The sequence below is a fragment of the Oncorhynchus gorbuscha genome, unplaced genomic scaffold (genome assembly GCF_021184085.1).
Source record: "Oncorhynchus gorbuscha isolate QuinsamMale2020 ecotype Even-year unplaced genomic scaffold, OgorEven_v1.0 Un_scaffold_81:::fragment_4:::debris, whole genome shotgun sequence".
NCBI classification, from domain to species: Eukaryota; Metazoa; Chordata; class Actinopteri; order Salmoniformes; family Salmonidae; genus Oncorhynchus; species Oncorhynchus gorbuscha.
This window is the reverse complement of record NW_025745597.1, coordinates 1-71870: the sequence shown is the minus strand read 5'-3', so window position 1 is coordinate 71870 and position 71870 is coordinate 1. Positions and strand designations below refer to the sequence as shown.

General features: G+C 47.0%; 1 protein-coding gene across 1 annotated transcript; it reads right to left on the bottom strand.

Moving 5' to 3' along the window:
- Positions 1 to 40214: 40214 nt before the first annotated feature.
- Positions 40215 to 64829, bottom strand: LOC124019360 (dystrophin-related protein 2-like). Its single transcript, XM_046334677.1, has 11 exons — positions 64676 to 64829; positions 60996 to 61162; positions 60735 to 60849; positions 58401 to 58537; positions 56644 to 56709; positions 50710 to 50775; positions 48334 to 48450; positions 43884 to 44133; positions 42162 to 42279; positions 41791 to 41874; positions 40215 to 41544 (listed from the first exon to the last, which is right to left on the bottom strand). The coding sequence occupies exons 1-11, from the start codon at positions 64775 to 64777 to the stop codon at positions 41525 to 41527; spliced, it is 1242 nt and encodes a 413-aa protein (XP_046190633.1). The 5' UTR covers positions 64778 to 64829; the 3' UTR covers positions 40215 to 41524.
- Positions 64830 to 71870: the final 7041 nt, after the last annotated feature.

The window sequence follows — 71870 nt, the reverse complement described above, 5'->3', positions numbered from 1 at the left end:
AGTACTGAGTCTGTGGATGGGTACGAGGTAATAACATGGCTAGAGTATAAACAGGGAGTAGCAGTACTGAGTCGATGTGGAGGGTACGAGGTAATAACATGGCTACAGTATAAACAGGGAGTAGCAGTACTGAGTCTGTGGATGGGTACGAGGTAATAACATGGCTAGAGTATAAACAGGGAGTAGCAGTACTGAGTCTGTGGATGGGTGCGAGGTAATAACATGGCTAGAGTATAAACAGGGAGTAGCAGTACTGAGTCGATGTGGATGGGTACGAGGTAATAACATGGCTAGAGTATAAACAGGGAGTAGCAGTACTGAGTCGATGTGGAACGAGGTAATAACATGGCTAGAGTATAAACAGGGAGTAGCAGTACTGAGTCGATGTGGAGTAATAACATGGCTACAGTATAAACAGGGAGTAGCAGTACTGAGTCTGTGGAACATGGCTACAGTATAAACAGGGAGTAGCAGTACTGAGTCTGTGGATGGGGTACGAGGTAATAACATGGCTAGAGTATAAACAGGGAGTAGCAGTACTGAGTCGATGTGGATGGGTACGAGGTAATAACATGGCTACAGTATAAACAGGGAGTAGCAGTACTGAGTCTGTGGATGGGTACGTGGTAATAACATGGCTACAGTATAAACAGGGAGTAGCAGTACTGAGTCTGTGGATGGGTACGAGGTAATAACATGGCTAGAGTATAAACAGGGAGTAGCAGTACTGAGTCTGTGGATGGGTACGAGGTAATAACATGGCTAGAGTATAAACAGGGAGTAGCAGTACTGAGTCGATGTGGAGGGGTACGAGGTAATAACATGGCTAGAGTATAAACAGGGAGTAGCAGTACTGAGTCGATGTGGATGGGTACGAGGTAATAACATGGCTAGAGTATAAACAGGGAGTAGCAGTACTGAGTCGATGTGGATGGGTACGAGGTAATAACATGGCTACAGTATAAACAGGGAGTAGCAGTACTGAGTCTGTGGATGGGTACGTGGTAATAACATGGCTACAGTATAAACAGGGAGTAGCAGTACTGAGTCGATGTGGAGGGGTACGAGGTAATAACATGGCTACAGTATAAACAGGGAGTAGCAGTACTGAGTCGATGTGGAGGGGTACGAGGTAATAACATGGCTACAGTATAAACAGGGAGTAGCAGTACTGAGTCTGTGGATGGGTACGAGGTAATAACATGGCTAGAGTATAAACAGAGAGTAGCAGTACTGAGTCGATGTGGATGGGTACGAGGTAATAACATGGCTACAGTATAAACAGGGAGTAGCAGTACTGAGTCTGTGGATGGGTACGAGGTAATAACATGGCTAGAGTATAAACAGGGAGTAGCAGTACTGAGTCGATGTGGATGGGTACGAGGTAATAACATGGCTACAGTATAAACAGGGAGTAGCAGTACTGAGTCGATGTGGAGGGGTACGAGGTAATAACATGGCTAGAGTATAAACAGGGAGTAGCAGTACTGAGTCTGTGGATGGGTACGAGGTAATATCATGGCTACAGTATAAACAGGGAGTAGCAGTACTGAGTCTGTGGATGGGTACGAGGTAATAACATGGCTACAGTATAAACAGGGAGTAGCAGTACTGAGTCGATGTTAATGGGTACGAGGTAATAACATGGCTAGAGTATAAACAGGGAGTAGCAGTACTGAGTCGATGTGGAGGGGTACGAGGTAATAACATGGCTAGAGTATAAACAGGGAGTAGCAGTACTGAGTCTGTGGATGGGTACGAGGTAATAACATGGCTAGAGTATAAACAGGGAGCAGCAGTACTGAGTCGATGTGGATGGGTACGAGGTAATAACATGGCTAGAGTATAAACAGGGAGCAGCAGTACTGAGTCGATGTGGATGGGTACGAGGTAATAACATGGCTAGAGTATAAACAGGGAGCAGTGTGTGGGCGTATGTAGTGTGTGTGTGTATGTGTGTGTTTTAGTCTCAGTGTAAGCATGTATGAGTGTGTAGGTTGAATCCAGTGTGTCAATTCAGAAACTATCAAGCGCTGTGATGAAACTGGCTCTCAAGAGGACCGCTACAGGAAAGGAAGACCCAGAGTTACCTCTTCTGCAGAGGATAAGTACATTAGAGTTACCAGCCTTAGAAATTGCAACCCAAATAAATGCTTCACAGAGTTCAAGTAACAGACACATCTCAACATCAACAGTTCAGAGGAGACTGCATGAATCAGGCCTTCATGGTCGAATTGCTGCAAAGAAACAACTACTAATTGACACCAATAAGAAGAAGACACTTGCTTGCGCCAAGAAGTGAGTCCAAATTTGAGATTTTTGTGAGACGCAGAGTAGGTGAATGGATGATCTCTGCATGTGTGGTTCCCACCGTGAAGCATGGAGGAGTAGGTGTGATGGGGTGGGGGTGATTTTTTGGTCATACTGTCAGTGACTTATTTAGAATTCAAGGCACACTTAACCAGCATGGCTACTTCAGCACTCTGTAGTGATACGCCATCCTATCTCTTTTGCACTTAGTGGGAATATCAATTGTTTTTCAACAGGACAATGACCCAACACACCTCCAGGCTGTGTAAGGGCTATTTGACCAAGAAGGAGAGTGATGGAGTGCTACATCAGATGACCTGGCCACCACAATCACCCGACCTCAACCCAATTGAGTTGGACCGCAGAGTGAAGGAAAAGCAGCCATCATTTCCTCAGAATATGTTTGACCTCCTTCAAGACTGTTGGAAAAGCATTCCAGGTGAAGTTGGTTTAGAGAATGCCAAGAGTGTGCAAAGCTGTCATCAAGGCAAAGGGTGGCTCCTTTGAAGAATCTCAAATCTGAATATATATTTTGATTTGTTTAACACTTTTTTTGGTTACTACATAATTCCATATGTGTTCTTTCATAGTTTTGATGTCTTCACTATTAGTCTACAATGTAGAAAATAGTCAATATGAAGAAAAACACTTGAATGAGTAGGTGTGTCCAAACTTTTGACTGGCACTGTATATATAGGGGTAAGGTGACTAGGCATCAGGATATATGATAAACAGAGAAGCTGTAGCGTAAATGATGATTGTATGTGAGTGTGTGTGTAGAGTCAGTATAAATATATGTGGGTGTTATGTATGTGTTGGAATGTCAGTGTGTGCGAGTGTGTAGAGTCCTGTGAGTGTGCGTAAAGACACAAATTAAAATAAAATACAAGGGTCAACTCAGACTGGTACCGCTTGCCATGCAGAAGCATAGATAACTGTTTATGGCTTAGGTGGCTGGAGTCTTTAATCATTTTCTGGGCTTTCCTTCCACACCACCTGGTGTAGAGGTCCTGGATGGCAGGGAGCTCGGCCCCAGTGATGTACTGCGCTGTCAGCACCCCCCTCTGTAGCGCCATGCAATTGAGGGCGGTGCTGTTGCCATACCAAGCAGTGACGCAGCCAGTCAAGATGCTCTCAATGGTGCAGCTGTAGAACTTCTTGAGGATTTGAGGGCCCACGCCAAACCTTTTCACCTTTCTAAGGGGGAAGAGGCTCTGTCATGCCTTCTTCACGACTGTGCAAGTGTGAGTGGACCATTTTAAGTCCTGATTTGGACACAGAGAACCTCAAAGCTCTACTGCTGCCCCATCGATGTGGATGGGCACATTCCCCCCCCCCCTTATCAATCAGGTAACATGCTGAATATACACTGAGGGTACAAAACATTAGGAAAACCTTCTCAATATTGAGTTGAACCCATGGACTCTACAAGGTGTGGAAAGCGTTCCACAGGGATGCTGGCCCATGTTGACTCCAATGCTTCCCACAGTTGTGTCAAGTCGGCTGGATGTCCTTTGGGTGGTGGACCATTCTTAATACATACGGGAAACTGTTGCGTGTGAAACACCCAGCAGCGTTGCAGTTCTTGACACACTCAAACCGGTGCCCCTGGCACCTACTACCATACCCCAGTTCAAAGGCACTTAAATCTCTTGCCCATTCACCCTCTGAATGGCACACATACACAATCCATATCTCAGCTGGCTCAAGGCTTAAACATCCTTCTGTAACCGGTCTCCTCCCCTTCATCTACACGAATTAAAGTGGATTTAACAAGTGACGTCAATAAGATATCATATCTTTCAGCTCGATTCACCTGGTCAGTCAATGTCATGGAAAGAGCAGGTGTTCTTCATGTTTGTCTACCAAGTGTTCAGCTATGGTTTGGCGAAGGTTTAAAGGGAGAGGAGAAAAGAGGGGTTGAATGCATTACACACAACACACACACAGGTTTAACAGGTAGTACACACACACCAGTGATAATACACACACACCAGTGATAATACACACACACCAGTGATAATACACACACACCAGTGATAATACACACACACCACTGCCAAAGTGATGGCACATCCCATTAGTGGTACACCTCCCACTGTTTACTGAAACATATCTAAACACACGCAGCAAACACACACAGCAACACACACACGCAGCAACACACACACACACACACACACACACACACACACACACACACACACACACACACACACACACACACACACACACACACACACACACACACACACACACACACACACACACACACACACACACACACACACACACACACACACACACACACACACACACACACCACTGCCGATCACACACATCTGTCCAAACAAACATCTTGGCGCACACAAATACAGTTACATTTACAAGTCAACACCAAACACAGCCTTCTCTCTCTGTCTCCAACAAACAACATCCCATCCTGCCTCAACCACTCAGCTCACAAACAAAACGGGTTATGCAACCAGCCACTAACCACCAGGGGTACAGGTGGAGGCAGTAACAACAACCTGGATCCTTGGGATGCCATTACCCCATTTAAAATGATTACGGTAAGGGCTAAGTGTAGGGACGTCCTAAGGATCTCCAGTACCACTAACCAACATTAGCCCACCCAATTTGACCTACCTCATCCCCATACTGTTTATTTTTATTTACTTTTCTGCTCTTTTGCACACCAATATCTCTACCTGTACATGACCATCTGATCATTTATCACTCCAGTGTTAATCTGCAAAATTGTAATTATTCGCCTACCTCCTCATGCCTTTTGCACACACTGTATATAGACACCCCCCTTTTTTTCTACTGTGTTATTGACTTGTTAATTGTTTACTCCATGTGTAACTCTGTGTTGTCTGTTCACACTGCTATGCTTTATCTTGGCCAGGTCGCAGTTGCAAATGAGAACTTGTTCTCAACTAGCCTACCTGGTTAAATAAAGGTGAAATAAAAAAATAAAAAAATTAACTCCTCAGCCAAGTGGAGCTGGGTCATGTTCATTTGGCACCAAATGAAGAAAACTACTTCTTACTTGTCCAGTAAAAAATGCTCATTTTCATTTTCAGTGGCAAAAAGTTTTGCTACCGTGTGCGTTATTAAACTAGACCCTGGATGATTTTTTCATTTGCTCTGCCTGTCGCCCCTGCTCTCCCCAGATGGGAGAGCCCATCTCCTACAAGCGGGATTTGTGGATATTGGACAAGGATGAGAAGATGAAGGAATCTTCCACATTTCCAGGGATTAGCACTGTGCTGCCTTCTATGATTGTCTCCATAATCCTCAAGGAGTCTGACATACACTATATAGCTCAGTACCCTGTGAATCATACCGAACCCTGAGACACTGTCCTTTCTTGGCCTCTCTCTCTCCGTCTGTCCGTGAGAGAGAGAGAGATAGAACGAGAGAGTACATCGTGGAATCCCTCCCAGCTTCAGTAGGACTCAACAGTCATAATGAGGCTAATGGGAATGGCCTGCCTGCTGGTTCCTAGTACCTTCCTTCTTCTCATCTACGAGAGCACCTTTCCTCAATCTCCTCCTTTACCCTTTGCCATCTCTCACTCTCTTCCCTCCCCTTGTCGTGTCATATTATCTTCTAGTCTCCATCACTTCCTATCTGCCATCCCCTCCTTCAACCCTTCCCTCCATCTGGGGAGACATCTTCGTTCTGAGAGGGACTCTGAGTCGGCAGAGGCTCTCCGTGGAGCTCTGTTGTTGCCAGAGGCTATGAAGAAATCTATTTAAATGTTGGCAGAATGAAAGATTTAGAGGGAAGTGGGGATGAAATAGAGCGGAAAAGAGAGGAGAGCCATCAATGGAGCTCTAAACTGGGCATTCCAGCCCACTCCTCAGAGAGACAGGATTAGGTGGCGTTTCTGAGACAGGGGGCCTGAGTCAGAAGGACACTCTCTGTTTCCTCCTCAGTCTCTCTCTTTTATATTTCTATCTTTTTTTCTGTTTCTCTCTCTCTCTCTCTCTCTCTCTCTCTCTCTCTCTCTCTCTCTCTCTCTCTCTCTCTCCTATTCTCTATCTCTCCCTCGCTCCTACTCTCTCCCTCTCCCCTACTCTCTCTCTCTCTCTCTCTCTCTCCCTCTCTCACACAAATGCTCTGTCTCTCCCTCTGTCTCTCTCTCACACACTCCATCTCATACACACACACACACACACACTAAATCCCTCAGTAGGTTTGACGTGTTCTGCGCTGATAAGAAAACACAGTAATTGGCGATGTACCATATTCAAGCATACACAGGCCTATATGAATAAAAATGACTATCACAGCTATTTCATATTGGTTAATGACACTGGTGGATCCATTCTAATCAAGCCTCAATTTCAAAGATAGTAGTGAATATTGATTAATATTTCCATCTTATACCTTAATATAGTCTCTGTCTCTCTCTCTGCCGTTCTCTCTCTCCAGCTTCCATTAATAACATCTCCCTCTCTCCCCTTCTCTCTCCATGCTTCCATCTCCCCCTCCCCCTGTCCTACTAGAAGAGGCCTACGAGGAATTGTATGGTCAATGCGCCTTCTGCATTGTGGCAATGCCGCATTTACGGTGATACGGCCTCTGCAGAAGTCAGGGCATTCATACTTGTGCTTTGTATAACAGATCAGAGCTGTTGTCAAGGACGTTAGTTTGTGTTTATACAGGACCTCCCGCCCCACCTACCTTCAACCACACTGTTACAAAATTTGGTAGGCGCACTGATATGCGGTTCAGAGCTCGATTTGGCCTCTTCACGCGTACGGAGACTCCGCGATTGCGTCAAACCCTTCATAAGGAGCCTCCGGCCTATCCTCAGAGCTGCCAATTGACGGCATTAGTCGTGAGACACATACATTTGACACGCTTCTCACGCGCACACCTCTTATATCTCACCCATTGGAAAGTACTGCTTTTATTATTTTGTATTTGTCCATTGTATAGTTTTTTACTTTTCAACTGTGCTCCAAATCGTTTTGAAATCGAAGCATCTGCGACCGCAATTTAATATCACGCGCGGAACCTCTATCATTGTCGCGTCTTGCCACAGCGCACATTGAAGCATATGATTGGTTTAATTATGTAAGGGATCAAACGGGATTGGATGCGAGTTGTAAAGAAACGCCCATCAAGATTAGAGTGGAGCTGAATGGAGAGAGAACGTTCTCCACTCAGATGATGAAACTGTTTAAAGAGCAGCACTGTAGCACTGTTTTATGTGCAATGTTGTCAACACAATTCGATTTCCGTTACTCCCGTCCCTATTCAGCCTTTTGACAGCATGTATTAAAATCGATTTAATCCACACTTGCATTAGTCCCCTCGTTTGGTGATTGGTATTTAGGCTGGGACAACGAAAAAGCAGCAGACAGACAGACCTACAGCATGTTTTAGCAGGGAACTTTGATAGTGACCTGCTGAATGGTAAATATCAACATCATTTTGTCAACCCAAAAGTGTAAGTTTTGATTCTAGAGGGGGTGCAATAAATATACAAATACCTGGGGGAAGATTGACGTAATCTTGTCTTCGGGAGATTTCGTTATCAATTGACTTTATTTAGTCTGATCAGCGGAACAATTCTCATTCTTACCAATGGCCCAAACTCTAGGGTAATTACTGTGATTGTCAGCAACAACACCACTGTTTTCCCCACACTACCAGACAGTAGTTTATTACTGCACGTCAGCCCCGTTTTGCCAGTGGAATCACAGATTTGAAATCTGACAGGCCTTCGTGTCTGGTTGAAAATGATTTATATGAGACTTTTGTATTTTTACAGCCGTTCACGGACATGTTTGAATAAGTCATGGAAATAAGCATCGGATATTAATTTCTCCAGGCCTTGAACGTCCTTTTTTGACATTTTAGTATTATGCGGATTCTAGTCGGAAATGGTAGGGGGGGGGGACTCGCAACTCATAAACACATCCTATTTTGTCTATGTAAGATGATGGCAAGGATATTCAACTCGTTGGCATAAACCCAGGGACATTGCTGTTTATTAGATTTCTCTTCAAGGTTGGGTGATTTTGAGAAATGAATTGTTATAACAAGAACATCTTCAAACACATCATTTGGGAAGCATAGATCAGGGAAGGCCAGTCCTCCTGGGGAGGAAGCAGGATTTTCTTCCAGACCTATTTTAAAGAGAGAGTTCACCAAAATGACAAGATCTAAAATGCTTGTATCTTTATCTTGAAAGCAGTGTATGGACAAGAAGACAGCAATCTCTGATTTGGTGACCCACTGCCATTAGCACTATAATAGTATTTGATTTGCAGAGCCTTCCCACGGACCTTCCCTCTGTCTCCCCATGTCATTTCACTACTGTCTGAATAGTGGCAAACCACCTAAGAAAAATGTTTAAAATCATTTTTAATCACCCGAAAATCTCAAAGTAACAAAGTCATCGAATTTTGAATGTTCATTTAATGTTAAAGGTTTGTCTGAATAACCCCTGACCTCTAAAATGTTCCTCCCCCAGACCCCGTCTAGGCAAAGTCTCAATCCAAGCTCTCTTCAAAAGATGGCAGTCCTGCCCATGCTGCCCAGTGTGGAACGAGAAGGAAGCCAATGAATGCTTTCACATGGTGTCCAACCCGGACATACACCTGCCTCTCTGGTACACAAAGAGCGGAGGGCCTTCGCTGATAGAACGAGGGGGAAATACTGGGAGGAGAAGAGTAATCGGTTCATGCCATCTCACAAGCTCTAATCATGTCCCATTGTTGCCACTCCACTGACGAGAGAAGAGCAAGGCTATAGGGTTGTAGGTACACTGGCAGAACAGAACAGGAACAGACAGAGGAGAGATGGAGCTAAAAATAACACTCTTTCTGTCTCTCCCCCTCGCTCCCTCTCTCTGTCAAGCCTTCTCCATTTTCTCTCTCTGTCTCACTCTGTCTTTCTCCCCCACCCACTCTTTCCCTCACTCTATGTATTCCTCCCCTCTCTCCATCCCCCTCACTCCCGTCATCAATATATCTGCCTCTCCCTCCCTCTTTCCATCCCTATATTTCTCTCTCTGCCCCCCCCCCCTTCTCCCTCCTTTCCTCCCTTCCCATCCCTCTCCCATTGGAGATGGACTATAAAGGGAGGAGGGAGGACTGGGACTCTCTGGAGAAGGTGCGCGTGCCGAACACTCAACCTCAGCCTGTGTCTGCTGGAGCTCATGGACTATCAGGAAGTTGTGGCACTCAACACCAAGCTGCTCAAGAAACACACATGTACTTTTCTCACACACACTACCTCTCATTCTGTATGCTTTTCTCTTCCTTTGTTTCTTACCAGTCCTCGCCTCTGTCGGGTTCCCTCTCTTCTCCCTGTTCCTGTCTCCTCTTCGTCTGTTTCTCTCTTCATCACCCTCTCTTCTACCTGTACCTGTCTCCTCTTCGTCTGCTACTCTCTTCATCACCCTCTCTTCTACCTGTACCTGTCTCCTCTTTGTCTGTTTCTCTCTTCATCACCCTCTCTTTCCCTGTACCAGTCTCCTCTTCGTCTGTTTCTCTCTTCATCACCCTCTCTTCTACCTGTACCTGTCTCCTCTTCGTCTGTTTCTCTCTTCATCACCCTCTCTTCTACCTGTACCTGTCTCCTCTTCGTCTGCTACTCTCTTCATCACCCTCTCTTCTACCTGTACCTGTCTCCTCTTTGTCTGTTTCTCTCTTCATCACCCTCTCTTTCCCTGTACCCGTCTCCTCTTCGTCTGTTTCTCTCTTCATCACCCTCTCTTCTACCTGTACCTGTCTCCTCTTCGTCTGTTTCTCTCTTCATCACCCTCTCTTCTACCTGTACCTGTCTCCTCTTCGTCTGTTTCTCTCTTCATCACCCTCTCTTCTACCTGTACCTGTCTCCTCTTCGTCTGTTTCTCTCTTCATCACCCTCTCTCTTCTCCCTGTACCTGTCTCCTCTTTGTCTGTTTCTCTCTTCATCACCCTCTCTTTCCCTGTACCCGTCTCCTCTTCGTCTGTTTCTCTCTTCATCACCCTCTCTTCTACCTGTACCTGTCTCCTCTTCGTCTGTTTCTCTCTTCATCACCCTCTCTTCCCTGTACCTGTCTCCTCTTCGTCTGTTTCTCTCTTCATTACCCTCTCTTCTACCTGTACCTGTCTCCTCTTCGTCTGTTTCTCCCTTCATCACCCTCTCTTCTCCCTGTACCTGTCTCCTCTTCGTCTGTTTCTCTCTTCATCACCCTCTCTCTTCTCCCTGTACCTGTCTCCTCTTCATCTGTTTCTCCCTTCATCACCCTCTCTCTTCTTCCTGTACCTGTCTCCTCTTCATCTGTTTCTCCCTTCATCACCCTCTCTCTTCTTCCTGTACCTGTCTCCTCTTCATCTGTTTCTCTCTCCATCACCCTCTCTCTTCTTCCTGTACCTGTCTCCTCTTCGTCTGTTTCTCTCTTCATCACCCTCTCTTCTCCCTGTACCTGTCTCCTCTTCGTCTGTTTCTCTCTTCATCACCCTCTCTTCTACCTGTACCTGTCTTCTCTTCGTCTGTTTCTCTCTTCATCACCCTCTCTTCTACCTGTACCTGTCTCCTCTTCGTCTGTTTCTCTCTCCATCACCCTCAGTTCTACCTGTACCTGTCTCCTCTTCGTCTGTTTCTCTCTTCATTACCCTCTCTTCTTCCTGTACCTGTCTCCTCTTCGTCTGTTTCTCTCTCCATCACCCTCTCTCTCCCTGTACCGGTCTCCTCTTCGTCTGTTTCTCTCTTCATTACCCTCTCTTCTCCCTGTACCGGTCTCCTCTTCGTCTGTTTCTCTCTTCATCACCCTCTCTCTTCTCCCTGTACCTGTCTCCTCTTCGTCTGTTTCTCTCTTCATCACCCTCTCTCTTCTCCCTGTACCTGTCTCCTCTTCGTCTGTTTTCTCTCTTCATTCCCTCTCTCTTCTCCCTGTACCTGTCTCCTCTTCGTCTGTTTCTCTCTTCATCACCCTCTCTTCTCTCTGTACCTGTCTCTCTTCGTCTGTTTCTCTCTTCATCACCGTCTCTCTTCTCCCTGTACCTGTCTCCTCTTTGTCTGTTTCTCTCTTCATCACCCTCTTTCTTCTTCCTGTACCTGTCTCCTCTTCATCTGTTTCTCTCTTCATCACCCTCTCTTCTACCTGTACCTGTCTCCTCTTCGTCTGTTTCTCTCTTCATCACCCTCTCTTCTACCTGTACCTGTCTCCTCTTCGTCTGTTTCTCTCTTCATCACCCTCTCTCTTCTTCCTGTACCTGTCTCCTCTTCATCTGTTTCTCTCTTCATCACCCTCTCTTCTACCTGTACCTGTCTCCTCTTCGTCTGTTTCTCTCTTCATCACCCTCTCTTCTACACGTACCTGTCTCCTCTTCGTCTGTTTCTCTCTTCATCACCCTCAACTTCTACCTGTACCTGTCTCCTCTTCGTCTGTTTCTCTCTTCATCACCCTCTCTTCTACCTGTACCTGTCTCCTCTTCGTCTGTTTCTCTCTTCATTACCCTCTCTTCTCCCTGTACCTGTCTCCTCTTCGTCTGTTTCTCTCTTCATCACCCTCTCTCTTCTCCCTGTACCTGTCTCCTCTTCGTCTGTTTCTCTCGTCATCACCCTCTCTTCTACCTGTACCTGTCTCCTCTTCGTCTGTTTCTCTCGTCATCACCCTCTCTTCTACCTGTACCTGTCTCCTCTTCGTCTGTTTCTCTCTTCATCACCCTCTCTTCTACCTGTACCTGTCTCCTCTTCGTCTGTTTCTCTCGTCATCACCCTCTCTTCTCCCTGTACCTGTCTCCTCTTCGTCTGTTTCTCTCGTCATCACCCTCTCTTCTACCTGTACCTGTCTCCTCTTCGTCTGTTTCTCCCTTCATCACCCTCTCTTCTACCTGTACCTGTCTCCTCTTCGTCTGTTTCTCTCGTCATCACCCTCTCTTCTACCTGTACCTGTCTCCTCTTCGTCTGTTTCTCTCGTCATCACCCTCTCTTCTCCCTGTACCTGTCTCCTCTTCGTCTGTTTCTCTCTTCATTACCCTCTCTCTTCTCCCTGTACCTGTCTCCTCTTCGTCTGTTTCTCTCTTCATTACCCTCTCTTCTCCCTGTACCTGTCTCCTCTTCGTCTGTTTCTCTCTTCATCACCCTCTCTTCTCCCTGTACCTGTCTCCTCTTCGTCTGTTTCTCTCTTCATTACCCTCTCTTCTCCCTGTACCTGTCTCCTCTTCGTCTGTTTCTCTCTTCATCACCCTCTCTTCTCCCTGTACCTGTCTCCTCTTCGTCTGTTTCTCTCTTCATTACCCTCTCTTCTACCTGTACCTGTCTCCTCTTCGTCTGTTTCTCTCTTCATCACCCTCTCTCTTCTCCCTGTACCTGTCTCCTCTTCGTCTGTTTCTCTCTTCATCACCCTCTCTTCTACCTGTACCTGTCTCCTCTTCGTCTGTTTCTCTCGTCATCAACCTCTCTTCTACCTGTACCTGTCTCCTCTTCGTCTGTTTCTCTCTTCATCACCCTCTCTTCTACCTGTACCTGTCTCCTCTTCGTCTGTTTCTCTCTTCATCACCCTCGCTCTTCTCCCTGTACCTGTCTCCTCTTCGTCTGTTTCTCTCTTCATCACCCTCTCTTCTACCTGTACCTGTCTCCTCTTCGTCTGTTTCTCTCTTCATCACCCTCTCCCTTCTCCCTGTACCTGTCTCCTCTTCGTCTGTTTCTCTCTTCATCACCCTCTCTCTTCTCCCTGTACCTGTCTCCTCTTCATCTGTTTCTCTCTTCATCACCCTCTCTCTTCTCCCTGTACCTGTCTCCTCTTCGTCTGTTTCTCTCTTCATCACCCTCTCTCTTCTCCCTGTACCTGTCTCCTCTTCGTCTGTTTCTCTCTTCATCACCCTCTCTCTTCTCCCTGTACCTGTCTCCTCTTCGTCTGTTTCTCTCTTCATCACCCTCTCTCTTCTCCCTGTACCTGTCTCCTCTTCGTCTGTTTCTCTCTCCATCACCCTCTCTCTCCCTGTACCGGTCTCCTCTTCGTCTGTTTCTCTCTTCATTACCCTCTCTCTTCTACCTGTACCTGTCTCCTCTTCGTCTGTTTCTCTCTTCATCACCCTCGCTCTTCTCCCTGTACCTGTCTCCTCTTCGTCTGTTTCTCTCTTCATCACCCTCTCTTCTACCTGTACCTGTCTCCTCTTCATCTGTTTCTCCCTTCATCACCCTCTCTCTTCTCCCTGTACCTGTCTCCTCTTCGTCTGTTTCTCTCTTCATCACCCTCTCTCTTCTCCCTGTACCTGTCTCCTCTTCGTCTGTTTCTCTCTTCATCACCCTCTTCTCCCTGTACCTGTCTCCTCTTCGTCTGTTTCTCTCTCCATCACCCTCTCTCTTCTCCCTGTACCTGTCTCCTCTTCGTCTGTTTCTCTCTTCATCACCCTCTCTCTTCTCCCTGTACCTGTCTCCTCTTCGTCTGTTTCTCTCTTCATCACCCTCTCTCTTCTCCCTGTACCTGTCTCCTCTTCGTCTGTTTCTCTCTTCATCACCCTCTCTCTTCTCCCTGTACCTGTCTCCTCTTCGTCTGTTTCTCTCTTAATCACCCTCTCTCTTCTCCCTGTACCTGTCTCCTCTTCGTCTGTTTCTCTCTTCATCACCTCTCTCTTCTCCCTGTACCTGTCTCCTCTTCGTCTGTTTCTCTCTTCATCACCCTCTCTCTTCTCCCTGTACCTGTCTCCTCTTCGTCTGTTTCTCTCTTCATCACCCTCTCTTCTCCCTGTACCTGTCTCCTCTTCATCTGTTTCTCTCTTCATCACCCTCTCTCTTCTCCCTGTACCTGTCTACTCTTCATCTGTTTCTCTCTTCATCACCCTCTCTCTCCCTGTACCTGTCTCCTCTTCATCTGTTTCTCTCTTCATCTCCCTCTCTTCTTCCTGTACCTGTCTCCTCTTCGTCTGTTTCTCTCTCCATCACCCTCTCTTCTCCCTGTACCTGTCTCCTCTTCGTCTGTTTCTCTCTTCATTACCCTCTCTTCTCCCTGTACCTGTCTCCTCTTCGTCTGTTTCTCTCTTCATCACCCTCTCTTCTCTCTGTACCTGTCTCCTCTTCGTCTGTTTCTCTCTTCATCACCTCTCTCTTCTCCCTGTACCTGTCTCCTCTTGTCTGTTTCTCTCTTCATCACCCTCTCTTCTTCCTGTACCTGTCTCCTCTTCATCTGTTTCTCTCTTCATCACCCTCTCTTCTACCTGTACCTGTCTCCTCTTCGTCTGTTTCTTCTTCATCACCCTCAACTTCTACCTGTACCTGTCTCCTCTTCTCTGTTTCTCTCTTCATCACCCTCTCTTCTACCTGTACCTGTCTCCTCTTCGTCTGTTTCTCTCTTCATTACCCTCTCTCTTCTCCCTGTACCTGTCTCCTCTTCGTCTGTTTCTCTCTTCATCACCCTCTCTCTTCTCCCTGTACCTGTCTCCTCTTCGTCTGTTTCTCCTTCATCACCCTCTCTTCTACCTGTACCTGTCTCCTCTTCGTCTGTTTCTCTCTTCATCACCCTCTCTTCTACCTGTACCTGTCTCCTCTTCGTCTGTTTCTCTCTTCATCACCCTCTCTTCTACCTGTACCTGTCTCCTCTTCGTCTGTTTCTCTCTTCATCACCCTCTCTTCTCCCTGTACCTGTCTCCTCTTCGTCTGTTTCTCTCTTCATCACCCTCTCTTCTACCTGTACCTGTCTCCTCTTCGTCTGTTTCTCCCTTCATCACCCTCTCTTCTCCCTGTACCTGTCTCCTCTTCGTCTGTTTCTCTCTTCATCACCCTCTCTCTTCTCCCTGTACCTGTCTCCTCTTCGTCTGTTTCTCTCTTCATCACCCTCTCTTCTCCCTGTACCTGTCTCCTCTTCGTCTGTTTCTCTCTTCATTACCCTCTCTTCTCCCTGTACCTGTCTCCTCTTCGTCTGTTTCTCTCTTCATTACCCTCTCTTCTCCCTGTACCTGTCTCCTCTTCGTCTGTTTCTCTCTTCATCACCCTCTCTTCTCCCTGTACCTGTCTCCTCTTCGTCTGTTTCTCTCTTCATCACCCTCTCTTCTCCCTGTACCTGTCTCCTCTTCGTCTGTTTCTCTCTTCATCACCCTCTCTTCTCCCTGTACCTGTCTCCTCTTCGTCTGTTTCTCTCTTCATTACCCTCTCTTCTACCTGTACCTGTCTCCTCTTCGTCTGTTTCTCTCTTCATCACCCTCTCTCTTCTCCCTGTACCTGTCTCCTCTTCGTCTGTTTCTCTCTTCATCACCCTCTCTTCTACCTGTACCTGTCTCCTCTTCGTCTGTTTCTCTCTCTTCATCACCCCTCTCTTCTACCTGTACCTGTCTCCTCTTCGTCTGTTTCTCTCTTCATCACCCTCTCTTCTACCTGTACCTGTCTCCTCTTCGTCTGTTTCTCTCTTCATCACCCTCTCTTCTCCCTGTACCTGTCTCCTCTTCGTCTGTTTCTCTCTTCATCACCTCTCTCTTCTACCTGTACCTGTCTCCTCTTCGTCTGTTTCTCTCTTCATCACCCTCTCCCTTCTCCCTGTACCTGTCTCCTCTTCGTCTGTTTCTCTCTTCATCACCCCTCTCTTCTCCCTGTACCTGTCTCCTCTTCATCTGTTTCTCTCTTCATCACCCTCTCTCTTCTCCCTGTACCTGTCTCCTCTTCGTCTGTTTCTCTCTTCATCACCCTCTCTCTTCTCCCTGTACCTGTCTCCTCTTCGTCTGTTTCTCTCTTCATCACCCTCTCTTCTCCCTGTACCTGTCTCCTCTTCGTCTGTTTCTCTCTTCATCACCCTCTCTTCTCCCTGTACCTGTCTCCTCTTCATCTGTTTATCTCTCCATCACCCTCTCTCTCCCTGTACCGGTCTCCTCTTCGTCTGTTTCTCTCTTCATTACCCTCTCTCTTCTACCTGTACCTGTCTCCTCTTCGTCTGTTTCTCTCTTCATCACCCTCGCTCTTCTCCCTGTACCTGTCTCCTCTTCGTCTGTTTCTCTCTTCATCACCCTCTCTTCTACCTGTACCTGTCTCCTCTTCATCTGTTTCTCCCTTCATCACCCTCTCTCTTCTCCCTGTACCTGTCTCCTCTTCGTCTGTTTCTCTCTCCATCACCCTCTCTTCTCCCTGTACCTGTCTCCTCTTCGTCTGTTTCTCTCTTCATCACCCTCTTCTCCCTGTACCTGTCTCCTCTTCGTCTGTTTCTCTCTCCATCACCCTCTCTTCTCCCTGTACCTGTCTCCTCTTCGTCTGTTTCTCTCTTCATCACCTCTCTCTTCTCCCTGTACCTGTCTCCTCTTCGTCTGTTTCTCTCTTCATCACCCTCTCTCTTCTCCCTGTACCTGTCTCCTCTTCGTCTGTTTCTCTCTTCATCACCCTCTCTCTTCTCCCTGTACCTGTCTCCTCTTCGTCTGTTTCTCTCTTAATCACCCTCTCTCTTCTCCCTGTACCTGTCTCCTCTTCGTCTGTTTCTCTCTTCATCACCCTCTCTCTTCTCCCTGTACCTGTCTCCTCTTCGTCTGTTTCTCTCTTCATCACCCTCTCTCTTCTCCCTGTACCTGTCTCCTCTTCGTCTGTTTCTCTCGTCATCACCCTCTCTCTCCCTGTACCTGTCTCCTCCTCATCTGTTTCTCTCTTCATCACCCTCTCTCTTCTCCCTGTACCTGTCTACTCTTCATCTGTTTCTCTCTTCATCACCCTCTCTCTCCCTGTACCTGTCTCCTCTTCATCTGTTTCTCTCTTCATCTCCCTCTCTCTTCTTCCTGTACCTGTCTCCTCTTCGTCTGTTTCTCTCTCCATCACCCCTCTCTCTCCCTGTACCTGTCTCCTCTTCGTCTGTTTCTCTCTTCATTACCCTCTCTTCTCCCTGTACCGGTCTCCTCTTCGTCTGTTTCTCTCTTCATTACCCTCTCTTCTCTCTGTACCTGTCTCCTCTTCGTCTGTTTCTCTCTTCATCACCCTCTCTCTTCTCCCTGTACCTGTCTCCTCTTTGTCTGTTTCTCTCTTCATCACCTCTCTCTTCTTCCTGTACCTGTCTCCTCTTCATCTGTTTCTCTCTTCATCACCCTCTCTTCTACCTGTACCTGTCTCCTCTTCGTCTGTTTCTCTCTTCATCACCCTCTCTCTTCTCCCTGTACCTGTCTCCTCTTCATCTGTTTCTCTCTTCATCACCCTCTCTTCTACCTGTACCTGTCTCCTCTTCGTCTGTTTCTCTCTTCATCACCCTCTCTTCTACACGTACCTGTCTCCTCTTCGTCTGTTTCTCTCTTCATCACCCTCTCTTCTACCTGTACCTGTCTCCTCTTCGTCTGTTTCTCTCTTCATCACCCTCTCTTCTACCTGTACCTGTCTCCTCTTCGTCTGTTTCTCTCTTCATTACCCTCTCTTCTCCCTGTACCTGTCTCCTCTTCGTCTGTTTCTCTCTTCATCACCCTCTCTCTTCTCCCTGTACCTGTCTCCTCTTCGTCTGTTTCTCTCGTCATCACCCTCTCTTCTACCTGTACCTGTCTCCTCTTCGTCTGTTTCTCTCTTCATTACCCTCTCTTCTCCCTGTACCTGTCTCCTCTTCGTCTGTTTCTCTCTTCATCACCCTCTCTTCTACCTGTACCTGTCTCCTCTTCGTCTGTTTCTCTCTTCATCACCCCTCTCTTCTCCCTGTACCTGTCTCCTCTTCGTCTGTTTCTCTCTTCATCACCCTCTCTTCTCCCTGTACCTGTCTCCTCTTCGTCTGTTTCTCTCTTCATTACCCTCTCTTCTACCTGTACCTGTCTCCTCTTCGTCTGTTTCTCTCTTCATCACCCTCTCTTCTACCTGTACCTGTCTCCTCTTCATCTGTTTCTCTCTTCATCACCCCTCTCTTCTCCCTGTACCTGTCTCCTCTTCGTCTGTTTCTCTCTTCATCACCCTCTCTCTTCTCCCTGTACCTGTCTCCTCTTCGTCTGTTTCTCTCTTCATCACCCTCTCTCTTCTCCCTGTACCTGTCTCCTCTTCGTCTGTTTCTCTCTTCATCACCCCTCTCTTCTCCCTGTACCTGTCTCCTCTTCGTCTGTTTCTCTCTTCATCACCCTCTCTTCTCCCTGTACCTGTCTCCTCTTCGTCTGTTTCTCTCTTCATCACCCTCTCTCTTCTCCCTGTACCTGTCTCCTCTTCGTCTGTTTCTCTCTTCATCACCCTCTCTCTTCTCCCTGTACCTGTCTCCTCTTCGTCTGTTTCTCTCTTCATCACCCTCTCTCTTCTCCCTGTACCTGTCTCCTCTTCGTCTGTTTCTCTCTTCATCACCCTCTCTTCTTCCTGTACCTGTCTCCTCTTCATCTGTTTCTCTCTTCATCACCCTCTCTTCTACCTGTACCTGTCTCCTCTTCGTCTGTTTCTCTCTTCATCACCCTCTCTTCTACCTGTACCTGTCTCCTCTTCGTCTGTTTCTCTCGTCATCACCCTCTCTTCTACCTGTACCTGTCTCCTCTTCGTCTGTTTCTCTCTTCATCACCCTCTCTTCTACCTGTACCTGTCTCCTCTTCGTCTGTTTCTCTCTTCATCACCCTCTCTTCTCCCTGTACCTGTCTCCTCTTCGTCTGTTTCTCTCTTCATTACCCTCTCTCTTCTCCCTGTACCTGTCTCCTCTTCGTCTGTTTCTCTCTTCATCACCCCTCTCTTCTACCTGTACCTGTCTCCTCTTCGTCTGTTTCTCCTTCATCACCCTCTCTTCTACCTGTACCTGTACCTGTTTCTCTCGTCATCAACCTCTCTTCTACCTGTACCTGTCTCCTCTTCGTCTGTTTCTCTCTTCATCACCCTCTCTTCTACCTGTACCTGTCTCCTCTTCATCTGTTTCTCTCTTCATCACCCTCTCTCTTCTCCCTGTACCTGTCTCCTCTTCGTCTGTTTCTCTCTTCATCACCCTCTCTTCTACCTGTACCTGTCTCCTCTTCATCTGTTTCTCTCTTCATCACCCCCTCTCTTCTCCCTGTACCTGTCTCCTCTTCGTCTGTTTCTCTCTTCATCACCCTCTCTTCTCCCTGTACCTGTCTCCTCTTCGTCTGTTTCTCTCTTCATCACCCTCTCTTCTCCCTGTACCTGTCTCCTCTTCGTCTGTTTCTCTCTCCATCACCCTCTCTTCTACCTGTACCTGTCTCCTCTTCGTCTGTTTCTCTCTCCATCACCCTCTCTTCTACCTGTACCTGTCTCCTCTTCGTCTGTTTCTCTCTCCATCACCCTCTCTTCTCCCTGTACCTGTCTCCTCTTCGTCTGTTTCTCTCTTCATTACCCTCTCTTCTCCTGTACCTGTCTCCTCTTCGTCTGTTTCTCTCTTCATCACCCTCTCTTCTACCTGTACCTGTCTCCTCTTCATCTGTTTCTCCCTTCATCACCCTCTCTCTCTCTCCCTGTACCTGTCTCCTCTTCGTCTGTTTCTCTCTTCATCACCCTCTCTTCTCCCTGTACCTGTCTCCTCTTCGTCTGTTTCTCTCTTCATCACCCTCTCTTCTCCCTGTACCTGTCTCCTCTTCGTCTGTTTCTCTCTTCATCACCCTCTCTTCTCCCTGTACCTGTCTCCTCTTCATCTGTTTCTCTCTTCATCACCCTCTTCTCCCTGTACCTGTACTCTTGTCTGTTTCTCTCTTCATCACCCTTCTCTCCCTGTACCTGTCTTCTTCATCTGTTTCTCTCTTCATCACCCCTCTCTTCTCCCTGTACCTGTCTCCTCTTCATCTGTTTCTCTCTTCATCACCCCCTCTTCTCCCTGTACCTGTCTCCTCTTCATCTGTTTCTCTCTTCATCACCCTCTCTCTCCCTGTACCTGTCTCCTCTTCATCTGTTTCTCTCTTCATCACCCTCTCTTCTCCCTGTACCTGTCTCCTCTTCATCTGTTTCTCTCTTCATCTCCCTCTCTCTCCCTGTACCTGTCTCCTCTTCATCTGTTTCTCTCTTCATCACCCTCTCTCTCCCTGTACCTGTCTCCTCTTCATCTGTTTCTCTCTTCATCACCCTCTCTCTTCTCCCTGTACCTGTCTACTCTTCATCTGTTTCTCTCTTCATCACCCTCTCTCTCCCTGTACCTGTCTCCTCTTCATCTGTTTCTCTCTTCATCTCCCTCTCTCTTCTTCCTGTACCTGTCTCCTCTTCGTCTGTTTCTCTCTCCATCACCCCTCTCTCTCCCTGTACCTGTCTCCTCTTCGTCTGTTTCTCTCTTCATCACCCTCTCTTCTCCCTGTACCTGTCTCCTCTTCGTCTGTTTCTCTCTTCATTACCCTCTCTTCTCTCTGTACCTGTCTCCTCTTCGTCTGTTTCTCTCTTCATCACCCTCTCTCTTCTCCCTGTACCTGTCTCCTCTTTGTCTGTTTCTCTCTTCATCACCCTCTCTCTTCTTCCTGTACCTGTACCTGTCTCCTCTTCATCTGTTTCTCTCTTCATCACCCTCTCTTCTACCTGTACCTGTCTCCTCTTCGTCTGTTTCTCTCTTCATCACCCTCTCTTCTCCCTGTACCTGTCTCCTCTTCATCTGTTTCTCTCTTCATCACCCTCTCTTCTACCTGTACCTGTCTCCTCTTCGTCTGTTTCTCTCTTCATCACCCTCTCTTCTACCTGTACCTGTCTCCTCTTCGTCTGTTTCTCTCTTCATCACCCTCTCTTCTACCTGTACCTGTCTCCTCTTCGTCTGTTTCTCTCTTCATCACCCTCTCTTCTACCTGTACCTGTCTCCTCTTCGTCTGTTTCTCTCTTCATCACCCTCTCTTCTACCTGTACCTGTCTCCTCTTCGTCTGTTTCTCTCTTCATCACCCTCTCTCTTCTCCCTGTACCTGTCTCCTCTTCGTCTGTTTCTCTCGTCATCACCCTCTCTTCTACCTGTACCTGTCTCCTCTTCGTCTGTTTCTCTCTGTCATCACCCTCTCTTCTACCTGTACCTGTCTCCTCTTCGTCTGTTTCTCTCTTCATCACCCTCTCTTCTACCTGTACCTGTCTCCTCTTCGTCTGTTTCTCTCTTCATCACCCTCTCTTCTCCCTGTACCTGTCTCCTCTTCGTCTGTTTCTCTCTTCATCACCCTCTCTTCTACCTGTACCTGTCTCCTCTTGTCTGTTTCTCTCTTCATCACCCTCTCTTCTACCTGTACCTGTCTCCTCTTCGTCTGTTTCTCTCTTCATCACCCTCTCTTCTACCTGTACCTGTCTCCTCTTCGTCTGTTTCTCTCGTCATCACCCTCTCTTCTCCCTGTACCTGTCTCCTCTTCGTCTGTTTCTCTCTTCATTACCCTCTCTTCTCCCTGTACCTGTCTCCTCTTCGTCTGTTTCTCTCTTCATCACCCTCTCTTCTCCCTGTACCTGTCTCCTCTTCGTCTGTTTCTCTCTTCATCACCCTCTCTTCTCCCTGTACCTGTCTCCTCTTCGTCTGTTTCTCTCTTCATCACCCTCTCTTCTCCCTGTACCTGTCTCCTCTTCGTCTGTTTCTCTCTTCATCACCCTCTCTTCTCCCTGTACCTGTCTCCTCTTCGTCTGTTTCTCTCTTCATCACCCTCTCTCTTCTCCCTGTACCTGTCTCCTCTTCGTCTGTTTCTCTCTTCATCACCCTCTCTTCTACCTGTACCTGTCTCCTCTTCGTCTGTTTCTCTCTTCATCAACCACTCTTCTACCTGTACCTGTCTCCTCTTTGTCTGTTTCTCTCTTCATCACCCTCTCTTCTACCTGTACCTGTCTCCTCTTCGTCTGTTTCTCTCTTCATCACCCTCGCTCTTCTCCCTGTACCTGTCTCCTCTTCGTCTGTTTCTCTCTTCATCACCCTCTCTTCTACCTGTACCTGTCTCCTCTTCATCTGTTTCTCCCTTCATCACCCTCTCTCTTCTCCCTGTACCTGTCTCCTCTTCGTCTGTTTCTCTCTTCATCACCCTCTCTCTTCTCCCTGTACCTGTCTCCTCTTCGTCTGTTTCTCTCTTCATCACCCTCTCTCTTCTCCCTGTACCTGTCTCCTCTTCGTCTGTTTCTCTCTCCATCACCCTCTCTCTTCTCCCTGTACCTGTCTCCTCTTCGTCTGTTTCTCTCTTCATCACCCTCTCTCTTCTCCCTGTACCTGTCTCCTCTTCGTCTGTTTCTCTCTTCATCACCTCTCTCTTCTCCCTGTACCTGTCTCCTCTTCGTCTGTTTCTCTCTTCATCACCCTCTCTCTTCTCCCTGTACCTGTCTCCTCTTCGTCTGTTTCTCTCTTCATCACCCCTCTCTTCTCCCTGTACCTGTCTCCTCTTCGTCTGTTTCTCTCTTCATCACCCTCTCTCTTCTTCCTGTACCTGTCTCCTCTTCATCTGTTTCTCTCTTCATCACCCTCTCTTCTACCTGTACCTGTCTCCTCTTCGTCTGTTTCTCTCTTCATCACCCTCTCTTCTACCTGTACCTGTCTCCTCTTCGTCTGTTTCTCTCTTCATCACCCTCTCTTCTACCTGTACCTGTCTCCTCTTCGTCTGTTTCTCTCTTCATCACCCTCTCTTCTACCTGTACCTGTCTCCTCTTCGTCTGTTTCTCTCTTCATCACCCTCTCTTCTCCCTGTACCTGTCTCCTCTTCGTCTGTTTCTCTCTTCATTACCCTCTCTCTTCTCCTGTACCTGTCTCCTCTTCGTCTGTTTCTCTCATCATCACCCTCTCTTCTACCTGTACCTGTCTCCTCTTCGTCTGTTTCTCCCTTCATCACCCTCTCTTCTACCTGTACCTGTCTCCTCTTCGTATGTTTCTCTCGTCATCAACCTCTCTTCTACCTGTACCTGTCTCCTCTTCGTCTGTTTCTCTCTTCATCACCCTCTCTTCTACCTGTACCTGTCTCCTCTTCATCTGTTTCTCTCTTCATCACCCTCGCTCTTCTCCCTGTACCTGTCTCCTCTTCGTCTGTTTCTCTCTTCATCACCCTCTCTTCTACCTGTACCTGTCTCCTCTTCATCTGTTTCTCCCTTCATCACCCTCTCTTCTCCCTGTACCTGTCTCCTCTTCGTCTGTTTCTCTCTTCATCACCCTCTCTCTTCTCCCTGTACCTGTCTCCTTTTCGTCTGTTTCTCTCTTCATCACCCTCTCTCTTCTCCTGTACCTGTCTCCTCTTCGTCTGTTTCTCTCTTCATCACCCTCTCTTCTCCCTGTACCTGTCTCCTCTTCGTCTGTTTCTCTCTTCATCACCCTCTCTTCTCCCTGTACCTGTCTCCTCTTCGTCTGTTTCTCTCTTCATCACCCTCTCTCTTCTCCCTGTACCTGTCTCCTCTTCGTCTGTTTCTCTCTTCATCACCCTCTCTTCTCCCTGTACCTGTCTCCTCTTCGTCTGTTTCTCTCTTCATCACCCTCTCTTCTCCCTGTACCTGTCTCCTCTTCGTCTGTTTCTCTCTTCATTACCCTCTCTTCTACCTGTACCTGTCTCCTCTTCGTCTGTTTCTCTCTCCATCACCCTCTCTTCTACCTGTACCTGTCTCCTCTTCGTCTGTTTCTCTCTCCATCACCCTCTCTTCTCCCTGTACCGGTCTCCTCTTCGTCTGTTTCTCTCTTCATTACCCTCGCTCTTCTCTCTGTACCTGTCTCCTCTTCGTCTGTTTCTCTCTTCATCACCCTCTCTCTTCTCCCTGTACCTGTCTCCTCTTCGTCTGTTTCTCTCTTCATCACCCTCTCTCTCTCCCTGTACCTGTCTCCTCTTCATCTGTTTCTCTCTTCATCACCCTCTCTCTTCTCCCTGTACCTGTCTACTCTTCATCTGTTTCTCTCTTCATCACCCTCTCTCTCCCTGTACCTGTCTCCTCTTCATCTGTTTCTCTCTTCATCTCCCTCTCTCTCCCTGTACCTGTCTCCTCTTCATCTGTTTCTCTCTTCATCACCCTCTCTCTCCCTGTACCTGTCTACTCTTCATCTGTTTCTCTCTTCATCACCCTCTCTCTCCCTGTACCTGTCTACTCTTCATCTGTTTCTCTCTTCATCACCCTCTCTCTCCCTGTACCTGTCTCCTCTTCATCTGTTTCTCTCTTCATCTCCCTCTCTCTCCCTGTACCTGTCTCCTCTTCATCTGTTTCTCTCTTCATCACCCTCTCTCTCCCTGTACCTGTCTCCTCTTCATCTGTTTCTCTCTTCATCACCCTCTCTCTTCTCCCTGTACCTGTCTACTCTTCATCTGTTTCTCTCTTCATCACCCTCTCTCTCCCTGTACCTGTCTCCTCTTCATCTGTTTCTCTCTTCATCACCCCTCTCTTCTTCCTGTACCTGTCTCCTCTTCGTCTGTTTCTCTCTCCATCACCCTTCTCCCTGTACCGGTCTCCTCTTCGTCTGTTTCTCTCTTCATTACCCTCTCTTCTCCCTGTACCGGTCTCCTCTTCGTCTGTTTCTCTCTTCATTACCCTCTCTTCTCTCTGTACCTGTCTCCTCTTCGTCTGTTTCTCTCTTCATCACCCTCTCTCTTCTCCCTGTACCCGTCTCCTCTTTGTCTGTTTCTCTCTTCATCACCCTCTCTCTTCTTCCTGTACCTGTCTCCTCTTCGTCTGTTTCTCTCTTCATCACCCTCTCTTCTCCCTGTACCTGTCTCCTCTTCGTCTGTTTCTCTCTTCATCACCCTCTCTTCTCCCTGTACCTGTCTCCTCTTCGTCTGTTTCTCTCTTCATTACCCTCTCTTCTACCTGTACCTGTCTCCTCTTCGTCTGTTTCTCTCTCCATCACCCTCTCTTCTACCTGTACCTGTCTCCTCTTCGTCTGTTTCTCTCTCCATCACCCTCTCTTCTCCCTGTACCGGTCTCCTCTTCGTCTGTTTCTCTCTTCATTACCCTCGCTCTTCTCTCTGTACCTGTCTCCTCTTCGTCTGTTTCTCTCTTCATCACCCTCTCTCTTCTCCCTGTACCTGTCTCCTCTTCGTCTGTTTCTCTCGTCATCACCCTCTCTCTCCCTGTACCTGTCTCCTCTTCATCTGTTTCTCTCTTCATCACCCTCTCTCTTCTCCCTGTACCTGTCTACTCTTCATCTGTTTCTCTCTTCATCACCCTCTCTCTCCCTGTACCTGTCTCCTCTTCATCTGTTTCTCTCTTCATCACCCTCTCTCTCCCTGTACCTGTCTCCTCTTCATCTGTTTCTCTCTTCATCACCCTCTCTCTCCCTGTACCTGTCTCCTCTTCATCTGTTTCTCTCTTCATCACCCTCTCTCTCCCTGTACCTGTCTACTCTTCATCTGTTTCTCTCTTCATCACCCTCTCTCTCCCTGTACCTGTCTCCTCTTCATCTGTTTCTCTCTTCATCACCCCTCTCTCTCCCTGTACCTGTCTCCTCTTCATCTGTTTCTCTCTTCATCACCCTCTCTTCTCCCTGTACCTGTCTCCTCTTCATCTGTTTCTCTCTTCATCACCCTCTCTCTTCTCCCTGTACCTGTCTACTCTTCATCTGTTTCTCTCTTCATCACCCTCTCTCTCCCTGTACCTGTCTCCTCTTCATCTGTTTCTCTCTTCATCTCCCCTCTCTTCTTCCTGTACCTGTCTCCTCTTCGTCTGTTTCTCTCTCATCACCCTCTCTCTCCCTGTACCTGTCTCCTCTTCGTCTGTTTCTCTCTTCATTACCCTCTCTTCTCCCTGTACCTGTCTCCTCTTCGTCTGTTTCTCTCTTCACCCTCTCTTCTCTCTGTACCTGTCTCCTCTTCGTCTGTTTCTCTCTTCATCACCCCTCTCTCTTCTCCCTGTACCCTGTCTCCTCTTTGTCTGTTTCTCTCTTCATCACCCTCTCTCTTCTTCCTGTACCTGTCTCCTCTTCATCTGTTTCTCTCTTCATCACCCTCTCTTCTACCTGTACCTGTCTCCTCTTCGTCTGTTTCTCTCTTCATCACCCTCTCTCTTCTCCCTGTACCTGTCTCCTCTTTGTCTGTTTCTCTCTTCATCACCCTCTCTCTTCTTCCTGTACCTGTCTCCTCTTCATCTGTTTCTCTCTTCATCACCCTCTCTTCTACCTGTACCTGTCTCCTCTTCGTCTGTTTCTCTCTTCATCACCCTCTCTCTTCTTCCTGTACCTGTCTCCTCTTCATCTGTTTCTCTCTTCATCACCCTCTCTTCTACCTGTACCTGTCTCCTCTTCGTCTGTTTCTCTCTTCATCACCCTCTCTTCTACACGTACCTGTCTCCTCTTCGTCTGTTTCTCTCTTCATCACCCTCTCTTCTACCTGTACCTGTCTCCTCTTCGTCTGTTTCTCTCTTCATCACCCTCTCTTCTACCTGTACCTGTCTCCTCTTCGTCTGTTTCTCTCTTCATTACCCTCTCTTCTCCCTGTACCTGTCTCCTCTTCGTCTGTTTCTCTCTTCATCACCCTCTCTCTTCTACCTGTACCTGTCTCCTCTTCGTCTGTTTCTCTCGTCATCACCCTCTCTTCTACCTGTACCTGTCTCCTCTTCGTCTGTTTCTCTCTTCATCACCCTCTCTTCTACCTGTACCTGTCTCCTCTTCGTCTGTTTCTCTCGTCATCACCCTCTCTTCTCCCTGTACCTGTCTCCTCTTCGTCTGTTTCTCCCTTCATCACCCTCTCTTCTACCTGTACCTGTCTCCTCTTCGTCTGTTTCTCTCGTCATCACCCTCTCTTCTACCTGTACCTGTCTCCTCTTCGTCTGTTTCTCTCGTCATCACCCTCTCTTCTCCCTGTACCTGTCTCCTCTTCGTCTGTTTCTCTCTTCATTACCCTCTCTCTTCTCCCTGTACCTGTCTCCTCTTCGTCTGTTTCTCTCTTCATTACCCTCTCTTCTCCCTGTACCTGTCTCCTCTTCGTCTGTTTCTCTCTTCATCACCCTCTCTTCTCCCTGTACCTGTCTCCTCTTCGTCTGTTTCTCTCTTCATCACCCTCTCTTCTCCCTGTACCTGTCTCCTCTTCGTCTGTTTCTCTCTTCATTACCCTCTCTTCTACCTGTACCTGTCTCCTCTTCGTCTGTTTCTCTCTTCATCACCCTCTCTCTTCTCCCTGTACCTGTCTCCTCTTCGTCTGTTTCTCTCTTCATCACCCTCTCTTCTACCTGTACCTGTCTCCTCTTCGTCTGTTTCTCTCGTCATCAACCTCTCTTCTACCTGTACCTGTCTCCTCTTCGTCTGTTTCTCTCTTCATCACCCTCTCTTCTACCTGTACCTGTCTCCTCTTCGTCTGTTTCTCTCTTCATCACCCTCGCTCTTCTCCCTGTACCTGTCTCCTCTTCGTCTGTTTCTCTCTTCATCACCCTCTCTTCTACCTGTACCTGTCTCCTCTTCATCTGTTTCTCCCTTCATCACCCTCTCTCTTCTCCCTGTACCTGTCTCCTCTTCGTCTGTTTCTCTCTTCATCACCCTCTCTCTTCTCCCTGTACCTGTCTCCTCTTCGTCTGTTTCTCTCTACATCACCCTCTCTCTTCTCCCTGTACCTGTCTCCTCTTCGTCTGTTTCTCTCTCCATCACCCTCTCTCTTCTCCCTGTACCTGTCTCCTCTTCGTCTGTTTCCCTCTTCATCACCCTCTCTCTCCTCCCTGTACCTGTCTCCTCTTCGTCTGTTTCTCTCTTCATCACCCTCTCTCTTCTCCCTGTACCTGTCTCCTCTTCGTCTGTTTCTCTCTTCATCACCCTCTCTCTTCTCCCTGTACCTGTCTCCTCTTCGTCTGTTTCTCTCTTCATCACCCTCTCTCTTCTCCCTGTACCTGTCTCCTCTTCGTCTGTTTCTCTCTTCATCACCCTCTCTCTTCTCCCTGTACCTGTCTCCTCTTCGTCTGTTTCTCTCTTCATCACCCTCTCTCTTCTCCCTGTACCTGTCTCCTCTTCGTCTGTTTCTCTCTCCATCACCCTCTCTCTCCCTGTACCGGTCTCCTCTTCGTCTGTTTCTCTCTTCATTACCCTCTCTCTTCTACCTGTACCTGTCTCCTCTTCGTCTGTTTCTCTCTTCATCACCCTCGCTCTTCTCCCTGTACCTGTCTCCTCTTCGTCTGTTTCTCTCTTCATCACCCTCTCTTCTACCTGTACCTGTCTCCTCTTCATCTGTTTCTCCCTTCATCACCCTCTCTCTTCTCCCTGTACCTGTCTCCTCTTCGTCTGTTTCTCTCTTCATCACCCTCTCTCTTCTCCCTGTACCTGTCTCCTCTTCGTCTGTTTCTCTCTCCATCACCCTCTCTCTTCTCCCTGTACCTGTCTCCTCTTCGTCTGTTTCTCTCTCCATCACCCTCTCTCTTCTCCCTGTACCTGTCTCCTCTTCGTCTGTTTCTCTCTTCATCACCCTCTCTCTTCTCCCTGTACCTGTCTCCTCTTCGTCTGTTTCTCTCTTCATCACCCTCTCTTCTCCCTGTACCTGTCTCCTCTTCATCTGTTTCTCTCTCCCTGTACCGGTCTCCTCTTTGTCTGTTTCTCTCTTCATCACCCTCGCTCTTCTCTCTGTACCTGTCTCCTCTTCGTCTGTTTCTCTCTTCATCACCCTCTCTCTTCTCCCTGTACCTGTCTCCTCTTCGTCTGTTTCTCTCTTCATCACCCTCTCTTCTCCCTGTACCTGTCTCCTCTTCGTCTGTTTCTCTCTTCATCACCCTCTCTTCTCCCTGTACCGGTCTCCTCTTCGTCTGTTTCTCTCTTCATCACCCTCTCTCTTCTCCCTGTACCTGTCTCCTCTTCGTCTGTTTCTCTCTTCATCACCCTCTCTTCTCCCTGTACCTGTCTCCTCTCCCTGCTTCATTCTCTCTGTACTGTTTTCTAAAGACAACAGTCAAGAGAGATATTCATTTTCCTTTGTATCTGAATGATTTATCACGGAGTGAATGTGATATTGATTTACTGATCATATCCTTCTCCTTCACTCTTTCTGTTCTCTCACTCCCTTTGTATTTTTCTTCTCTCCCTCTCTTACCCACTTTCTGGGTCTGTCTCCTGTTCCCTCATTCAATCTCTAACTACACATATTTACTCTGTCTCCCTGTCGCTTCCAATATCCCTCTCTCTCATTTCTCTCTTCCTTCTCCCTGCCTTTTCTCCTCTTGCAATGTCCCTACTTACTTCTTCCTGACTGTTCACGCTTCCATTTCCTTCCCTCTACAAATGTCTTCCTCTACTGTATTCTCTATCCCACCCTCCTCTATCTATTCCTACCTCCTCTATCCTTTCCTCCTCTACCCCTGCCTCCTCTATCCCTCTTCTACCCCTGCCTCCTCTATCCCTCCTCTACCCCTCCCTCCTCCTCTACCCCTGCCTCCTCTATCCTTACCTCCTCTACTCCTCCCTCCTCTATTCCTCCTCTACCCTTCCCTCCTCTATCCCTCCCCTCTATCCCACCCTCCTCTATCCATCCTCTACCCCTGCCTCCTCTATCCCTCCCTTCTCTATCCCTCCTCTACCCCTGCCTCCTCTACCTCTCCCTCCTCTACCCCTCTTCTACCCCTGCCTCCTCTATCCCTCCTCTAACCCTCCTCTATCCCTGCCTCCACCCCTGCCTCCTTTACTGCTCCTCTATCCCTCCTATCCCTCCCTCTACCCCTCCATCCTCTATCCCTCTTCTACCCTCCCTCATCCACCCTCTCCTGAATCACACCCTCCTCTATCCCTCCTCTACCCCTGCCTCCTCTATCCCTCCTCTACCCTTCCTCTATCCCTCCCTCCTCTACCCCTTCCTCCTCTATCCCTCCCTCCTCTACCCCTCCCTCTACTATCATTCCCTCCTCTACCCCTCCCTCCTCTATCCCTCCTCTACCCCTTCCTCCTCTATCCCTCCTCTACCCCTTCCTCCTCTATCTTCCCTCCTCTATCCCTCCCTCCTCGCTCTCTTCTACACCCCTCTATGCTTCCCTCCTCTACCCCTCCTTTACCCCTTCCTCCCCTATCCTTCCTTCCTCTCTCGTTTACCCCCCCCTCCTATCCTTCCCTCCCTCCTCTACCCCTTCCTCCTTCCCTCCTCTATCCCTCCTCTACACCTCCCCTCCTCTTTCTGCCCTTCTCTATTCTTCCCCCCGCTATCCTTCCCTCCTCTTTCTCTGTAGATATCTTCAAGCAGTGTACCAGCAGGCTAGGGCGCACTTGGCTCTGTGCAACGAGCAGGAGGCCAGGAAGCACTTCCGGATGTTGGAGCGTTTGGAGCCCAGGTTCAAGCCCATCGTCAATCAGGAAAATAAGAGGATGGGTAAGAACCTCTGGAACAAGCACGTCAGCAATAAGAAGAACTAATGGGAAACTACAGAGGAAAAGTGGGGCCCTGAGGAGGAGAAAGTAAAGAAGACCGGAGGGGAGTGTTAGGAAAGAAGGGGAAGCAGACCAAACTGTAAAAGAGGGAAGTAGTGACGGAGTGAGAGAGGAGAAGAAGCGAGAGGTAAAGGGGTGGGGGGAGTGCGAAGACAGCAGCCACTGCTGAGAAAGAGGGAGGTGGTGGTGGAGTGGAAAAGGAGAAGGCTAGTGGGAAGAGAACAGAGAGTGTCGAGGTAGAGAGATGGACAGGCGGGGTAGATAACAGAGAGTGTCGAGGTAGAGAGATGGACAGGCTGGGTAGATAACAGAGAGTGTCGAGGTAGAGAGATGGACAGGCTGGGTAGATAACAGAGAGTGTCGAGGTAGAGAGATGGACAGGCTGGGTAGATAACAGAGAGTGTCGAGGTAGAGAGATGGACAGGCTGGGTAGATAACAGAGAGTGTCGAGGTAACAGAGAGAGAGATGGACAGGCTGGGTAGATAACAGAGAGTGTCGAGGTAGAGAGATGGACAGGCGGGGTAGATAACAGAGAGTGTCGAGGTAGAGAGATGGACAGGCGGGGTAGATAACAGAGAGTGTCGAGGTAGAGAGATGGACAGGCTGGGTAGATAACAGAGAGTGTCGAGGTAGAGAGATGGACAGGCTGGGTAGATAACAGAGAGTGTCGAGGTAGAGAGATGGACAGGCTGGGTAGATAACAGAGAGTGTCGAGGTAGAGAGATGGACAGGCTGGGTAGATAACAGAGAGTGTCGAGGTAGAGAGATGGACAGGCTGGGTAAATAACAGAGAGTGTCGAGGTAGAGAGATGGACAGGCTGGGTAGATAACAGAGAGTGTCGAGGTAGAGAGATGGACAGGCTGGGTAGATAACAGAGAGTGTCGAGGTAGAGAGATGGACAGGCTGGGTAGATAACAGAGAGTGTCGAGGTAGAGAGATGGACAGGCTGGGTAGATAACAGAGAGTGTCGAGGTAGAGAGATGGACAGGCTGGGTAGATAACAGAGAGTGTCGAGGTAGAGAGATGGACAGGCTGGGTAGATAACAGAGAGTGTCGAGGTAGAGAGATGGACAGGCTGGGTAGATAACAGAGAGTGTCGAGGTAGAGAGATGGACAGGCTGGGTAGATAACAGAGAGTGTCGAGGTACAGAGATGGACAGGCTGGGTAGATAACAGAGAGTGTCGAGGTAGAGAGATGGACAGGCTGGGTAGATAACAGAGAGTGTCGATAACAGAGGTAGAGATGGACAGGCTGGGTAGATAACAGAGAGTGTCGAGGTACAGAGATGGACAGGCTGGGTAGATAACAGAGAGTGTCGAGGTAGAGAGATGGACAGGCTGGGTAGATAACAGAGAGTGTCGAGGTAGAGAGATGGACAGGCTGGGTAGATAACAGAGAGTGTCGAGGTAGAGAGATGGACAGGCTGGGTAGATAACAGAGAGTGTCGAGGTACAGAGATGGACAGGCTGGGTAGATAACAGAGAGTGTCGAGGTAGAGAGATGGACAGGCTGGGTAGATAACAGAGAGTGTCGAGGTAGAGAGATGGACAGGCTGGGTAGATAACAGAGAGTGTCGAGGTAGAGAGATGGACAGGCTGGGTAGATAACAGAGAGTGTCGAGGTAGAGAGATGGACAGGCTGGGTAGATAACAGAGAGTGTCGAGGTAGAGAGATGGACAGGCTGGGTAGATAACAGAGAGTGTCGAGGTAGAGAGATGGACAGGCTGGGTAGATAACAGAGAGTGTCGAGGTAGAGAGATGGACAGGCTGGGTAGATAACAGAGAGTGTCGAGGTAGAGAGATGGACAGGCTGGGTAGATAACAGAGAGTGTCGAGGTAGAGAGATGGACAGGCTGGGTAGATAACAGAGAGTGTCGAGGTAGAGAGATGGACAGGCTGGGTAGATAACAGAGAGTGTCGAGGTAGAGAGATGGACAGGCTGGGTAGATAACAGAGAGTGTCGAGGTAGAGAGATGGACAGGCTGGGTAGATAACAGAGAGTGTCGAGGTAGAGAGATGGACAGGCTGGGTAGATAACAGAGAGTGTCGAGGTAGAGAGATGGACAGGCTGGGTAGATAACAGAGAGTGTCGAGGTACAGAGATGGACAGGCTGGGTAGATAACAGAGAGTGTCGAGGTAGAGAGATGGACAGGCTGGGTAGATAACAGAGAGTGTCGAGGTAGAGAGATGGACAGGCTGGGTAGATAACAGAGAGTGTCGAGGTAGAGAGATGGACAGGCTGGGTAGATAACAGAGAGTGTCGAGGTAGAGAGATGGACAGGCTGGGTAGATAACAGAGAGTGTCGAGGTACAGAGATGGACAGGCTGGGTAGATAACAGAGAGTGTCGAGGTAGAGAGATGGACAGGCTGGGTAGATAACAGAGAGTGTCGAGGTACAGAGATGGACAGGCTGGGTAGATAACAGAGAGTGTCGAGGTAGAGAGATGGACAGGCTGGGTAGATAACAGAGAGTGTCGAGGTAGAGAGATGGACAGGCTGGGTAGATAACAGAGAGTGTCGAGGTAGAGAGATGGACAGGCTGGGTAGATAACAGAGAGTGTCGAGGTAGAGAGATGGACAGGCTGGGTAGATAACAGAGAGTGTCGAGGTAGAGAGATAGACAGGCTGGGTAGATAACAGAGCAGGAGATAAAGAGACAGATATGGTGAAGAGATAATGTACAGTTGAAGTCGGAAGTTTACATACACTTAGGTTGAAGTCATTAAAACTCATTTTTCAACCACTCCACAAATTTCTTGTTTATAAACTATAGTTTTGGCAAGTCGGTTAGGACATCTACTTTGTGCATGACAAGTAATTTTGCCAACAATTGTTTACAGACAGATTATTTCTATTTTAACTTACTGTTTCACAATTCCAATGGGTCAGAAGTTTACATACACTAAGTTGACCTTTAAACAGCTTGGAAAAATCCAGAAAATTATGTCATGGCTTTAGAAGCTTTTGATAGGCTAATTGACATCATTTGAGTCAATTGGAGGTGTACCTGTGGATGTATTTGAAGGCCTACCTTCAAACTCTGTGCCTCTTTGCTTGACATAATCGGAAAAACAAAAGATATCAGCCAAGAACTCAGAAAATAAATTGTAGACCTCCACAAGTCTGGTTCATCCTTGGGAGCAATTTCCAAACACCTGAAGGTACCACGTTCAAACAATAGAACGCAAGTATAAACACCATGGGACTACGCAGCCGTCATACCGCTCAGGAAGGAGACACGTTCTGTCTCCTAGAGATGAACATACTTTTGTGCGAAAAGTGCAAATCAATCCCACAACAACAGCAAAGGACCTTGTGAAGATGCTGGAGGAAACAGGTACAAAAGTATCTATATCCACAGTAAAATGAGTCCTATATCGACATAACCTGCAAGGCCACTCAGCAAGGAAGAAGCCACTGCTCCAAAATCGCTATAAAAAAGTCTGACTACGGTTTGGAACTGCACATGGGGACAAAGACCATCATTTTTTGATAAATGTCCTCCGGTCTGATGAAACTAAAATACAAATGTTTGTCCATAATGACCATCGTTATGTTTGGAGGAAAAAGGGGGAGGATTGCAAGGTGAAGAACACCTTCCCAACCGTGAGGCACGGTTGCACGAGGGATTGGTGCACTTCACAAAATAGATGGCATCACGAGGGTGGAAAATTATGTGGATATATTGAAGCAACATCTCAAGACATCAGACAGGAAGTTAAAGCTTGGTAGCAAATGGGTCTTTCAAGCGAGCAAGGAGACCTACAAACCTGACTCAGTTACACCAGCTCCGTCAGCAGGAATGGGCCAAAATTCACCCAACTTATTGTGGGAAGCTTGTGGAAGGCTACCCGAAAGGTTTGACCCAAGTTAAACAATTTAATGGCAATGCTACCAAATACTAATTGAGTGTCTGTAAACTTCTGACACACTGGGAATGATGAAAGAAATAAAAACTGAAATAAATAATTCACTCTACTACTATTCTGACATTTCACATTCTTAAAATAAAGTGGTGATCCTAACTGACCTAAGACAGGAAATTTTTACTCTGATTATTAAATGTCAGGAATTTTGAAAAACTGAGTTTAAATGTATTTGGCTCAGGTGTCAGGGAAGGCTGTTATAAAGGCTAAATGTCAATCAACTGCCCCCCAGGAAGTAAACAATGGTTGCACAAGGAACGAAGGCACCAATGAGACAATATGCAGTACCATTCAATCAACCAATAGGAGTCCATTAGCCACCGCTGACCTTCCTAACCGGCAGGCCACAGAGGTACTTTCAGAGGTGAGTCAGGTTAGACCCACAGATGGACAGACCTAACAAAGGAGAGTCAGGTTAGACACACAGATGGGCAGTCCTAACAAAGGAGAGTCAGGTTAGACACACAGATGGGCAGTCCTAACAAAGGAGAGAGTCAGGTTAGACACACAGATGGACAGACCTAGCAAAGGAGAGAGTCAGGTTAGACACACAGATGGACAGTCCTAACAATGGAGAGAGTCAGGTTAGACACACAGATGGACAGACCTAACAAAGGAGAGTCAGGTTAGACACACAGTTGGACAGACCTAACAAAGGAGAGAGTCAGGTTGTATACACAGATGGACAGTCCTAACAAAGGAGAGAGTCAGGTTAGACACACAGATGGACAGACCTAACAAAGGAGAGAGTCAGGTTAGACACACAGATGGGCAGTCCTAACAAAGGAGAGAGTCAGGTTAGACACACAGATGGACAGACCTAGCAAAGGAGAGAGTCAGGTTAGACACACAGATGGACAGTCCTAACAATGGAGAGAGTCAGGTTAGACACACAGATGGACAGACCTAACAAAGGAGAGTCAGGTTAGACACACAGTTGGACAGACCTAACAAAGGAGAGAGTCAGGTTGTATACACAGATGGACAGTCCTAACAAAGGAGAGAGTCAGGTTAGACACACAGATGGGCAGTCCTAACAAAGGAGAGAGTCAGGTTAGACACACAGATGGCCAGACCTAACAAAGGAGAGAGTCAGGTTAGACACACAGATGGACAGACCTAACAAAGGAGAGAGTCAGGTTAGACACACAGATGGGCAGTCCTAACAAAGGAGAGAGTCAGGTTAGACACACAGATGGACAGACCTAGCAAAGGAGAGAGTCAGGTTAGACACACAGATGGACAGTCCTAACAATGGAGAGAGTCAGGTTAGACACACAGATGGACAGACCTAACAAAGGAGAGAGTCAGGTTAGACACACAGTTGGACAGACCTAACAGAGGAGAGAGTCAGGTTGTATACACAGATGGACAGTCCTAACAAAGGAGAGAGTCAGGTTAGACACACAGATGGACAGACCTAACAAAGGAGAGAGTCAGGTTAGACACAGATGGACAGACCTAACAAAGGAGAGAGTCAGGTTAGACACACAGATGGACAGACCTAACAAAGGAGAGAGTCAGGTTAGACACACAGATGGACAGACCTAACAAAGGAGAGAGTCAGGTTAGACACACAGATGGACAGACCTAACAAAGGAGAGAGTCAGGTTAGACACACAGATGGACAGACCTAACAAAGGAGAGAGTCAGGTTAGTATACACAGATGGACAGACCTAACAAAGGAGAGAGTCAGGTTAGACACACAGATGGACAGACCTAACAAAGGAGAGAGTCAGGTTAGACACACAGATGGCCAGACCTAACAAAGGAGAGAGTCAGGTTAGACACACAGATGGACAGACCTAACAAAGGAGAGAGTCAGGTTAGACACACAGATGGACAGACCTAACAAAGGAGAGTCAGGTTAGACACACAGATGGACAGACCTAACAAAGGAGAGAGTCAGGTTAGACACACAGATGGACAGACCTAACAAAGGAGAGAGTCAGGTTAGACACACAGATGGACAGTCCTAACAAAGGAGAGAGTCAGGTTAGACACACAGATGGACAGACCTAAACAAAGTTAGACACACAGATGGACAGTCAGGTTAGACACACAGATGGACAGACCTAACAAAGGAGAGAGTCAGGTTAGACACACAGATGGACAGACCTAACAAAGGAGAGAGTCAGGTTAGACACACAGATGGACAGACCTAACAAAGGAGAGAGTCAGGTTAGACACACAGATGGACAAACCTAACAAAGGAGAGAGTCAGGTTAGACACACAGATGGACAAACCTAACAAAGGAGAGAGTCAGGTTAGACACACAGATGGACAGACCTAACAAAGGAGAGGCAGAGGAAAGCAGCATGGATTAAAGTAGGAAAACAGAGGGAAAGCGTTCTGATGAACAGCCATGTCTGGGGGTCTTAACTGGAAATATACACCCTTCTACCAAGTCCAAAAGTAAACACAAGAGAAATAGGTAAAGCATACACAGGCATTGATATGATTAATGACATTGATGTGATCAAGACATTAATATGATTCATGACATTAATATGATTCATGACATTGATGTGATCAAGACATTAATGTGATTCATGACATTGATGCGATAAAGACATTGATGTGAATCAAGACATTGATGTGATTAAGACATTGATGTGATTAAGACATTGATGTGATCATGACATATCATGTGGTGATTACCATAATTCAATTCAAGGTCATACTTGGTGGCATACACAAAAGACAAGCAGACGTTGTGTATAACAAATACAAATTGTATTTATTCTTTGTACACAAAGAGTAGAAAGCAGCCAGTAACCCACTCGTTATTAAAAGCCTTTCTTTTTCAATCATTTTATACAGATTAAAAACCGATGGAGAGGACAACAACAGGAAGGAATGTCAGTACAGAACACATTTAAATAAACATAATTAAATGACAGACACATTAGTCATTAACAAATGGAAGCAATGAGGCGTAGTAACGTTGCTTTAAAAAAGCCAGTAGAATAGAAAAGATGAGTCTGTGTTTTGCGGAGGCGGGGCGTCGCTGTGTGGTATAATAGGCTAGTGTACGTCGTCGTAGCTCTGATTCCCATAAGAGGTTAAGTAATTCATAACCCTGCCGTGTTCGAGAACACCAACAACCCTCCCTGTGTCTCGTAACGATGCCAAGGTGTCCAGAACTCAGCATGCACAGAAGGTCTCGCCATTAGGAACAATGAGCGGGGCTCTATAACGGGTTGACCAACTATATATAGCAGGGATACCCGTTGGCCATGTCCTCTAAACTGTCACTGTCTCCGGCGACTAGGGCTTCTTCTCAATCATGCCGAAAATGATCGGACTGGTATCCAGCGTGAGGTGGCGCTACGGGGAGCCCGGGACACTACTTGTAGAGCTCCAATGTGGTTCGAGCTACACAGTGTTTTTATCTCGAACATGAGACGCCTCAGATGGATAATCACATGACTACAGAGAGACGTGATGTGGGGCCGTGTAACGTAGTGTTTTTACAGAGGCTTTGATTCGATGGGCTGTAACACAATGCCTCTACAAAGACAATATGGACTTCTGGGAGTTAAAGTAAGAGGGACACAGTGGAGAGCTACAGTTTTTCTGCTGCACTGTTCCATGTATCGTTATATCAGTCTGCCAAACTACCCGCTACAGTGGTGTAATCATTCATGCCACCTACTCTCTCCTACCTCCAGTATTGTCCAAAACACACAAAACATTTACAGAGCCTTCAGAAAGTATTCATGCCCCTTGACTTATTCCACATTTTGTTGTTACAGCCTGTATAAGAAATACACACTTTCCCCCCTGACCCATCTACTCACAATACCTCAATGACAAAGTGAACTAAATCTATTTAGAAATTTTAGCAAACGTATTGAAAGTGAAATACAAAAATATCTCATTTAAGTATTCACACCGCTTGAGTCAAATGTTAGAATTGCCTTTGGCAGCGATTACAGTCTTTCGGGGTAAGTCTCTAAGAGCCTTGCACACCTGGATAGGATTTTGCCTGAACATAGCTCTATTCCGTTTCTTTTTCTAATAACAAAAAGGTCCCTGAGTCCTTGCCATTGACAAGCATTCCAATAACATGATGCAGCCACCACCATGCTTGAAAATATGAAGAGTGGGAGTCAGTGATGTGTTGTGTTGGATTTGCCCCAAACATAACACTTTGTATTCAGGACATACAGTTGATTTCTTTACCACCTTTTATGCAGTTTGACTTTATTGCCTTATTACAAACAGGACGCGTGTTTTGGAATATTTTCTATTCTGTAAAGGCTTCCTGTCATTTAGGTTAGTATTGTGGAGTAAACATTTCCCCCAAAATAATTCCACTTTGACATTATGGGGTATTGTGCGTATAGGCCAGTGACACAACATCTAAATGTAATCGATTTTAAATTCAGGCTGTAACTCAACAAAATGTGGAAAAGGGCAAGGGTGAACAGTTTCTGAAGGAACATAGGTCTACATGACATATGGTTTCTAGGCCTAATCGCTGTAGTTCATAATTGCACACACAGAGAGCGAGTTGTGATGCATTCACAGCTTCGCATATTCAGAGCCAAACCTATGTTCAGGGGGCTCATCAATGTGTAATGAGACGTGTGTTTACAAAAAAACAAAAACACATTAAAAAGAGGTTTCCAAAGAGTAAACATTATTTGCGTTGTGTGTTTTTTTTTTGACTTGAGCAATTCTTTGTTCCTGGATCCTGTAAAGAAGGATGCCGGTGCCCTTGGCAAAGGTAGAACAGATGTCAATGATAATGACTTTCTATGCCAGTTAAACACTGAACAGTGGCAGGCATTGTTCAGCGGGGGTGGTTAAAGGAGTGATCGGGGGGACAAGGCGGTTCAGGTATGGAATCGGTGCGCCCTCTCTTCCCCATATGGTTATTATCATTTCCATTATGAACGGCGCCCCACCTTGCCGACTCTCAACCTGTACAGTGTACAGTTCCCTAGCAACAGCAGCAAAACAAACAGACAGCCACGACGGAGCTCGACGATGTCAAATGTGAACGCTGGCGCCTGGAGGGGATAAAGTCTAACGAATACTGGGATGGGATTCAAACTGAAATCTGTTCTTGGCAATAAGGTCAGAATGAATACAAAACTATTCACATCATGGCTCCCTGCGACTGTGGTTGTAAAGGACTTTATGCAAGTGGTACCTCGTCAAAAAACAGAGCATCTGTCCTCTTGTTTTCCCTAGCAAACCGCTCGCCTACTGTCTGGGTCCGTCTCTTGGAGATTTGCTGTGGCAAGCACATCAGAGTGGATGGCTCCTCTCCACTCAGCCCAGGAGCACTAAACAGACTATTTCCTTCCCCTTTCCTTTGGTCTCTCAGATCTCTCCTACTCCGAGTCTTCGCTATCACATTCCCACCATCCTCCCTCCCTCCAAAGCCCTATTTGACCCCAGCCTTTTAATTAGTCTCTCAGGTGCTAGGCCGCTCTAGCGCTGTCAATTCCCACTGTCTTCCCTAAAGGCTCTCTGATGCCTCTAATGCAAAATGCCACAGAACCCAGACCCCTAAACAGAACTAGCATCTGACATTGAATGACATTCACATCCACCCACTACACCCAACTGATGCAATTTCCTGCCCTGATTGTGAAAACACTGAATGGCAAAAAAGGCATATGTAAGCCAGTACTTTAACATCTGATACAGAAATGGATGAGTCACAAGCATAAAAAGAGAAAAGAAGAGAGAGAGAGAGAGAGAGAGAGAGAGAGAGAGAGAGAGAGAGAGAGAAAGATCTCCATTTAATAATATTTGAGGCAGCAACATAAAACATGTATTGGTCCATGCTGGGCTCTGTCTGGGTTTAAGGCAAATAGAGTGTGCTCTGTCTGGAGTGTCACATGATCCTGGTGTGATGGTAGCCCCCCCCCCCCCCCCCGCCATGCTCGAGAGCCTACTATCCTAGGCATTTGTGTACCCCTGAAAGGTTTAAGCAACATGGGGCACTGGGGTCACCATGCAGGAGCCAGAGGAGGGCCCGGCGTTTAAAGCTAGACTCTTTCTCAGCTAAACACATATCAGCGTTGTCTCAAGACTCTCCTCCTGAACAGAGACGCAAAATCACAGCCCTTCTTTCGTCACCGATTTATTTTCACAAAAGTTTGCGGCTGTGAGTGTAAGCGTATGTGCGTCTCTACGTGTTTATAGGTGTGTATTCCTACTGTGTGCGATATGAACGTCCATATGAATCCGAGTATGAGCACGTGCGTTAATACAGCACGAGAGTTCATCTGAAACAACGTGTGTCTGCGCGTGTGTGATGTGTGCACTCACTGTGACAGAGAGAGCGGGCAGCCATGCGAGAGAGACGACAGGCATCCCCGTTTGGGAAGATTAGAGGAGCTGTGTGCACAGAGGCAGCGCTGCGTGCGCTGGCGGGCACTTTGGCTGTCTTAAATAAATCATAGGGTTTTACTGATGATGTGTCAGTCCCACAGAGTCAATAAGCTTGTTGTGGGTCCCGCTGGCTCCCCGGCAATCTGCTCTGCTTTGCTCTGGGTACGCCTGCCCCAGCCGCCTGATCACAGCCGCATGAAACGCAGCCAGCCTGGCCCAAATCGAGTCAACGGTGGTGCGCATGAACGCCTCGTAAAAAAAAGAAAGACATTTGAAACGCATTAGAAAACAGGAAAAACACAAACGCACGCAGTTACTGGATAGAACAAACATGATGGAAATCCTCACGCATTTTTGCATTGTGTAAAAGTCCTTTTTGTGGAAGGTCCTTGTGCTGTATGGATATAAAGCGTCACACATTCGGACGACTACACGGACGCTGGTTAGCACAGTGTCATGGCTGGGATGCTAGCGTTAGCCAGTAGTGGATTAGCTAGCTAAAACTGTTTCTGCCTGGCTGGGCTACTAACGTTAGCCGTTAGCTTCCTTAGCCTTCTTAGCTGGTTAACACAGTGTCTGGCTGCACCGCTTAGCCATAGCATAACATTAGCCATAGCTTGTTAGCATAGTGCTTGGCCCGGCCTGGACGTTAGCATTAGCTGTTAGCCTTTGGCTCCCACAGGGGTGGTTAGTGCACAGAGGTCCAGAGGGCGGGAGAGGGGTCAGCTCTGGGTAAGCTGCTGTATGGGTCAAGGACCTGGTGCACACTCTGCCCCTCTGATGGCAGCTATATGGGGCACGGGCCATCAGGCATCCCACCAGGCATCACTCTGCACTCCAAGCCTCGCCCTGGGTTAGATGAGTGACGTGGTTCCTGGAAGAGGAGAGAGGGGGAAAAGTGGCAATTAAGGGTCAAAATGAATTTTTAGAAAAACAAGCAGAATGGCCAGTACTCAATGTGGGTCTTCAGCAGGCTAATATGGGTTTTTGATCAGGCTAGGAAACTGTACATACCCTGCTTCTTCTATCTGCTGGAAGAAGACTCACTACCTTGATGTGCACAAGTAAATGGTTGTATCTGTGGCGTGTCTGTCTCAGGTCTGTAGGGTCAGAGACTCACCAGGTTCTGAAGGGAAGACGTTTCTCAGCTGCTCTATGACCTCCTGCAGTTGCTGCACTGTGTCATGATCCTCATCTCCATCTCCTGTCACACACAGCATCACACGGAGAGAGATGAGTGACAACAACACTCGATCATCTCATTCCAATGTTGTTATGGCCCACTAAACGAACAAATACATATTTTAAAGTCAATAATCCAGCAGGAATCGCTTGGAACTTGCAACACCACCAGTGGGACCTAGCCTGATTACGGTCTCTGTTCATTTGGCAAATGACAAGAATGGAAACGGAGTTGAATGTTAGCTAAAAAGACTGGTACCCAGACTAGACCGGACCTAATATTAGGGAACATTTGCCTTAGTAGCTCACCTGCTGCCTCTGTGTCTGTGGTCTCTCTACTGGGTCCGTCCCCCTGACGGCCTCCCCCTGACACCGGAGATGACAAGGACGAAGGTTCCGACCCGTTGGCCTCCGAATCGTCTTTGGGCTGGTGGAAAGTAAATAGTGTCATCAATCACCACAAAATTCCCATCGACAGCTACTTGGGAAAAGCACAAACGTTATTGGAATGTGTTGGTTGGGGTTGAAGGACACAGTAAACATGTAGACGCACTAAATAAGTCAAAGTGTTCCAGGGAAACTGAAGGCTGCGTTGGCTGGGGATTCAGACCTAGTTGTACAACGAACAAAGGAAAATCGACTTTCTAAGGAGATGAAAACACAACGGTTGACACTGACAGTTGACTTGCCCACACCCACTCCACCACTTCATATTGGAACAATAGACTGAAGGAAATCAAGAATCTACGTGCATGAACATTTCTTAAGATGGGATTGAAAGGCATCATAATAAGGGCACTGCGTTCATCCACCTCTGGCCTGCTCGCCTCCCTACCAATGAGGAAGTACAGTTCCCGCTCAGCTCAGTCAAAACTGTTCGCTGCTCTGGCTCCCCAATGGTGGAACAAACTCCCTCACGACGCCAGGACAGCGGAGTCAATCACCACCTTCCGGAGACACCTGAAACCCCACCTCTTTAAGGAATACCTAGGATAGGATAAAGTAATCCTTCTCACCCCCCTTAAAATATTTAGATGCACTATTGTAAAGTGGTTGTTCCACTGGATGTCATAAGGTGAATGCACCAATTTGTAAGTCGCTCTGGATAAGAGCGTCTGCTAAATGACTTAAATGTAAATGTAAAATGTAATGCATCATATGATATGAGAGGTTCATGGAAGTGTTGAGAAAGTTCAAACCTACAGCTTTAGAATTCTTGGTACTCAGTCCCGCTGTTCCCAACCCCATTCCCCTCTTTCCACTAAATGAACCATCTCTCCAGTCTATCTTTCAATCTCCTCTCTCTATCCCCAATTTCCAAGTCTTTTCACCTGAGGAAATGCCTTTCTGTCTCTCTTTCTCACTCTCCCTCTACTGCAGCAGTACACATGATCTTTCCATTCCTTCCTCCCCCTCTCTCTATTCCCCATTCACACATTCATATTCTCCTACAGCAGTGTCCTATTTTCTCTCAGTTCAGCCATTCTCTTTATTCCCCATTCACACATTCATATTCTCCTACAGCTGTGTCCTATTTTCTCTCAGTTCAGCCATTCTCTTTGTTCCCCATTCACACATTCATATTCTCCTACAGCAGTGTCCTATTTTCTCTCAGTTCAGCCATTCTCTTTATTCCCCATTCACACATTCATATTCTCCTACAGCAGTGTCCTATTTTCTCTCAGTTCAGCCATTCTCTTTATTCCCCATTCACACATTCATATTCTCCTACAGCAGTGTCCTATTTTCTCTCAGTTCAGCCACTCTTTGTTACCCTTTTTTGCTTCCTTTTATCGCCCTGCTTCTTAATCCCTCTTGAGTCTATCCCCCTCTTTCTTTCTCTCCTTACCGTAGGTATTTCCCTCAGTCTCTCATCAGCTCCCCTCCCTTTCTGTCTCTGTACCTGCAGTTTTAAGCCTTTATAGTTGTTCTCTACCTCACCCCCCTCGCCTCTTTTCCAAGCCATATTTTTTCTTCCTTTCTATCCCTTCTCTTTCTTTCCACTTTCCTTTCCCCTTCCTCCTTCCCTACCTGCAGCAGTAACTCTCGTAGCCTGTGCAGCTGGGACTCCAGCTGTTTGTTGTGGTCCTCCAGGATCTGCATGCGTGTCTCCAGGCGAGTCTTGTGCTGCCGGAGGACCCTTGCCTCGGCCAGGAGCTCCTCGTCCTGCTGGCCCTCCGTGGGAGATCCCGGAACACCCTCACCTCCCTCCGTCAGCTGGGGCGCCGCCGCCGCCTCCTCATGCCTCCACTTCAGCCGCCGCCACTCCCCCTGCAGCACCCTGGGGAATAGGAGAGAGGACAGAGACATCAGCAGACATTTTAAAGAGCTGGGAGTTTTCACTGACACACAAAACTGTCCACAATAGGCTATGATAGTAAATGGTGTGAGCGCCGTAGTGCCTATAACTCAATGACTTTATTTCCACTGTATAGCACATTTCTAAAAGATCATTCATTTCAAAGTGGTTTACAAATATAATTATAAAAGGAACGAAAGATAACACAAAACGTTTTCTATACAAATATATATTTAAGATAGACAAGAATATTTTTTTAGACAGTAAAACAGTAAAATAACAGTGGACATGAGAATACAGCGAAAGACCTATAAATAAATGAAGATGGCACTATGGCTAAGACAACCTAAAGCACCGTAGGTAAAAGTGCAGCTAAAAAAGTATGTCTTCACCATTTTCTTCAAATTGTCTACCATTTCTGGAGGCCCTCAGATCCTCTGGCAGGCTGTTACAAAGTCCAGCATCACAGTGACTAAAGGCAGGGCCGGTTCCTGGCATGCAATGCATTCGGAAAGTATTCAGACCCCTTGACTTTTTTCACATTTTGTTACGTTACAGCCTTATTCAAAAATTGAGTAAGTACATTTTTTTCTCATCAATCTACACACAATACCCCATAATGGCAAAGCAAAGACAGGTTTTTAGCAATGCGTGTAAATGTATAAATGAAAAAAAAAACAGAAATATCACATTTACATGAGTATTCAGTACTTTGTTGAAGCACCTTTGGCAGCGATTACAGCCTCGAGTCTTCTTTGGTATGGCACTACAAGCTTGGCACACCTGTATTTGGAGAGTTTCTCCCATTCTTCTCCGCAGATCCTCTAAATCTCTGTCAGGTTGGATGGGGAGTGTCCCTGCACAGGTATCGGGTTCAAGTCTTGACTCTGGCTGGGCAACTCAAGGACTCAGAGACTTGTCCCGAAGCCACTCCTGCGTTGTCTTGGCTGTGTGCTTAGGGTTGTCCTGTTGGAAGGTGAACCTTCGTCCCAGTCTGAGGTCCTGAGCGCTCTGGAGCAGGTTTTCATCAAGGATCTCTCTGTACTTTGCTCTGTTCATCTTTCCCTCAATCCTAACTTCTCTCAGTTCCTGCCGCTGAAAAACAGCACGATGCTGCCAAAACAGCAGGATGCTGCCACCACCAGGTTTCCTCCAGATGAAAACGAAAGACGCTTGGCATTCAGGCCAAAGAATTCAATCTTGGTTTCATCAGACCAGAGAATGTTGTCTCTCATGTCTGAGAGTCCTTTAAATGCCTTTTTGGCAAACTTCAAGTGGGCTGTCATGTGCCTTTTACTGAGGAGTGGCTTCCGTCTGGCCACTCTACCATAAAGGCCTGATTGGTGGAGTGCTGCAGAGCTGGTTGTCCTTCTGAAAGGTTTCCATCTCCACAGAGGAACTCTGGAGCTCTGTCAGAGTGACCATCAGATTCTTGGTCACATCTTTGACCAAGCCCCTTCTCCCCCCATTTCTCAGTTTGGCTGGGTAGCCCCATGGCAAAATGTGTAGAATTGCAGGAAATGAACTTTAAAACAAAGCATTTTCTTTCCACTGTCAAGAGGAGGCCATTAAAACATTTTGCAGCGAGGTGACAAACTATTAAGTACACTACTTTCGACCAGAGTACTTTTTTTATTTTGATTTCACCTTTATTTAACCAGGTAGGCTAGTTGAGAACAAGTTCTCATTTACAACTGCGACCTGGCCAAGATAAAGCATAGCAGTGTGAACAGACAACAACACAAGAGTTACACAGGGAGTAAACAATAAACAAGTCAATAACACAGTAGAAAAAAATAAAAGAAAGAGTCTATATACGTTGTGTGCAAAAGGCATGAGGAGGTAGGCGAATAATTACAATGGGTGGCAGGTAGTCTAGCGCTTAAGACTGTTGGGCTAGTAACCGAAAGGTTGCTGGTTGAAATCCCTGAGCCCCCTAAGTGAACAATCTTGAGCAAGGCTCTTAACCCTATTTGCTCCTGTATGTCTGCTAAATGACTGAGGGTCCCACCAACCAAAACTAACTCAGGGCTGACAAAAGGCATCGTCACAAAATGTTTTAGAGCATCTCAAACACCAGTGTCAGAGGATCTACGGGACCGACCGGGCACATATCCTAAATGCATATGATACGTGTGTTCAGGTGCAAAAGACCACATAGTGCTTTAAAAATATATAAAGCAATTTTAAAATCAACTGTAAATCTAACAGGCAAACAATGAAGGGACTTTAAAATAGGTGTTATGTGTGCAGTCTTAGTTAGCACAGGTGCTGCTGCGTTCTCAATTAATAGGCTGTTGGCTAATGTTTTTCTTGGTAAGACCAGACATGAGACCATCGCAGTAACCAAGCCTGGAAGTAATAAAAACATGCATTAGTCTCTCAGTGTTGGCCTGGCAGAGAAACTGACGCACTTTGGCAATATTAGGTAGATGATCAAATCTAAGATTATTGGTCGCATACACAATTCTGATAAGAAAACTGATTTGGTCCCATTTCGGAGTCTAAAATCACACCTAGGTGTTTAGCCAGGTGGGTTTTATATCGAATGTTCACTGTCTGTGTGCTGATCATGCGAACTGACTAGTGACATAGTCAGGCAGAATTATCGCTCTGAACATATACACTGTATGAAAACAGAAACGTAATCCAGTTGAACTGTTGATCAGGATTAACTTGTGTTTTACATCAAGACGAATCCTGTGCATCGTTTACCACAGCTCATAATTCCTTTCTGTCTGTACGGAAACAGAATGCCTATGTCTCTGGAACATTTGTGACGACCCTTCCACTCTGTCTGCCGAATTCTTTCTCTTTGCTCTTGTTCTCCTTACTAGGATGTCGGTGGGCGGCACGGGAGGGTCGTCAGCAAAATGGGACACACCTGGGCCCGGGTGTGTCCTGGGGATAAATTCCCCCATTCATTGGGGAGACTCTCTCCACGCAGACACACTTTTGTGTGGCTGTTTTGTTTGTTTGCATTATCACATCTGTGAACGCAACCACTCACTTACACTACTAACTACACACACCATTGTTACTTGTTTACTTTAGTTAATAAATATATTTGTGTTATTCCTTGATCTCCACGTTGCTTCCCTTTCTGTTGCGAGCTACGAGTCGGTTCGCGACACATTTCGCACAGACAATAAAGATCACTTTTCTGAGCACTGAAATTGTGCGCGGGAATCTTTTTTATTCTTCTTTTCCTGACAATGTTCACAGAGGAAAGAAAGTTGAGGCATGGGATGACGGTACTAATTCTACCACATATTCATGAGCTACACACTCATGACTTCCACAATGAGTCTGATTTTGGTCGTCAGGCCCAGATTCTGACATATCACATGGGGTCCTATAAGCCAATCAGAATAAAGGAAGACAGCTGCAGTGCTAACTGAGGAGCACACAGGATATGCCTCATCATAATAATACAGAAATAATACCAAACTAGGTTAAAGTTTCAGACACCAGCTGTGTGTATATATGTTACTAATCTACCTTATTAACCTATTATTCATCGATGACAAACGGAGAGCAAACAAATGTGTGTGTGTGTGTGTGTGTGTGTGTGTGTGTGTGTGTGTGTGTGTGTGTGTGTGTGTGTGTGTGTGTGTGTGTGTGTGTGTGTGGCCCGAAGGTCAGGGGCACGTAGAAAAGACAAAATAGAATCAATCCGATGAATCATACCTTTTCAAGTTGCCTCTGGTATCAAATGAAGTGTATTGGGAAAAGCATTATTCTCTCTCATTTCAACTTTTACTTCAAGGTCTTAAGGGTACTGAAGTAACACAGAATCCTATTTGGACACGAGGATCCAATTGATGTGTTCCAAAGCCATTTCTTTCCCATCACACTCATGCATCAAACAGTAGTAGTATACTCTGTTCACTATACAATCACCCTAACGATGGTGTAGTTCTCACATTGGGTGTCAGAAGCATGGCTAATTGATTAGGATGGCCATGGTAGTGACCCTGTAGGGTTGTAAGAGCTAAAGTTTGGAAGTCCTACAGGTTCTAAGACAAAACAGTTCTACACCTTAATGGTTCCAAGACCAACGGGTTCTATGTTCTAAAAGTTAACACAAAAAGGTTCTATACCTTAAAGGTTATAAGACCAATAGTTCTAAAGGTTCTGGGGTAAAAGATTTCTAAAACCAAAAGGGCTCTATTTTCTCACCGGTTCTCGTTCTCCAGGCGGGCCAGCGTTCTCTGCAGCTCGTCCTTGTCCTGACAGTCCAGGTGGGCCAGCAGCATCTGCTGTCCGCTGGGGGAGTCCTGGTCCAGGGTACCGGGGCTGGAGTGACGCAGGAGGTACTGATCTTCATCCCTGAGTCCCCCACATGACACAGCACAGGAGACACTCAGCACACTGAGCCACAACCCTGCCACCAGCAGCACAGCACAGCAAATAGCCACAGCACAGGACAGGACAGTGTACAGCCACAGGACAGTGTACAGCCACAAACACGACAGGGCAGCACAGGACAGTGTACAGCCACAAACACAACAGTGCAGCACAGGACAGTGTACAGCCACAGCACAGGACAGGACAGTGTACAGCCACAGCACAGGATAGGACAGTGTACAGCCACAAACACGACAGTGCAGCACAGGACAGTGTACAGCCACAGCACAGGACAGTGTACAGCCACAGCACAGGACAGTGTACAGCCACAGCACAGGACAGTGTACAGCCACAGCACAGGACAGTGTACAGCCACAGCACAGGACAGTGTACAGCCACAGCACAGGACAGTGTACAGCCACAGCACAGGACAGTGTACAGCCACAGCACAGGACAGGACAGTGTACAGCCACAGCACAGGACAGTGTACAGCCACAAACACGACAGTGCAGCACAGGACAGTGTACAGCCACAGCACAGGACAGTGTACAGCCACAGCACAGGACAGTGTACAGCCACAGCACAGGACAGTGTACAGCCACAGCACAGGACAGTGTACAGCCACAGCACAGGACAGTGTACAGCCACAAACACGACAGTGCAGCACAGGACAGTGTACAGCCACAGCACAGGACAGTGTACAGCCACAGCACAGGACAGTGTACAGCCACAGCACAGGACAGGACAGTGTACAGCCACAGCACAGGACAGTGTACAGCCACAAACACGACAGTGCAGCACAGGACAGTGTACAGCCACAGCACAGGACAGTGTACAGCCACAGCACAGGACAGTGTACAGCCACAGCACAGGACAGTGTACAGCCACAGCACAGGACAGGACAGTGTACAGCCACAGCACAGGACAGTGTACAGCCACAAACACGACAGTGCAGCACAGGACAGTGTACAGCCACAGCACAGGACAGTGTACAGCCACAGCACAGCAGAAGCAACAGACACATTGGTATGGTGGAGCAGTACTGACACGGAATGACACACAGACAGCAACAGCAGCATAGGCAGGATAAACGCTCAAACACAGACAGTCTTCAATTCTGAGAACAAGTGGCCGCATAGACAGACATGACAGACAGCCATGCAGAAATAAAGGACACTAATGACGCCAGAGCATAGCCAGACATACTGCAGCACTGGGCAGCAAGCTAACAGAGTGACATGAGAACGAGGGGACTCAGCACACACAAAGAGCAGCAGTAGAGACAGAACACAGAGACAGAAGACAGGAGACAGAGTAGTAGCCCTACTGACAAGAACAAAGTACAGAAACACTTGGAACAAACATAGCCACAGTGTCACAGTGATAAACCAGACACACAGAGCAAATAGCTTGCAGACAAACAGCACACTGAACAACTATACAAACAGCCATGTTGACACATCAAATAGGCAGCTTCACACACCATGCCAATGCCCTCCCTATCTCGCAAATACACACGTGCACATACAGTCACACATACACAGACATGAACGCACACAGACATGAATGCACCCACACATATACACAGATATGAATACACACACTGACATGGACCTATGCACACACAACGCACATAAACACAAACACACCCTCGCTCTCTTTCTCTCGACACTAAAAACACACACAGTAAACCCTTTGATGGAGGCCACTACACCTTGGTGGTAAAAATTCATTTTGTTATAGCAGTGCTCATAATGAAAACACCCACGCATGCACACACACACACGCCTCACCCCCAAAACACTCTCTGTCTCAGCCAAAGCCTTTGATCAGGGCCAACACCTGTGTCCAGTCAGTTTATATGATTCCTTAGTGATGGGCTCACCTTATTGACTCCACCATTCACATCAAAGCTACTCCCCCTCTCCCCTCCTTTTCGCTCAGCCAGCCTCTGGCTCTTAACATCATGTTCTGTAGTATTTCAATGGGCCTCCCTCTCTCCCGTGCAGCAGCCCTTTGTATTTGGTCTTTTATGATGAAGGGAGAGTGTGTGCACGGCCTCAGCCATGGGTCCTTTCATAAACTTGGTGATTATTTTATGTGACTGACCAGCCTTCCCTGAATGTGTGTGTGCACACTCAGGGTACACATAAACACTTGGCTGAAATGAAAGGGTTCAGTGTGTGGGGGAAGTGGGAGTGTACTCACAGACTCTCATCAGGCGACAGGCTATCTGTGAAGAAGGAACAATTCTGGTTCTCCATTTCCGCCAATCTGGACAACAGGAAAACACACAGAGAGAGAGAGAGAGAAAATAGGTAGGTACTCTTATTTATTTATCTGTTGTTTTACAAGGTAAGTTGACTGAGAACACGTTCTCATTTGCAGCAACGACCTGGGGAATAGTTACACGGGAGAGGAGGGGGATGAATGAGCCAATTGTAAACTGGGGATTATTAGGTGACTGTGATGGTTTGAGGGCCAGATTGAGAATTTAGCCAGGACACCGGGGTTAACACCCCTACTCTCTGCCATGGGATCTTTAATGACCTCCGAGAGTCAGGACATCCGTTTAACGTCCCATCCGAAAGACGGCACCCTACACAGGGCAATGCCCTGGGGCATTGGGATATTTCTTTAGACCAGAGGAAAGAGTGCCTCCTACTCCAACATGACTTCCAGCAGCATCTGGTCTCCCATCCAGGAACTGACCAGAACCAACCCTGCTTAGCTTCAGAAGCAAGCCAGCAGTGGTATGCAGGGTGGTATGCTCCTGGCATACTCTAGTAAAAAGAGGTCAAGAGCAACAGGTTGACAGATTTAATTTATTTTAGAAAGAAGAGGGGGTTTCATTCCAAGAAGAGCTATTCAGTACAGTACTGTATTGCAGTGTTTAAGGACCAAGGACAGCGAGTCTAGGTTTTCAGCCCTGCAGCAGTGACTGTTGTTTTTCAGTGCCATGGACAGCTACCCCACTGCACTTCTGTTTCTACAGCCTTACAGTGTAGTTGAGAAGTTTGGCAGATAAGCACCATGGACAGCTACCCCACTACACTTCTCTTTCTACTGCCTTACAGTGTAGTTGAGAAGTTTGGCAGATAAGCACCATGGACAGCTACCCCACTGCACTTCTCTTTCTACTGCCTTACAGTGTACTTGAGAAGTTTGGCAGATAAGCACCATGGACAGCTACCCCACTGCACTTCTCTTTCTACTGCCTTACAGTGTACTTTAGAAGTTTGGCAGATAAGCACCATGGACAGCTACCCCACTGTAGTTCTCTTTCTTCTGCCTTACAGTGTAGTTGAGAAGTTTGGCAGATAAGCACCATGGACAGCTACCCCACTGTAGGTCTCTTTCTTCTGCCTTACAGTGTACTTGAGAAGTTTGGCAGATAAGCACCATGGACAGCTACCACACTGCTACAGACTGTTATCACTAATGAAATGTGTCTCATGCTACTCAAGCTCCAGGCCCCCCACAACACACACACACACACACACACACACACACACACACACACACACACACACACACACACACACACACACACACACACACACACACACACACACACACACACACACACACACACACACACACACACACACACACACACACACACACAACCAAAAAAAAAACATATGGATTGATGGATGGAGGGAGAGAAAAGAGGGATGAGGATGGAGTGATGAAGAGAGATCCATATGACATCATTATGGCCCCTCCCACCAAGGCCCATAGAGAGTACAGACCATCCACTCTCATCATTATGACCCCTCCCACCAAGGCCCATAGAGAGTACAGGCCACCCACTCTCATCATCATGGCCCCTCCCACCAAGGCCCATAGAGAGTACAGGGCCCGACCTGGCCCATTATCCATCCACTCTAACTGTGACTAGACCTGGCCCCTTATCCATCCACTCTAACCGTGGCCAGACCTGGCCCTTTATCCATCCACACTGACCGTGGCCAGACCTGGCTCTTTATCCATCCACTTCTGACCATGGCCAGACCTGGCCCATTATCCATCCACTCCCACTGTGACTAGACCTGGCCCCTTATCCATCCACTCTAACCGTGGCCAGACCTGGCCCTTTATCCATCCACTTCTGACCATGGCCAGACCTGGCCCATTATCCATCCACTCTCACTGTGACCAGACCTGGCCCTTTATCCATCCACTCTGACCGTGGCCAGACCTGGCCCTTCATCCATCCTCTCTGACCGTGGCCAGACCTGGCCCTTCATCCATCCTCTCTGACCGTGGCCAGACCTGGCCCTTTATCCATCCTCTCTGACCGTGGCCAGACCTGGCCCTTTATCCATCCACTCTCACTGTGACCAGACCTGGCCCTTTATCCATCCACTCTGACCGTGGCCAGACCTGGCCCTTTATCCATCCACTCTGACCGTGGCCAGACCTGGCCCTTTATCCATCCACTCTGACCATGGCCAGACCTGGCCCTTTATCCATCCACTCTGACCGTGGCCAGACCTGGCCCTTTATCCATCCACTCTGACCGTGGTCAGACCTGGCCCTTTATCCATCCACTCTGACCGTGGTCAGACCTGGCCCTTTATCCATCCACTCTGACCATCGCCAGACCTGGCCCTTTATCCATCCACTCTGACCATGGCCAGACCTGGCCCTTTATCTATCCACTCTGACCGTGGCCAGACCTGGCCCTTTATCCATCCACTCTGACCGTGGCCAGACCTGGCCCTTTATCCATCCACTCTGACCGTGGCCAGACCTTGGCCCTTTATCCATCCACTCTGACCGTGGCCAGACCTGGCCCTTTATCCATCCACTCTGACCGTGGCCAGACCTTGGCCCTATGGCTAACAGACAGTCATTTAACCACTCTCACTGTGGCCAGATCTGTGCCCTTAATTCAATCAGTTAGGCCATTAATCAAATGGTTGTTACAGGACCGGAAGGCGAGGAGAGAGGAGAGGGAGCCTCACCCCAGTATTCTATGTGAGAGCTGTAGACTTGGCCCCTGTCCTCAGGACAGTATTGATGATGTGGGAAGTTGTTAGTTAATTCCTATGAGTCCCACACTCTTAGAAAAAAGGTTACTTTTGGTTCCAGCTACAACCCTTTTTGGTTCCAGGTACAACCCTTTTTGGTTCCAGGTACAACCCTTTTTGGTTCCAGGTACAACCCTTTTTGGTTCCAGGTACAACCCTTTTTGGTTCCAGGTACAACCCTTTTTGGTTCCAGGTACAACCCTTTTTGGTTCCAGGTACAACCCTTTTTGGTTCCAGGTACAACCCTTTTTGGTTCTAGGTACAACCCTTTTTGGTTCCAGGTACAACCCTTTTTGGTTCCAGGTATAACCCTTTTTGGTTCCAGGTATAACCCTTTTTGGTTCCAGGTATAACCCTTTTTGGTTCCAGGCACAACCCTTTTTGGTTCCAGGCACAACCCTTTTTGGTTCCAGGTACAACCCTTTTTGGTTCCAGGCACAACCCTTTTTGGTTCCAGGTACAACCCTTTTTGGTTCCAGGTATAACCATTTTTGGTTCTAAGTACAACCCTTTTTTGTTCCAGATATAACCCTTTTGGGTTCCATGTAGAGCCCTCTTTGGAAAGGGTTCTACATGGAACCTAAAAGGGTTCTTCCTGGAACCAAAAAGGGATCTTCAAAGGGTTATGTTATGAGGACAGCAGAATAACCCTTTTAGGTTATAGATAGCACCTTGAGCTTTCTCCCTCCCTCCCTCCCTCCCTCCCTCCCTCCTCCCCCTCCCTCCCTCCCTCCCTCCCTCCCTCCCTCCCTCCCGAGTCTGTACTAATGACAAAAGGAGAGCTCTCCACTAGCACCTTGGTGTGTGACGCACCAGCAAATCTGGATCCAACCCAAAACATCAAATACCCACAATCCTCCTCTGGGACATCATATTCTTACACAGGATTAACATGTACACCCCCTCATATGACTGAGTAGAGACAGACACTCTGTTCTTCTGCTGTGATGTCAGCCTCAGGGACCTTTTAATGTACGTAGTTGCATGGCATGGTTCTGACAGCCAGGCATTTGCAGTACTATGTGAACAAATATATATAGTCTCTCATTTGATGTATTTTTCAAGAGGGAGAGAGAGCGAGAGGAAGCGAGAGAGAGAGAGAGAGAGAGCGAGAGGAAGCGAGAGAGAGAGAAAGAGAGAGAGAGAGAGCAAGTGAGCAAGAGAGTGTGTATACTGGAGTCAATTTTGCATGAAGCAAAGTACAGATTGAATGGCATCTGTGCAATGTACATTATTAAAATAATCAGCTTTATCTCATTTAGCGAGCTCTCAGATCATGTTGGAATATAGTTGAAGTTAAACTGTCCTCTGTTAGGCTTTCAGAATCCAGTTCAGAGTCCTCTATGGTTGATATACTTGTGAAGAGCTCAAGATGTTTCAGAACTGTAAGATGGCACACTACATCCAAAGTATATAAAAGGAGATAGAAACTGTAAAGCCAGCATAAAGCTACAAATATACAACGTCACAACAGCAACTTCAGGAACACTGAGACTTCTCTGGCAAATCTGCAAGCCAACAAATTAAGACTCATAAGCATATCTCACTTAAGCAAATTGCACTGTTCCCTGCCCATTTCTCAATTTCTGTTTATCTATCAGGGAAGTTTTGTGGGTCTTCAGCTTGAGCCAAGGAGTTGTGCCAACTAAACGATTCTAATTGGCAGGAGGAGACTAATAAACGTGAGGGGACTTTGGAACAGAAGCAATTAATACAAGTCAATGGAAATAATGCATTTGAACGAGTGGGAGAGAAAAGAGTGACAACAATGACTTAACTAAACAGTGAAAAAGACTGAAAGGGAACAACTTTGGAGAGAGAGAATAGAAATGATCCTGCCTCTGTTGGTGTGTGTCTCCTCTGTCTTGAATAGTGACAACAAGGCCATCAGACTGTTAACAGCCACCACTAATATTGAGTGGCTGCTGCCAACACACTGACTCAACTTCAGCCACTTTAATAATGGGAATTGATGGAAAATATATCACTAGCCAATTTAAACAATGCTACTTAATATAATGTTTACATACCCTACATTATTCATCTCATATGTATATACTGTACTCGATACCATCTACTGCATCGTTATGTAGTACATGTATCACTAGCCACTTTAAACTATGCCATTTTGTTCACATACTCATCTCATATGTATATACTGCACTCGATACCATCTACTGCATCTTGCCTATGCCGCTCTGTACCATCACTCATTCATATATCTATATGTACATATTCTTTATCCCTTTACACTTGTGTGTATACTGTAGTAGTTTTGGAATTGTTAGTTAGATTACTCGTTGGTTATTACTGCATTGTCAGAACTAGAAGCACAAGCATTTCCCTACACTCGCATTAACATCTGCTAACCATGTGTATGTGACAAAAACATTTGATTTGATTTGCTTTTGATTTGATTTGGTGTGGAGCAATGCTGCCTCAGGTAAGGAGCACTCTCACATACAACACACACACAAGAAGGTGATCTGTGTCCTGTCGCTCTCTCGCTCTCTCTCTTTCTGCAGTGATCTATGTCCTGCTCTGCTGTGGGCATGACTTCCCGTGGGTGAGGGACCCCTCTTCCATGCCCTGGCTGTGCCCTCTCTGTAACCCTGGCAGACAGACTGCTGATCCGCCTTCGCATCCTCCAGGTGACCAAGGGACCCAGCGGAGTGCCACACTGCCCTACCATGCCCGCCGGGCATCCACAACCAGGAGACCCCTGCTCACCCCAGACCAAACGCACAGCGCTCATGCCCTTTTCAGTGTGTGTGAGTGAATGAGCGAGAGCTAGAGTGAGAGAAAGAAAGAAACAAAGAAAGAAGGAAAGGGAGAGAGAGGATACCCGCAAGGCACAACAGTCTCCACTCAGGTCGAAGGTCAGACCAAGATGGATATCTCAATCAACTTGTGGAGAGAGAACTGGGGAGTGCCAGGAGAAAGGAAGGAGGGAAGATCTGGAGTAAGCAGAGTTAGGTAAGGAAAGACGGGGGGGGTCATTATTTTTGTGTGTGTGTGTGTGTGTGTGTGTGTGTGTGTGTGTGTGTGTGTGTGTGTGTGTGTGTGTGTGTGTGTGTGTGTGTGTGTGTGTATAACAGCCTACCTGCTAGCAAAGTGCTCGATTCTGCTGTGTGTGTCTGCATGGGGTAGCTTGGGAGAGGAGCACGGCCTGGTCAAACACAGAAAAACATCATTAATACCTATATTACTGGTACTCCCTAGTGTGTGTGTTGGTGTGTGTGTGTGTGACTTGCAAGCCAGATGTAGCCTTTAAACCAGGAGTTTCAAACCAATGTATTGAGGTAAAATTACTCAGCCTTCAAAAGAAGGTCTTATGAAATCTGTATTGTATTGTCTTAAAGAATTGAATTATTTAATCTAATTGAATGATAACATATTTGCTTAGATCGCACTTGGTGAAGACCACATGACTGAAAATGAATTAATGCAACCATGTCTTCGTCACTAACAAATGCAGTCATAGGTGGTAACTTTACAATTCACTCGAAAGACAAGGCACACTGGGAAATATGCAAATAAGTCTTTACACTAAGCAAACTGTTAATTTAACTCTGAAAGGTGTGGACCCATGTACAGTGCATTCAGAAAGTATTCAGATCCCTTGACTTTTTCCCACATTTTGTCAGGTTACAGCCTTATTCTTCCATCTCATATTTCTCAAATAAACAGCAAACCTGGTTTCAAAAACCAGATAAAGCAACACCTTGCAGCACAACGCCTCTCCCCTATTTGACGTAGACAGTTTGTGTGTATGCATTGATATGTAGGATGTGTGTGCCTTTAAAAATACATGTAAATACATGTAGTTCTGTCCTTGAGCTGTTCTTGTCTAATGATGTTCTGTATTATGTTTCATGTTCTGTGTGGACCCCAGGCTGACTAGCTGCTGCTTTTACAACAGCTAATATGTACCCTAATACCAACAAAAAAACACCAAATACCAAATCATCTAAAATTGATAATATTGTTTTTTTTCTTCATCAATCTACACACAATCCCCAATAATTACAAAGCAAAAACAGTTTTTTTTTCTTTTCTGCAAATGTATAAAAAAAAAACAGAAATCTCACATTTACATAAGTATTCAGACCCTTTAATCAGTACTTTGTTGAAGTATCTTTGGCAGTTGCGTCTTGTTGGGTATGATGGTACAAGCTTGGTACTCCTGTGTTTGGGGAGTTTCTCCCATTCTTCTCTGCAGATCACCTCAAGCTGTGTCAGGTTAGATGGGGAGCGTCGCTGCACAGCTATTTTCAGGTGTCTCCAGAGATGTTCGATCGGGTTCAAGTCCACATACACACACATGCACACATAGACACATTCTCCACTCAAGGACATTCAGAGAATTGTCCTGAAGCCACTCCTGCGTTGTCTTGGCTGTGTGTTTAGGGTCGTTGTCCTGTTGGATGGAGAACCTTGGTCCTGTTGGAAGGTCCTGAGTGCTCTGGATCAGGTTTTCATCAAGGACCCCTCTGTACTTTTCTCCGTTCATCGTTCCATTAATCTTGACTAGTCTCCAAGTCCCTGCCTCTGAAAAACTTCCCCACAGCATGATGCTGCCACCACCATGCTTCACTATAGGGATGGTGCCAGGTTTCCTCCAGACGTGACACTTGGAATTCAGGCCAAAGAGTTCAATCTTCTGTCTGGGAACTCTACCATAAAGGCCTGATTGGTGGAGTGCTGCAGAGATGGTTGTCCTTTCTTTTAATATAACACTTCATACACAAGCAATCTCCCTCTCAACAAATAAAGTCAATGGCCATTTTTACAAGCTATTTTCCTGTCTTCTCGGTGCCAGTCTATCTAGCAGTCTGTGTCTATAGGGGTATGACTCACGTGTCAGAGCTCTCGGCCTCCAGCACCGACTGGACAGGCAGGTAGCCCCGCTGAGGGTGCTTACTGAAGTACTGCTTCGATCGGAACTTGTTCTTCAGCGTCTTGGCAAAGTCCCGCATCTTCTCTCCTGAGGTGGTCTGACACATGGTTTACATGAAGGGACCGGGATGGAGGACAGGAGAAGGGGATGAGGCGTGGGGGTGGAGAAGAGGAGAGGGGGATGAGGGGTGGGGTGGAGGAGAGGGGATGAGGGTGGGTGGAGGAGAGGGGGATGGAGGAGAGGAGAGAAGAGAAGAGGAGAGGGGGATGGAGGAGAGGAGAGGGGGTGAGGGGGTGGAGGAGAGGAGAGGGGGATGAGGGGGGGATGGAGGAGAGGAGAGAAGAGAAGAGGAGAGGGGGATGGAGGAGAGGGGGTGAGGGGGTGGAGGAGAGGAGAGGGGGATGAGGGGGATGGAGGAGAGGAGAAGGCGATGAGGGGGTGGAGGAGAGGAGAGGGGGATGAAGGAGAGGAGAGTAGAGGGGGATGGAGGAGAGGACAGGGTGATGAGGGGGAATGGAGGAGAAGGGGATGGGGATGGGGAGAGGAGAGGAGGATGGGGGGATAGAGGAGAGGAGAGGTAGATGGGGGGATAGAGCAGAGTGTGATGAGGGGGTGGAGGAGGGGGGGTGGGGAGGTTAGGGGCAGTGGGAGGACAGGAAGACAAAGTGAACCACTTTAGAATTCTCCATACTGCACATGCATACACATACGCGTGCATGCAGGGATGCACACACACACTTGCGCACACATGCACCCAGACACACACACGCATGCACACACAGACACACACGCGCACCCCCGCACTCACACGCACCTTGTGTTGAACTAAACTTTGTGATAGGTGCCCTGCGGCTAATGCAGTACTCTGTCTCCCTCGGACCTGACTACCCACATCCACTCCATCATACAACCCAGCAGTATAGGAGTCAAAACTCAGGTGAAAAGCTCCAGCTCAGCTCCACTTCAACCTTCCCCTGGTTGACATACTGCCCTGGGAGGAATGATTTGGATGTCTCTCTGCCATATCTCCCAGCCTCCATTGACTGGAGCTGAAGTAGTGTGCTAGTGTGGCCTCCTCTTTGTGTACTCTCTTAAAGGGGCAATCTACAAATGATACAGCCATTTTTGGACTGTTAAATTAACCCTATCACAACCCACATTATAAACATGTCTTACTTCACTGTTCGTAAACAATGTCATTGTATGCCAACGATGTATAGCCTCAAAACGTGGTTAAAGAGATAGTCCACCCAAATGACTAAATGACATATGGGTTTCTTCACCCTGTAAGCAGTCAAGGTATAACAGCAATCAATGATTGTTTCAGTCCCCTTGGGACTGTTTCCACATGCTAATGTACTAGCATTTGTGGCACAAATCCCATTCAAGACATGGGACCGATACAAACATTTTTCACGCATCATGTTCACAACATCTATAAGTGACTTTGTTGAGGTTCACAAGCAATTTGAGATACTTTCGTATGATTTGGACATGTGTGAAAAATGCTAATATTGGTCCCATGACTTGAATACTTACAGGGTAAGGAAACCAGTGTGTCGTTTTAAAACTATCATTTTGATATCACGGACGGTCAGTTCTTGCATCCATAGCTCTGTCTATGCATTTGAGAGTAGTTACATATCTCCAGCCACAACCCTCAGCTGTCGACCGAAACAGTGGAGGGGTGGCCGCTTTGTTATTGTTTAAACTGCAGATTGCCTCTTTAAGAGAAAAGTGTAGGTTATGGTGCGGGCTGTGTCTGAAATGGCACCCTATTCCCTACATAGTGCACTACTTTTGACCTTTAATAGGGTGACATGCAGGTGGCAGCCTGGGTGTAGTACTCATTCTTACTGGGGTGTAGTACTCTTCCTTACTGGGGTGCAGTACTCTTCCTTACTGGGGTGCAGTACTCTTTCTTACTGGGGTGCAGTACTCTTTCTTACTGGGGTGCAGTACTCTTTCTTACTGGGGTGCAGTACTCTTTCTTACTGGGGTGCAGTACTCTTTCTTACTGGGGTGCAGTACTCTTTCTTACTGGGGTGCAGTACTCTTTCTTACTGGGGTGCAGTACTCTTTCTTACTGGGGTGCAGTACTCTTTCTTACTGGGGTGCAGTACTCTTTCTTACTGGGGTGCAGTACTCTTTCTTACTGGGGTGCAGTACTCTTTCTTACTGGGGTGCAGTACTCTTTCTTACTGGGGTGCAGTACTCTTTCTTACTGGGGTGCAGTACTCTTTCTTACTGGGGTGCAGTACTCTTTCTTACTGGGGTGCAGTACTCTTTCTTACTGGGGTGTAGTACTCCATGATGGGATATTGGAGCTGCTTCTTTCCCTTGGTGGTGCGTCCCGTGAGGAAGCACATCTGGCAGATGTCCACGTTGAATTGTTTCAGACTGCGGTACCTGTCAGGACGGATCGGTAGAATGGACGATCATATCACAGTCAGTAATATTAGAGAAGCAACATGAATTGCTCTATCCTGTGTGTGTATGTGTGTGTGTCACACATCCACCTTTCCTCGTCTCTGATAGAGGTACAATAGACCTGCCTGAATCCCTTGATGGGGCACTGTTTACAGATGTAACACTTGGCCTGGTGCTTGGCGGACTCGGCCACTGCCACACGCTGTAGAACAGCCAGCCACACTACAGACTGGGGCTCCAGGCTCATCCACTCCAGGAAATGAGATACCTCGATGGCTGGCTTCCCTGGGGCCTACGGGAGGAAGAACATAGGAAACATTTTACCTGAGTATCTTGTACTGGTCTCCTGCTTGATTGTCTGTAAAATGCTACTATCCATTACAGTTATGCAGAACAATTTACCAAACAGTACCACTTCATCAAACTACCTGCAGTTCCATAGGGCACGTATTACTAGGTAATTTACATATTCCATTACAGTTCCCCTGGAAGAACTCTGTTAAAAGCACAAATACATAAACAGGAGGTTGATAGCGGCCAGAGAGAGGGGTGACTTGCGTGAGGGCCGTGAGTACCTGTTAATGTTCTAACGCTCCAAAGCAATTCCTGTGTTAGAGAGACAGCAGATAAATGGGATAACAGGAAGTCAGGTGAATAAAGGACAGCCTCGCCAAGCGCAGAAAATCCATAATGTGCTAAATTCTCATTAAGTGTGCATCAGAGATGCATTAAAAGGTTGATTTCCCTGGAGCCTCGTCTTGACTATGCCAAAGCAGGGTAATTAACATATGTGTGTGTACGTGTTATGGAGTGAGGTCTCTAGGGGAACAAGGCTCCTCGGCTCTCTGCTCTTTTCTCTGCCCTGCTCTCCTCTCCTCTACCCTCTCCTCTACCCTCTCCTCTACCCTCTCCTCTACCCTCTCCTCTACCCTCTCCTCTACCCTCTCCTCTACCCTCTCCTCTCCTCTACCCTCTACCCTCTCCCCTCTCCCCTCTCCCCTCTCCTCTACCCTCTCCCCTCTCCCCTCTCCTCTACCCTCTCCCCTCTCCTCTACCCTCTACCCTCTACCCTCTACCCTCTCCTCTACCCTCTCCCCTCTCCTCTACCCTCTCCCCTCTCCTCAACTCTCCTCTCCATGAGACTATCCTAGCTAGTAGAACTGGACCCACTGTCTGTCTACAGTATCAATAACTAGTAGAACTGGACCCACTGACTGTCTACAGTATCAATAACTAGTAGAACTGGACCCACTGTCTGTCTACAGTATCAATAACTAGTAGAACTGGACCCACTGTCTGTCTACAGTATCAATAACTAGTAGAACTGGACCCACTGACTGTCTGCAGTATCAATAACTAGTAGAACTGGACCCACTGTCTGTCTGCAGTATCAATAACTAGTAGAACTGGACCCACTGTCTGTCTACAGTATCAATAACTAGTAGAACTGGACCCACTGTCTGTCTACAGTATCAATAACTAGTAGAACTGGACCCACTGTCTGTCTACAGTATCAATAACTAGTAGAACTGGACCCACTGTCTGTCTACAGTATCAATAACTAGTAGAACTGGACCCACTGTCTGTCTACAGTATCAATAACTAGTAGAACTGGACCCACTGTCTGTCTACAGTATCAATAACTAGTAGAACTGGACCCACTGACTGTCTACAGTATCAATAACTAGTAGAACTGGACCCACTGTCTGTCTACAGTATCAATAACTAGTAGAACTGGACCCACTGTCTGTCTACAGTATCAATAACTAGTAGAACTGGACCCACTGACTGTCTACAGTATCAATAACTAGTAGAACTGGACCCACTGTCTGTCTACAGTATCAATAACCAGTAGAACTGGACCCACTGACTGTCTACAGTATCAATAACTAGTAGAACTGGACCCACTGACTGTCTACAGTATCAATAACTAGTAGAACTGGACCCACTGACTGTCTACAGTATCAATAACTAGTAGAACTGGACCCACTGTCTGTCTACAGTATCAATAACTAGTAGAACTGGACCCACTGACTGTCTACAGTATCAATAACTAGTAGAACTGGACCCACTGTCTGTCTACAGTATCAATAACTAGTAGAACTGGACCCACTGTCTGTCTACAGTATCAATAACTAGTAGAACTGGACCCACTGTCTGTCTACAGTATCAATAACTAGTAGAACTGGACCCACTGTCTGTCTACAGTATCAATAACTAGTAGAACTGGACCCACTGTCTGTCTACAGTATCAATAACTAGTAGAACTGGACCCACTGTCTGTCTACAGTATCAATAACTAGTAGAACTGGACCCACTGACTGTCTACAGTATCAATAACTAGTAGAACTGGACCCACTGACTACACCAAGCAACAACAACCAAAACACACACAACGTACACTCTCCATGGCAACAGCCTGGTCTCTATACATACAGACCACGGAGGGCCACAGCACAGAATGTCTACTATAGTGTAACTCCCTCCCTCAGATCCTGCCATCCTCTATGTAGAGCCAAACCCATCTGCCCCTCTGTCATGAATGACTCCACTACACCTCTACGCTACACCCTACAACCTACACCGTACACCCACAGAACGTGCTAGCGTGTGTCATCCCCTCACTTTGACTTCACTGCCATGCCAACGTGATAAATTGTTTATCTGGGCACTTCTGATTGGAACTCCACTGATAATAAAATCTGCTCATAAAAGACATGACATACAGCAAATTGAGTTGACAGACAGGATTTTAATCCCCTGTGGCTGATATCAGGAGCATGGACGGGAATCGAGCGACATTTCATTACGGGTCGGCTGTAAAAAAGTGAAGATTTTTTATATTTTTTATAAAGGTTTTAAAAAGCCACCGCCCAAAAACCTACTACCCACTCGTCCCAACTCTACCATTAAAGGGACTGCTTTAAAAATGCATTTCCCTACTGAGCTAAATGCCATGAGGCGGGATTTCAAAAAAGCTGATCCCCCATGTATGAGAGTGGAAATGACAATGCCCTCAGTTCTTCCATGTCTCCATCTGCAACACTTTGAAATTATGTTATGCCCATAGATTCCATATTGTTCCAGCAACAGTATGTTAAACCAGATTGGTTTCACAAAAAAAATGTAAATCATTTTCCACAGACCACATTGGTTCACACAGGATTTCACTCAGAATAAACCATTTTTATCAGTAACACCTACGATCAATGACCCCAACATTTATGATGCTTAAAGGCCAAGTGGCGTCAAAAACTAGACTTGACTGTGTTTTATATATATTTCCATATATACTGTGGAAAGTCAGTTAAGAATAAATTTTAATTTACAATGAAGGCCAACCGCGGCCAAACCCTACCGGGGCCAAACCCCACCCAGACGACGCTGGGCCAAATGTACCCCTCAAAAGGGACTCCCAATCACTACCGGTTGTGATACAGCCTGGAATCGTACCAGGGTCTGTAGTGACACATCTAGCACTGGGATACAGTGTCTTAGACCGCTGCGCCACTCAGGAGCCCAAAACACTGTGAAATTGTGAAAGTTAATGACAATGCCTTTTTAAGATCTGTTTGAAAAGACTGCCTGATATTTCAGCCTGTTTTGGTGGGATGGAGTTTTGGCCTGCCTGATGACATCACCATAAAAAAGAGAATTTAAAACCTCTCTGCCAAAACCAGCTCACTCAGACCACTCCCAGACAGTCCTAGCAAAATTCTTGCTTGAGAAATTGCATGCGTGCGTGTATGTGTTTGCAGCCTGCACGCATCTGTGTGTGTCTGTGTGTGTGTATGGGTGATCTCACCATACGGAAGCAGCTGCGTACACTGGGCTCCACATTGCTCCCCCCGAAGGCGGCCACCTCTCCCAGCTGTCGCGGGATCTGGATTGCTTCATAGAGCAGCATAGTGAGGTAACGCTGGTCTGTCAGACCCCCTGGACCAGACACCTGCCTGAACAGGTCTGACAAAACATACAGGGTTAATAAAATATGTGTGTGTGTGTGTGTGTGTGTGTGTATGTGTGTGTGTGAGAGAGACACTATGTTCACCCATGTGTAATGTGTTGTATCTAAGCCTGTGAGTAATGTGTAGTATCGAAGCCTGTGTGTAATGTGTAGTATCTAAGCCTGTGAGTAATGTGTAGTATCGAAGCCTGTGTGTAATGTGTAGTATCTAAGCCTGTGTGTAATGTGTAGTATCTAAGCCTGTGTGTAATGTGTTGTATCTAAGCCTGTGTGTAAAGTGTAGTATCTGAGCCTGTGTGTGTATACAATATGTCTGCTTCTGTGAATGAGAGTATATTTAAGCAATAAGGCACGAGGAGGGGGTGATATATGGCCAATATACCACGGCTAAGGGCTGTTCTTGTGCACAACACAACGCGGAGTGCCTGGATAAAGACCTTAGGCATGGTTTATTGGCCATATACCACAAACCTCTGAGGTGCTTCGTTGGTATTATAAACTAGTTACAAAATGTAATTAGTCATACCCGTGGTATATGGTCTGATATACCACGGCAGTCAGCCAATCAGCATTCAGTGCTTAAACCCCCAGTTTATAATACTACTATTCACACCTATACATACAGTACATTTGAAAAGTATTCATACTCCTTGACTTTTTCAATATCACTCGGACAGAGCTCCAGAGAACTTTCCAGAAGGACAACCATCTCTGCAGCACTCCACCAATCAAGCCTTTATGGTAGAGTGGCCAGACCGAAGCCACTCCTCAATAAAAGGCACGTGACAGCCTGCTCGGAGTTTGCCAAAAGGCACCTTAAGGACACTCAGACCATGAGAAACAAGATTCTCTGGTCTGATGAAACCAAGATTGAACTCTTTGGCCTGAATGTCAAGCATCACGTCTGGAGGAAACCTGGCACCATCCCTAAGTTAAAGCATGATGGTGGCAGCATCATGCTGTGGGGATGTTGTTCAGTGTCAGGGACTGGGAGACTAGTCAGGATCAAGGGAAAGATGAATGAAGCAAAGTACAGAGAGATCCTTGATGCTCCGGAGCGCTCAGGTCCTCTGACCGGGGTGAAGGTTCACCTTCCAACAGGACAACGACACTAAGCACACAGCCAAGACAACGTAGTAGTGGCTTCGGGACAAGTCTCTGAATGTCCTTGAGTGGCCCAGCCAAAGTCCGGACTTGAACCCAATCGAACATCTGTGGAAAGACCTGAAAATAGCTGTGCAGAGACGCTCCCCATCCAACCTGAAAGAGCTTGAGAGGATCTGCAGAGAAGAATGGGAGAAACTCCCCAAATACAGGTGTGCCAAGCTTGCAGGGTAATACCCAAGAAGACTCCAGGATGTAATCACTGCCAGTTTCTTTTAATGTGCAAAAATAAAAAAGTTTGGGGTATTGTGTGTAGATTGACAAAATGTTGAAAAAGTCCAGGGGTCTGAATACTTTACGAAAGCACTGTATGTACCCACATCTCTGTATTTCTCTATGTGTGTGGGCGATATTTCCCTCTGCCTGTATCTAGGTATGTTGGGGGGGGGGGAAGAGAGAGAGAGAAAGAGAGAGAGGTACAGCAGAGGAAGAGAGAGAGACAGAGAGAGACAGAGAGAAGAGGCAACCGTGCTGATCTAATTGTAGACAAAGAGCTGCATTAGCACTCGCTGCCTCGTCAGGCTCTGAAAGGGGCCTTCGTCTGCGAGTCGTGACTCTGCATGTCACTGAAGAGATGGATACTGACAGCTGTGTGAAGTGCCATTATAAATAGCACCAGCCCCTGCCTGCCTGCCTCTCCCCTGCACATGACTCAGGGGGGAGTAGAAGACACTGACACCTGCATGTTAAACAGTAGTCTGATAATGTCACACACACACACAAGTTGTCAGCCTCTCTACCCTAGTAATGTGGAGCCCTGGCACACACACTCATACACACACACACACAGTATCTCTGCCATACTGCTATGCTGCCACGTTCACTCATTCACCAGATGTGCCCCTTGTTTACTAGCAAAATCAGGGATCATCTCTCCTCTGAGCTGAGGAGACAAAATGTGTGATCAATCACTGGGACAAACTGGCATGGCTGACATCACTGCCCCCCTCTACCCTCACAAGCCTCCAGAGGCATGCCGTTCCTGCTTTGTCGGGCCATTAAAAAAAAACTAAAAATCTGTCATTCAATTTTTTCGAGCAGTCACAGATGGTGTGTCAGCCGACAGTGGGCCTGGCCTGACCTGCTGGGGCTATCTAAAATCTTGTATCCAGTGACTTTCTGTTCCAGGTCTCACAATATGGATGACACCCCTCATTCTCTCTCCTCTCCCCCTTCTTCACATATTTAAAAGGCTGTGTCATAAAATGAAGCTGTAAAATGTTTTTACTTCCCCTGAGCTGAGCACCAGTGAAATATTAGAGCATAATTGAACATCAGAAAGGGAAGCCAGGGGGGCCAGAGAGAGCCGAGTGTGGTGAGAGAGTGTCTTCTCTCTGCTTAAAAGTCCTATGTACTTTGGAGAGAGACTCGTACATTTCCTCAGTGAAAACAATGTACTGAGCAAATGTCAAATTGGCTTTTTACCAAATTGCCATACGACAGACCACGTATTCACCCTGCACACCCTAATTGACAAACAAAAAAAAACAAAAGCAAAGTCCTCTCATGCTTTGTTGATTTCAAAAAAGCTGTTGACTCAATTTGGCATGAGGGTCTGCTATACAAACTGATGGAAAGTGGTATTGGGGGAAAAACATAAAACATAATTAAAATCCATGTACACAAACAACAAGTGCGTGGTTAAAATTGGGAAAAAACATTTATTTCCAAAGGCCCATGGGGTGAGACAGGGATGCAGCTTAAGCCACACCCTCTTTAACATGTATATCAACGAATTGGGGCACTAGAACAGTCTGCCGCACCGGGCCTCACCCTACTAGAATCTAAAGTCAAATGTCTACTGTTTGCTGATGTTCTGGTGCTTCTGTCACCAACAAAGGAGGGCCTACAGCAGCACCTAGATCTTCTGCACAGATTCTGTCAGACCTGGGCCTTGACAGTACATCCCAGTAAGACAAAAATAATGGTGTTCCAAAAAAGGTCCAGTTGCCAGGACCACAAATACAAATTCCATCTACACCGTTGCCCTAGAGTACACAAAAAAATTATACATTCCTCGGCCTAAACATTAGCGCAACAGGCAACTCCACAAAGCTGTAAACAAGCTGAGATACAAGGCAAGAAGAGCCTTCTATGCCATCAAAAGGAACATAACATTTGACACACCAATTAGGATCTGGCTAAAAATACAGTTATAGAACCCACTGCCCTTAATGGATGTGAGGTCTGGGGTCTGCTCACCAACCAAGAATTCACAAAATGGGACAAACAGCAAATTGAGACTGCATGCAAAATTCAGCAAAAATATTCTCAGTGTACAACATAAAACACCAAATAATGCATGCAGAAACGAATTAGGCCGATACCTGCTAATGATCAAAATCCATAAAAATTTCAGTTCAATTCTACAACCACATGAAAGGAAAACCTTCCATATTCTTATTTACATTTATTTTTATTTTACCTTTATTTTACTAGGCAAGTCAGTTAAGAACAAATTCTTATTTTCAATGACGGCCTAGGAACAGTGGGTTAACTGCCTGTTCAGGGGCAGAACGACAGATTTGTGCCTGGTCAGCTCGGGGATTCGAACTTGCAACCTTTCGGTTACTAGTCCAACGCTCTAACCACTAGGCTACCCTGCCACCCCAAACATAACATAACAAAGCCATCACCTACAGATAGAAGAACCTGGAGAAGAGTCCCCTAAGCAAGCTGGTCCTGGGGCTCTGTTCACAAACACAAACTGACCACACAGAGCCACAGGACAGCAACATAACTGGACTCAACCAAATCATGAGAAAATAAAAAGATAATTACTTGACACATTGGAAAGAAAAAAAACTGAGCACGCTAGAATGCTATTTGGCAGTAAAAAGAGAGTACATACACAGTGGCAGAATACCTGACCAGTGTGACTGACCCACACTTAAGGAAAGCTTTGACTATGTACAGACTGTGTACATAGCCTTGCTATTGAGAAAGGCCGCCGTAGGCAGACATGGCTCTCAAGAGAAGACAGGCTATGTGCACACTGCCCAAAGAATGAGGTGGAAACTGAGCTGCACTTCCTAACCTCCTGGCAAATGTATGCCCATACTAGAGACATATGTATATTTCCCTCAGATAACACAGATCCACAAAGAATTTGAAAAAACCCCAATTTTGATAAACTCCCATATCTACTGGGCGAAATACCACAGTGTGCCATCACAGCAGCCATATTTGTGACCTGTTGCCAAGAGAAAAGGGCAACCAGCGAAGAACAAACACCATTGTACATACAGCCCATAGTTCTGTTTATTTATTTAGCCTTTTGTACTTCAACTATTTGCACATCATTACAATACTGTTACAACACCAGGATGTGTACTCAAAGCATGTTCAGACCAACTGGCAAATGTCTTCACTGACATTTTCAACATCTCACTGCCTGAGTTTGTAATACCTACGGTTGAAGTCGGAAGTTTACATACACTTAGGTTGGAGTCATTAAATCTAATTTTTCAACCACTCCACAAATTTATTGTTAACAAACTATAGTTTTGGCAAGTCGGTTAGGACATCTACATTGTGCATGACACAAGTAATTTTCCAACAATTGTTTACAGACAAATTATTTCACTTATAATTCACTGTATCACAATTCCAGTGGGTCAGAAGTTTCCATACACTAAGTTGACTGTGCCTTTAATCAGCTTGGAAAATTCCAGAAAATTATGTCATGGCTTTAGAAGCTTCTGATAGTGTCATGTTTGTCATTTATTATCATGTCTTGTCCCTGTGCTCCCCATTCTATTCGTTTCCCTCTGCTGGTCTTATTTGGTTCTTTCCCTCCTTCTATCCCTCTCTCTCCCCCTCCCTCTCTCACTCTCTCGCTCTCTCTATCGTTCCGTTCCTGCTCCCAGCTGTTCCTATTCCCCTAATCATCATTTAGTCTTCCCACACCTGTTCCCGATCCTTTCCCCTGATTAGAGTCCCTATTTATTCCTTTGTGTTCCGTTCCTGTCCCGTCGGTTCCTTGTTTAGTTTTCACCATGCTGTGATTGCGTTTCGCCCTGTCCTGTCGTGTTTTTGCTGTGATTGTGTATCGCCCTGTCCTGTCGTGTTTTTTGCCTTCATCAGATGCTGCGTGTGAGCAGGTGTCTCTGTCAACTACGGCCTGCGCCTACCCGAAGCGACCTGCAGTCTGTGGCCGCTTCTCCAGTTATTCCCCTCTACAGACTAGAGGATTTCTGTTATTCCCTGTTTGGACTTAAATAAACTCTGTTTCTGTTAAGTCGCTTTTGGGTCCTCTTTCACCTGCATGACAGAAGGAACCGACCAAGGAATGGACCCAGCGACTTCAGACGCTCGTTACACTGCCGTCAAGATCCAAGGAGCCATGCTCGGCAGACACGAGCAGGAATTGTCTGCTGCTCGCCATGCCGTGGAGAACCTGGCCGCTCAGGTTTCCGACCTCTCTGGACAGTTCCAGAGTCTACGTCTCGTGCCACCTGTTACTTCCTGGCCTGCCGAGCCTCCAGAACCTAGGGTTAATAACCCACCTTGCTACTCCGGGCAGCCCACTGAGTGCCGCTCCTTTCTCACGCAGTGTGAGATTGTGTTCTCTCTCCAACCCAACACATACTCTAGAGAGAGAGCTCGGGTTGCTTACGTCATTTCACTCCTTACTGGCCGGGCTCGAGAATGGGGCACAGCTATCTGGGAGGCAAGGGCTGATTGCTCTAACAAGTTCCAGAACTTTAAAGAGGAGATGATTCGGGTTTTTGACCGTTCAGTTTTTGGTAGGGAGGCTTCTAGGGCCCTGGCTTCCTTATGCCAAGGTGAACGGTCCATAACGGATTATTCTATTGAGTTTCGCACTCTTGCTGCCTCTAGTGAGTGGAACGAGCCGGCGCTGCTCGCTCGTTTTCTGGAGGGACTCCACGCAGTGGTTAAGGATGAGATTCTCTCCCGGGAGGTTCCTTCAGATGTGGACTCTTTGATTGCTCTCGCCATCCGCATAGAACGACGGGTAGATCTTCGTCACCGGGCTCGTGGAAGAGAGCTCGCATCAACGGTGTTTCCCTGCTCCGCATCGCAACCATCTCCCTCCTCTGGCTTTGAGACTGAGCCCATGCAGCTGGGAGGGATTCGCATCTCGACTAAGGAGAGGGAACGGAGGATCACCAACCGCCTGTGCCTCTATTGCGGAGTTGCTGGACATTTTGTTAATTCATGTCCAGTAAGAGGCCAGAGCCCATCAGTAAGCGGAGGGCTACTGGTGAGCGCTACTACTCAGGTCTCTTCATCTAGATCTTGTACTACTATGTCGGTCCATCTACGCTGGACCGGTTCGGGTGCTACATGCAGTGCCTTGATTGACTCTGGGGCTGAGGGTTGTTTCATGGACGAAGCATGGGTTCGGAAACATAACATTCCTTTCAGACCGTTAGACAAGCCTACGCCCATGTTTGCCTTAGATGGTAGTCATCTTCCCAGTATCAAATTTGAGACACTACCTTTAACTCTCACAGTATCTGGTAACCACAGTGAGACTATTTCTTTTTTGATTTTCCGTTCACCGTTTACACCTGTTGTTTTGGGTCATCCCTGGCTAGTATGTCATAATCCTTCTATTAATTGGTCTAGTAATTCTATCCTATCCTGGAACGTTTCTTGTCATGTGAAGTGTTTAATGTCTGCCATCCCTCCCGTTTCTTCTGTCCCTACTTCTCAGGAGGAACCTGGCGATTTGACAGGAGTGCCGGAGGAATATCATGATCTGCGCACGGTCTTCAGTCGGTCCCGAGCCAACTCCCTTCCTCCTCACCGGTCGTATGATTGTAGTATTGATCTCCTTCCGGGGACCACTCCTCCTCGAGGTAGACTATACTCTCTGTCGGCTCCCGAACGTAAGGCTCTC

Coding starts and splice junctions, on each gene's coding strand:
- LOC124019360 (XM_046334677.1), bottom strand. CDS start 64,777: ATGCTGCTCTATGAAGCAATCCAGATCCCGCGACAGCTGGGAGAGGTG. Junction 58,538..60,734: donor TCATGGAGTACTACACCCCA/GTAAGAAAGAGT, acceptor ACCATGTGTCAG/ACCACCTCAGGAGAGAAGAT. Junction 50,776..56,643: donor ATCGAGCACTTTGCTAGCAG/GTAGGCTGTTAT, acceptor CCTGTTGTCCAG/ATTGGCGGAAATGGAGAACC.